Source organism: Excalfactoria chinensis, chromosome 1, assembly GCF_039878825.1.
Source record: "Excalfactoria chinensis isolate bCotChi1 chromosome 1, bCotChi1.hap2, whole genome shotgun sequence".
Taxonomy (NCBI): domain Eukaryota; kingdom Metazoa; phylum Chordata; class Aves; order Galliformes; family Phasianidae; genus Excalfactoria; species Excalfactoria chinensis.
This window is the reverse complement of record NC_092825.1, coordinates 183,517,281-183,588,497: the sequence shown is the minus strand read 5'-3', so window position 1 is coordinate 183,588,497 and position 71,217 is coordinate 183,517,281. Positions and strand designations below refer to the sequence as shown.

Sequence of the window (71,217 nt, the reverse complement as noted above, 5' to 3'; positions counted from 1 at the left end):
CCAGCTCTTCGGCTGTGCCCAAACACCTCCCATTGCGCTGCCACACCAGGACGTAATTCCAACCCCACAGTGAGTTCTGCAATGTTGTGGTGCTGTGTTGGAATCAGATGTGACCCCGTGGTCTTGCCTCCCCCCCTTGTGGGGGGTCATGGTGGAGCAGGCTGGTGGCCGTTGGTGATGTCATAAGCGGCTGGCATGAGGGGAGGAGCGGTGCGTTCTGTGTTCCTTTGTGGGCGAGTAGGAGTTCGGAGTGGTTGGTTTTCTTGTTGTTCTTGTGCCTTTAGTGCCTTTGTTTGAGTACCATCGTGCGCAGCATCCTGTAGGTAAGCTGAGCCAGCGTGGGATGGACGGGTGGGCAGTGAGGTGTTGAAAAGTGCTGGCTGTCGGAGCTCCCAGCACCGTATTGCTTACTCTTGAGCATCAGACGTCATTTTCCCCCCGTAGACATGTTCCAAAGGGGGTGTCCGTAAAGGTGGCACCCGTCCCATGCTGCTTCCATCATCTTCTGTGCTCGATTGTGGAAGCATCGTCAGGTTGCTGGGCGGACAGGCATCCCGTAGCCTGAGACTCAGCATGTCTTGCAGCAAGTGGATGGGACAGTTGTGCTGTGTGCGTAATGCCATGGCTGTCTTAGCCCTGCTCACTGACCTGCTCTTTCTCTCTCCTCTGCCCACCCTCCGCCCACTGCCTTGGTGCAGCTTTTGCTCTCATAAGATCTGAGCAGAGTGACCAGGAACTGCTGCAGGTAGCCTGAGGTGATCTTGTTGCCAGGTATGTGCCATGTTTGTCCTACCACATTGTTTTGCATGCCGTGGGTTTCTTCACTGCCCTCCAGCTCAGCCCTCAGAAGGGTGCTGTCTAATGCCCTTCTGTCGCACTGTCAGAGCGCTCTGGGCGAATGCATCTGCTGCTCTGTGCCAGAGTCCCCATCTGCTGGCAGAGGGATAGCAACTTGGTACAATGCTGCCTAAGAGGCTGTCACGTTGGAACAGACTGCAGCAAGGGGTAGTTTCTCGAACACTTGCCTATGCCGCAGGGTATGCAAGGGTAGTTCTGAAGAAGTCTCTGCATACTGTGCTGTGTGAATAGAGACAACAGAAGTGTGTTTCTGCTCTGTTCCAGCTTGTCACACCTGGTGTGATGGGCCTTGAGTGCAGCAAGATCAGCAGTGAGCCTGAGGTGGTGGGCACGGAGGTACAGTGTGAAGCTCTGGCTTGTCTTTGTTCCCTGTGTTGAGCCAGCAGAGGGAGCCGCAGATGTGCTCTCCTGCAGGAAAGAGTTTGTCCTCAGCTCCTGACCACGGCCTGTGCTCTGTTTTGCAGGCTGATAACATGTGGAAGCCGCAGCTGGTGCGTGCGGAGTCATCTCTTAACGTTCCAGCGATTGCGGCAGCCCATGTTATCAAGCGCTACGTCGCCCAGGGGCTGGATGAGCTCTCCCTGGAGGTAAGCAGTTCCAGGCGTTCCTTGCCTTGGGGGCTGCATTGGTGCAATGGCTGTCAAGCTTGAGGCTATTCTGCGGCGCAGAAGCAGGCAGTCGTTTGAGCTGTGCTTTCCTGCCACAGGAATTGACGTTTCAATCTCTTGCAGGTAGGAGACTTGGTGAGCATTATTGCTATGCCACCAAAGGAGCTGAGCCCCTGGTGGAGAGGCAAGCGTGGCTTTCAGGTAGGCACACGCTTCCGACTAGAGAGCCCAACTTCAGTAGAGTCAGGAATCTCAGCTTGGAGCTGCTCTGCCTGCACAGGATGGCTTCCGGACGCAAACGGTTGCCCTGTGTCGGTGACAAAGGACTTTCCCTTTGGCTGTGGACTCGGGCTAATGCCCAGCTGTCTTTTTGTTCTTGTTACAGGTTGGGTTTTTCCCTGGTGAGTGCGTGGAACTCATCAGCGGAAAAGTTCCCAAGTCCGTCGTGGATTCATTGCCAAAGCCAGGTACACATGTTACATTTGACAATGCGGGTTAGTAAAATGGGGTCAGAGCGTGGCTTTCAGGGGGTTCATTAATGCCCGAGTTGAGCAAGCTTAGCAAGAGGACTGCATTAAGGTCCATGGGAACACGCAGAGATCTGGCCCAATCCCACTGTGTTTATTGTTGTGCTTGAGGAAGTCACAGAATCCTCCTGGAATGGCTTGGGGTTGGAAAGTGCCTAAAGGATCATCCTCAGGCTCCAAGGCCCCTGCCTCAGTCTGGGTGCCCAGCCTGCGCATTTAGCAGGAGTCGAGAGCAGGCTGTCCGGGGCCCCTTCCGACCTGGCCTTGGGCACTTGCAGGGACGGGGAAAATCGGTTCTTGCGTGTCCTGGTTGGGAATGTTCTTCCCGTTGTTCCGTGCTCGGTCGAAGGCGTTACGCTCGGCCCCGTCCAACCGAGCCAAGCCTGAAATGAACTGGTTTCTTTGTTTTGTTTCTTTGCAGTGCCGAGGAAACGGGGCAAGCTCAGCACCTTCCTTCGCTCGGTGGTGAAGGCCCGCCCCAGGAGATCGGAGCAGCCGGAGCCGGCGAAGGAAGGGGTGTTTGGGTGTGACCTGGGGGAGCACCTTCTCCGCTCTGGCCGTGATGGTAAGGAACAGCCCATTGCTGAGATCTCCCTCCGCTGGGCATCTAAAGATGAAAGGGAGATCATACCCAGCAATTGCGTAAGCCTGAAAACGCAGGAAGCCTTCTGGCCAAAGAGAGCATCCTGCAGCCTTTTCCTAGCTCTTCTGGACTTGAGATTGGATTCCTCCATTCCCGAGGGAGCTGTGATGGGACTTGCAGTGTCTGTGGCTTTGCCAGAATTACTTTCTCCAGGCTGTTGCTAGGTGGTGGCATTTCTGGAAAGCCAAGAACACGTCTCTGTGCAGTTTCCTCACAGCTGTCTCTGCCAGCTTTCTCCTTTAAGGAGGAAGCAAGCGGTGGCCCGGCTGGGCTTACTGGGTGGGATGTGAGAAGAGCATGGGCTGAAGCAGGACTTGAGTCAGAAGCTGAGCTAACCGCTGTCTCTTGTTCTGTAGTCCCCCAGGTCCTGCAGAGCTGCGCCAAGTTCATCGAGCAGCATGGCGTGGTGCAGGGGATCTACCGCCTGTCCGGCGTTACGTCCAAGATCCAGCAACTACGGTAAGAGTGCTGCGACTGACACAGCTGTCAGCAGGGGCACGTGCCATGCTGCGGGTGTTCAGAGGAAGCCCTTCCTTGTCTTGACTGTATTTGGTGTGGCTTTGGACTTGTTTTCATCTTACTCAAAGCCCTCTGCCCAATCCTGTGTCCTTCTCTGCAGCCATGAATTCGAGTCGGAGCAGGTTCCCGAGCTCAGCGTCCGAGACATTCACAGCGTGAGCTCCCTGTGCAAGATGTACTTCAGGGAGCTCCCAAACCCTCTGCTGACCGAGCAGCTGTATGGCAAGTTCTCGGTAAGCTCAGGGCAATGTCTTGGAAATGACACGTACCTCTTCCCTGGGCGTCCTGGCTGATGGTTGCAGCAGTGCCCCAGCTCCGAGGTCTTATTTCTGTTAGCCCCATGAGGCATGTCTTTGCCACCTCCTGCCTCTGGCTGATGCCACTTCTGGTGGTGCCAGGAGGTGCTTACTTAAACTATATACGACGCTTGCGAGAATTCCCTTCCCTTTGCTATTCCCGCCTGGTGTCTGAATCCCTTCCTGCCTTTTTCCAGGACGCTGTTTGTGCTGCCACGGAGGAGGAGCGGCTGCTCAGAATGCAGGACACCATCCAGCAGCTGCCCGCTCCTCACTACAGGTCAGTGCTGCGCTCGGTCTGCTGAGCTCAGCCCTGCTGCCTTTCAGAGGGCCATGATGCGATTCCAGGTGTTGCCTCACGCTGGCAGCATCATGCCTGTGCACGCTGAAGCGGCTGAAGGCTGCGTCGGGTCGGTTGACTGGGTCAGTTCCTTGGCATGGGGGCACGGTTGGTGCAGCCGATGGCTGCGGCTGTGCTGTGCTGGGGCTTGGTGCTGCAGCGTGGTGGCACTTAGTTAAGTTTTACCTACTTCCTATTCGGGGACGGTAGCAATGACAACAACCAGCATGAAGTGAGGTTTGTTTTGTGCATTGCAGCACGGCTTGCTTTTTGGTGCTGAACATCTGCCCCTCTTGTTTTCCAGGACGCTGGAATACCTGATGAGGCACTTGGCGTCTCTGGCCAGGAACTGCTCCGTCACCAACATGGGTGCTCAGAACTTGGCAATAGTGTGGGCTCCAAACCTCTTAAGGTAAACTTCTTTTTCCGTTTCAGCACAATGCTTACTTCTGCTCTTCCCCAACCTCCAGGGCCACAATTTCCAGATGACAGTTTCTAGTCACTTGTTTAGCTGGGACTGCTGTGTCCCTGATCATCCAGGAGAATTTTGTCAGTGGCATCGCTGATTGCCCACTGCGGAAGTCTCCTGAGCCCAACTTGTCAGTTTTTGCTGCAAATTTCAGACTTGGGGAAACGATCTTGGGGAAATGACTTGTAAGATCTGCCTTTCCTTCAGATCCCAGCAGAGCCAGTCTGCCTGCGCCTATGGAGAAGCTGCCTGCAAGGAGCTGCAGACGCAGTCGGCTGTGGTGGAGTTCCTCATCAGCCACACAGACGTCCTCTTCCCCTCCACATCCACACCAGCCGTGGGAGAGGGAGCAGGTGAGCGTCTTCCTCCATTAGCTTGATGTTGATCTGACACCTTGATCCAATCCAGGCCTTCTCCAAGACCTTTGAAAATGCTCTTACTGTCAAGGAGACAGCAGGCTTCTGGGCTTAGATTAGAATATGGTGCCCCGTTCCTGGATCCTGAGAGTGTCCAAACCCATAACTTACATGGAGAAACCCGTCACAGCTGTTAAGATGTTTTGCGAGCAGGTCAAGCTTGATTGAAGTGTGGCAGCAAAGCTTTCTGAGGTCCCTGCCCCTAGTTTTTCTAGGGTTTTTGTTTGCCTGTTTTGATACAGTGAGCTGCTCTTAATTGTGGCTGTGTCCTTTGCCACGAGCATACCTCTGAGCACGCAGTTACTTTGAGCTCCTCTTCTTCCAGTGGCTTGGATAAGCAAGTCTGAAAGAAATGCAGAACTGGGATGGCTGTGCTGCTGCTTTCTGATCCTCCCTCTTACCTGTGGTTTCCCCTTGCAGGGCACAGTTCTCTTGCTGGGCCCAAGTCTGTGTGGGAGTCTCCTCCATCCACAAAGCTGCTCACCGTGCAGGAGGCTCTGGCAGAGAGGAGAGGCCAGAGCAGCTCTCCTGCTGCAACACAGAGCAGCGATGTCGAGGTGGAGGAAGGCCCCACAGCTGATCTGAGGAACTTCCACACAGTCCTTGATTTTCCATCTGAAAGGTAAAGAGGACTTCCCTTTCCAGCCCCTATCATCATTGGTCGGGTGGGTTTGCCAGGAACGGGCAACTGTCGTCAAGGGCTCGGAGCAGCTCTTCCCTCACCCTGCACCACAACTGGCAGCATGCTCTGTTTTCTCTCTCCAGACCAAGCGTGCCCAGCATGAGGAAGCAGGCACCAGCTGGCAGTTGGCGTTCCTGCTTCTGCCTGGGCAAACCATCCCCTGCAGCCGAACGCCAACTGCAGAGCAGTGCCAGGGAGCCCTCAGAAGCAGAAGTGTTGGTCCTGGCAGGTAAGGGTGCAAATGCAGCTTTCAAAACACTGCTTGTCAGCAGCACAGGTAGGATTCATGCTTTCAGTGGGCTTGTACCTCCTTCTGGCGTTCGAGCCCGTGCCTGACATCTTTGGTTCACCCCTGTCTTTCCCAAATGAGTCTCTTGTCAACACAAGAGCTGCACCTCCACGAGGATCACTGTCAAGACAGTGACACTGTTGCTAGAAGCCTATTTGCTTCTGCCCACCACCACTACATAGCCAAATGTCAAGATCCTCTTTAAAGCATGATTCATCTTGTGAACGTTTGACACTAACCGCTGTGCATCTACTCCTTCCTAGGTGACCCGAGCCCATGTGTTCCCCGAAGACGCCGGGCATGGGACGACAGCGCATCCTGTGCTTCCATCAACGCAGAGCTGCTAGGAAGCACAGGATGCTGCATTTCAATCGATAGCCTTCCTTATGGCAGCATCAATGTAGAGAAGAATGTCATCCAAGTGCAAGCCCTGATTCATCCCATCCCTCCGGAAGCTGCTGACCTGAGCCTGCCAGACACCACTGGCACCAGCCTGGATTGGGACCCAGTGCAGGGGTCCCAGGACAGCCCAGCCCAAGCACAGCCCGAGTGCCCCGACAGCAGCACCACCATGCAGGCTCAGGTCAGCATCACAGAGGAGAAGCCGAGCATCTTGGAGGGGGATGTGGAGTAAGGCTGCAATTCAAATGAAAGCCTTCTGAGTGACAGCAGCGACAGAGAGAAAGAGGTCATCGTTGTTCAGCCAGTCATTTCTCCTAGTTCTGCTGAAGGGGCTGACGTGAGCCTGCCCGAAACAACAGCCACCAGCCTGGACTGTGACCCGGTTGAAAGCAGTTGAAAGAGGAGTTAATGAAGGCCCCAGCATTAGGACAATGGGGCAGAAGAGAACTGCACTTGTATCCCACATGGTCTCTCCAGTGCTGGAGGTAAAAGGGGGACATTGGCTTTCCCCTCAGAGATTTTTAAAGTATCAAGCCATTCTAGTGGAGCAAGATGATGGAGAAATAACAGTAACCAATATTGTAAATCAGCTGCTTTTCTTAGTGCAATTACAGGAGAACCTGTGTCTCACGACTGTTTAGGGACTATGGAAGCCGTCTATTCCAGTCACAGAGACTTGAAAGAAGAACCACTGGAGGATGCAGAAGACGCCTGATACACAGATGGGAGCAGCGTTATTCGACATGGGAAGATAAAGATATGGACTGATTCAAAATATGCCTTTGGTGCTGTTCATGCACCCATATCAGCAATATGGAAAGAAAGAGGACTGTTGTCAAGCCAAGGGAAAGGTCTTAAACACGCTGAAGAAATAGCCAGACTCCTGGAGGCAGTCCAACAGCTGGAGAAGGTTGCTAAAATGCACTGTTGATGCCAGCAAAGGGGAGACAGTGCTGAAGGAATGGGAAATGCGCTGGCTGACAGAGAAGCAAAGCGAGCGGCAGAGGGTGAGGTGGTGGAGGCTTCCTTGATTCCAGGTGGTAACACGCAGGTGGATGGTGAGCCAAAGCACTCAAATGAGTATTGGAACTCGATAAATAATTATCAGGAAGGGCAGGTAAAAGAGGAAGGATGGACCTTTCCAGCACAAGGGAAAAGAATGATTCCAGCAGCCATATGATGGGCTGTGGTGACTGAACACAGGGACACTCACTGGGGAGCAGAAACATTATATAAATATCTTGTTCAACGAGTGGTCACCCGAAATGGGTATACTGCCATTAGGCAAGTGACCCAGCAATGTGAAGTTTGTTTACCAAATAATCCTAACACAGGCCACAAAGTTCAGTTAGGGCAAACAGGGAGAGAAATTATCCAGGACAATAATGGCAGGTAGATTTCTCAGAGCTCCCAAGAAAAGGGGGGTACAGATACATGTTAGTTTGAGCAGATACCTTTTCAGGATGGCCTGAGGCATACCCGTGCCGGACTAACCAGGCCAGGGAAGTAACAAAAGTTTTGTGACAAGAAATAATTCCAAGGTTCTGGGTGCCAGGAACAATCTCTTCAGATTGAGGCCCCCATTTTATTGCTAAAGTTGTTCAACAAGTCAGTACTTTATTGGGAATCAATTGGCAGTTGCATACACCTTACAGGCCACAGTCAACTGGCCAGGTGGAAAAGAGGAACCATTTATCTAAGCTGCAAATACTAAAAGTTGGCCAAGAGGCTGGGATATCAAGGTTGCAAGCACTGCCTCTGGCACTTCTGAGAATTCCAACTAAACCACTAAACCCCAACCAAGGAAGGATGAAGCCCATATGAAATTCTCTATGGGCGACCTGTGCGGTGCCTTTGCAGTGCAGCCCAGCCCAAAGACAGCCCGAGTGCCCCAACAGCGTCACCTCCAAGCAGGACCAAGGCAGTGTCACTGAGGAGAAGCCGAGCGTCTCGGAGGGGGACTTGGAGTCAGGCTGCAGTCCCAGGCACCAGGCAGCAACACGAGCTCTGAGCCGCTCTCTCCTCAACAACAGAGAATGAGTCCCATCTTTCCCCGTACCTCTCCCGTCCTCCTTTCTCCGATTGAATAAAGGCACTCTGGTGCTCAATCAACGCCTTGACTGTGTTCCAAGTCTTCATTCACAGGGACCATGATGAATGCAAGAAACAGCAAGGCAGCTCAGCTTGCAATGCTGTGACTGTGGGGTGCGTGCAGCAGAGCTCTGGGTGTGTTCCCATTTTGCCTGGTTTTGTGATGCCTGTAGCGAGAGCTCTGTTGCCGTTTTTTAGGGGAGCAAACAGTCTCTAACATCCTGGATGCTGCTCATGAAAACCCCAGGCTTCCTGGCTGTGGCTTTGTGATGCTTTTCAGGGCCTTTTGATGCTCTTCGCTGCCTTGGCTGCTCCCTCACACCTCTGTCCTCCTGCCGTGTCCATTCCCAGCTCCCACCTACGAGCTGTCCCTGCCATCATCACGCTGCGGAAGAAGGAGCTCACCCTGACCAACATCAGGCAGTGCTGCCTGCCCTCTCTCACTCTCTAGACCAAGTGTAACTACGCTGTCGTGCAGACAAATGCTTTCTGTCACATCCTCCATCCCCAAAGCCATTTACCAGTAGGCGGCTGTTGCAGAAGAAGAATCAAGCAGCAGAACCTTTTGCTCAGCTACAGCACACAAATGCTACAAAAGCAGAAAAAAAACACAAGCTCTGGGTCTGTTTGTCTCGCACAGGCATGCACGGACTCTGTTTGATGGTACCCCCCATCCTTGATTTCCTTCCCTGCTTCTTGTCTGATGGCACTGCTGAGCCAGGAACAAGCTGCCCAGCGTGGCAGAGCGTGGTGCAGAGCTGTGCTGGGACCTCCTCCCCTTCCTCTGCTGCAGCTTGGCGTGCAACCTCACCCACTTCTCTGACAGACCTGCTGATCCCACGCGTGCCATCGGGATGCTCTGGCACGGGATGTGCCTCCATACAAAGCTCCTTCCCACTTCCCAAGGGAAAGCAAAGCAACCCGAGCATCGCCAACAAACCTGCCCAGCAGACAGCAGGGAATGCAAACAGCTTCTGGCTGCTCCCCTGCACTCCCGTCCTAAGTAAGAGACCTCACGAGGACTGGCTGGGAAATCAGTGCATGACATGTGAGTGTGCACAGGATTGTGCAAAGCAGTGGGGTTCCATGAGTTGTGTGTGTGTGTGTGAGTGTGTGTGGATTTGTGCATGGATGGTGTTGCACACATTTGTTTTCGTGAGTGTCCAAAGCAGTGGGGTTGCTCAGGTGTGTGTAGGTCAGTGGGTATGTGTGCAAGGATGAGCATGCACATGTCTGTGCGTGCACAGGGGTGTGCAAAGGGTTGGATTTGCACAAGGACATTGTGGTACTGACTTGCAGAATCAAACTCTATCCAGAGACTGGTTATAAAGCAGGTATGTTTATTCCAGCGTTGCGCAGCGCCGGGTGCAAGGGGGATAGCTCCTCCAAACTTGCACACCGTAAGGAGAAAAGTGTGTTACAGATATAGGTCAAGCTAATACATGATCAATAGTCTCCTCCCCAGTTTGATTACATATTCATTACATTCCCTATGGCCCCATTCCCTCTGACCCCATTCCCTCTGACCCCATTCCCCGCGACCCTTGTCTTTGTTTTGGGGTGAAATTCTTCTTCTGTTTCCTTCTTGGTGTTATCTGCCGTTATCGTTCTCCCATGTCAGCATCATCTTGCCCGGGGGTATCTAATCCTTCTTCTTGTCAGGTCTCCGGACAGTTCCTTCTTATCTTTGCTGCCCTCTTTTCTGGTTTTGTTTTGAGTAAGTGTCTGTAATTCCCCCTTTCTCTGTCCTCCCTTAACATAAACTATCTATCTGTAACTACCCTTTGCCTTAGCGAGGCCCCCTTTCCCTTTTCTGTAGCAAAGTGTTCCCCTTTCAGCTACTATGGAGTCCTTTTTCAATATTCAGTTCCCCCCTTTCTTTAATCTAGCAGGGCTTCCACCTGCTAGATTATTTTATTCTATCTTGACATGTCCTGAAATAAGTCCCGCTCTCTACCTTTTACCTTAGCTCATGCCTCTCCTATACCTCATATATTCCCTTCTGGTATCCTGGCACAGACACAAAGAGCATCTTATAACAACACAAGCAAAACACACAAAGAGTAGCAAGGTGATGCAGGCTAAGAAAAGCTGTTTCAGTCATCCCAAATTTGGCAACTAGCAAGTTTATCCCATAGTCCAGAGAAAACTGTTCCCCAATCAGTGTTATACCTGCCTACCCCATGTTGCAATTCAACTTTGGATAAACAGGATGCCTCCTCTTGGATTGTCCATCAGGCATCTGCAGCAGCATCCTGAACTGTTTCTAAGGTGACAGAAATTTTCCTACAGCGATACCCCCCTTTTCTTGGGAGTTCTGTGAAATCAATTTGCCATGGTTGCCCTGGAAGGCCCCTTCCCGTGAGGCCCACTTGTGCCCTGTTCCTGGTCCTGGGATTGTACTTCGTAGTGTTGGTTTGCCCAATATTGATCTTCCCTTCTAACCAATTCCCATAAAACACAAAAGGGCATAACATTGTGTCCATCTGGGTTTGCACCCATCTGTCAGCTTGCTCTCTTCCCTTCTAAATCGTTAATTAGACTCCTGTTCTCCTTAGAATATCTTACAGGTTTTGACTTGGGTTCAGAGGTTTTAAGTGTACCATCTGGAATTGAAGCCTTCTTCAACTGCCTGTTCTGCCATCTGATCTATCACCTTATTTTCTGTCTCCTGTGCAGTGTTACATTTCTGATGTCCTTTACCACCTCTAGTAGCCATTGGTAGATTTACATCACGCTGTTTTCCTTGTGTGTGAGCAATCCTTGCTCCTTTCAGATGGTACTATGAGCGTGTGGCACCCCAAACACATATTTAGCATCTGTCCATAGAATTAAGGCTCTGGTCAAGGCAGTTATTTCAGCCTTCTGAGGGGAAGTCCCCACAGCTGGTGGTTGTGCTTCTATGACCTGGTCAGTAGCAGTTACTGCATGTCCTGCCTTACAGTCTCCTTGTCTCATCAAACTGCAGCTGTTGGTTAACCAGGTGTATTCTGCATCCTCAGAGGGTTCATCCTTCAGGTCCGACCGAGCAGCTGGAATGTGCAGCTTCAGTTGTTTCAAAGCAGTCGTGCAATCCGGGAGTTCCGCTAAGGAAAGATACTGGGTTGACAGTATTAGTTACAATTATTTCTACATCGCCCTGCTCTATCAGAATGGCTTGGTGTTTCGATAACCTTTTTTGGTGAGAACGAATGTCCCGCTTTTGCCTCCAATACAGTAAACACTGTATGAGGTAATAAAATGAGTGTCCTTTGGCCCTGTGTAGATTCACGGGCTTCCTGAACATTGAGCACCAGTGCACCCTGGGTATCCCTTACTCACTTGATGCTGTTTGAAGTTTACCATCAGTCCGTAGCTGTGTATCCGTGGTTGGCACCCTCCTGTCATTACTGGGAAAGTATGGACTTCCTTGGCAGTTTGCAGCTCAGGGGTTTAGTAGATGGCTTCTTTCCTGGCAGTCCTTAAGGTTCAAAGTCCAGCTGTAATCTCCTATTCCAAGTATGTCACTTGCTGCTGAGTTAGTTGTGCTTTCTGTAAACCAAGACACTCGGCAAACTCTCAGTCTGTTGTACACAGTTCTTTTGTTGCTGTGGCATCCACGTGCTCCAGTAAAGTTCCACCCTAGGATGGTGGATCCCAGGTCTCAGGTTCACGAGTTGACCAGTTCTCAAAAATCATTCAGCTGTTCCCACAACCCTGGGTAACGCTGTCCAGGTTAACTCTTCTCCCTCTCTTAGGGCTTTCCTATTCAAAGGCAAATAACCTTAGGCTTCCTTTGGCCAAACCAGGCAGAAGAGACATCCCTCAAATCCAGAAGGTAAACATTCATTCCTTAGTTTTTTTTTAAGGTAAAAATTCATTCCTTAATTTGGTTGATAAAGTGCATGGATTTTCCATTACTGAGTGTATCCATTCAATGAGCCCATTACTTGCCCTCACGTCTTCTACCAAACTAAAGCACTTGGTATCCAAAACTTTAGCAAATTTGCAAAATTGGAGTTTTGCACTTGGATTCCCATTCAATTAGGAATTCAAACTCTTCCATTTGTGTGTGTGTGTGTGGATTTGTGCACGGATGGTGTTGCACACATTTGTGTTCATGGGTGTCCAAAGCAGTGGGGTTGCTCAGGTGTGTGCAGGTCAGTGGGTATGTGTGCAAGGACGAGCATGCACATGTATGCGTGTACACAGGGGTGTGCAGAGTGTTGAAGCTGAACAAGGCCATTGTGGTACTGCTGTGTGCGTGCACTTTGGAAGTGAAAGGAAGGGGTTACACATGTGTCTGTGTGTGTGCGCACAGGGCTGCACTACAGGATGTGGACGCGTGAGTGTGTGTGAGCACACAGATAGTGTGTACACGCAGTGGCAAAAATGTGTGCTTGCACAGGGGTGTGCTGAGGAGATGTGTTGCACACAGGTGCACAGGTGCGGCCTGGAGCAGACCCTCACCTCCAGAAGCCCATGATTGGTTCAGTCTCTAATTTTACCCGCAAGTTCTCAACGTTGATCATGGCTGTTCTTGGTCCTTTGCAGTCAGCTTCTTCGTATAGAGGGCAAATCCCTTGCCCTCCTGAATTCCATAGTTACAATCACGTCTGCTTTGTGTCAGGCTTTTGCTTTATTTGTTTATTTATATATTTATTTATTTTCCTTTCCCATTTTCTACGTAGGAAAATTAATTTCTGAGCCATTAGAAGAAGAAGTGCAGCAGGCAACAATCTTCCTTACACTGCACAGTTTGCATGAGTAGCCAAGTGCTCCTCAGGTCATGTGTGCTGCAGAGCTGACCTTGGTGGCAGGGGCCGTGTCTTCATTTTCTACCTGTCCTGTGGGAACATAAGAAGACTATTCAGAGCAGGAGCTGCAGAGCAGGATGAACAGCATGAGAAGGTAAGGCTGAGAACCAAGGACACAGCTTTTGTGTCACTCACCCACCTGTGGCAGAGGTCAGGATTTCTGCAGGTATGGGAAATCACCCCATCACTTACTGCCTTACAAGGAGCTGAGAAGCTTTTCTTGCTCAAGTCCTGCTTCCCAGCTTAACCACCTCCAGGGAAGTAGATGCCACTTTTCTGGTGTCCTTCAATTCCGTGCCCACATTTTCCCCAAAGCAAAAGAATTTGGAGGTAACCACCTGCAGTGAAGTGAGCGATTTCCGTGCCTATTTCTGATGGTGGCAATGACTTTGGAGGTCACACTTAATTGACGGTGCCTGTTTCCATTCTGACAAAGGCTGTTGTTGCAGCTGACTTCCCAAGGCTGCCATACGTGGTGATGATGCAGCCTTGGGCTTCTGCGTTTGCATGAATCCCACCTTTCCTTTCTCTGTCTTGCAGGTCAGCTGGTGCTGGAAGCGAACGGTATCTCAGTAGGAATGAAGGTGAGCGCAGGAGCAGATGCTGAGGCGAGGAAGGAAGTCCATGCTAATGAGCTCTGAAGCATCTACGGGTACGGTACCGGAGGAGGCAGCAGTGATGCTGGAGGGCACGTGGTGAGTGCATGGACAGGGTGGAACAAATGCGTGCGTGTGCTGAGGAGTTGGGTTGCACACGGGTGCACACAAAGGGATGTTTGTGGTAGGTGTAGGCACGTACGTGTTCCCAGGGATGGTTTGCACACGTCTGTGAATGCAAAGGAGGGCACAAGATGCAGTGCGTGCATGGGGGTGTGCAAAGCAGGCAGGGTGGCGCACGGGTGGACGTGTGCACATGGATAGGGGAAGGCTGGGGTTACAGGTTGTCCTCTGCTGAGGTGAGTGGGGGCTCATGGTGTTGCTCAGTGGTAGATTTGTTCACACTGAGTGCTAACAGGAAACTCGCACACCCTTTATGTTTTGGCTGTGTTAGGGCTGTGATCCCTTGCTGCTGGGATGGGGTGTTGGAAGGATGGTGTGCGTGCCAAGCTCCCATCTCTCTTGCAGGAATCAAGGGTAGAGACAAAGGGATGTTTGGGCCAGGTGACCGCAAGAAGACTGGCTGTTTGGGATGGTGGCAGCTGATGGAAACAGGTATTCCAGGCTGAGAGAGCTAGGACTGTTAATCCTGGAGAAGATTCAGGGGAGATCTTATCCATGTGCAAATATACTGAATGGAGGATGCAGAGAATGGAGGTGATCTGCTCAGTGGTGCCATTGCCAGGACAAGAGACAGTGGCTACAGCCTCGGAGAGAGAAGGTTCCATGTAAACAATAAGTGTTTGAGTGCTGAGGAGATAAAAGCATGTGCTCTTGAAATGAAGAAGGCTCAAACAGCAGACTTGAGGGTGCTTTTCCAGTTTTCTGGTTTGTGAAGACCCATTTATTTTCTTCTTGGAGTAGAAACACAGACTGAAGCCAGCAGAGTGCATGAGATCCAGCAAGAGGAAACACAGATGAAGGCAAATAAAGCTGAATTCCTCAGGTGATCAATTCTGCCTGCCAGAAAGCACAGTCACCAGCCTGGACTGTGGCCTGGTGCCTTTGCAGTGCAGCCCAGCCCAAACACAGCCCGAGTGCCCCGACAGCAGCACCTCCAAGCAGGACCAAGTCAGTGTCACTGAGGAGAAGCCGAGCGTCTTGGAGGGGGACTTGGAGTCAGGCCTGCAGTCCCAGGCACCAGGCAGCAACACGAGCTCTGAGCCACTCTCTCCTCAACAACAGAGAATGAGTCCCATCTTTCCCCGTACCTCTCCCGTCCTCCTTTCTCCAATTGAATAAAGGCACTCTGGTGCTCAATCAACGCCTTGACTGTGTTCCGAGTCTTCACTCACAGGGACCGGGAGGAATGCAAGAAACAGTCTGATGGCACTGCTGAGCCAGGAACAAGCTGCCCAGCGTGGCAGAGCGTGGTGCAGAGCTGTGCTGGGACCTCCTCCCCTTCCTCTGCTGCAGCTTGTCGTGCAACCTCACCCACTTCTCTGACAGACCTGCTGATCCCACGCGTGCCATCGGGATGCTCTGGCACGGGATGTGCCTCCAACCCAAAGCTCCTTCCCACCTCCCAAGGGAAAGCAAAGCAACCCGAGCATCGCCAACAAACCTGCCCAGCAGACAGCAGGGAATGCAAACAGCTTCTGGCTGCTCCCCTGCACTCCCGTCCTAAGTAAGAGACCCCACGAGGACTGGCTGGGAAATCAGTGCATGACACGTGAGTGTGCACAGGATTGTGCAAAGCAGTGGGGTTCCACGAGTTGTGTGTGTATTTGTGCACGGATGGTGTTGCACACATTTGTGTTCATGAGTGTACAAACCAGTGGGGTTGCTCAGGTCTGTGCATGTCAGTGTGTATGTGTGCAAGGACGAGCATGCACATATATGTGCATGCACAGGGGTGTGCAAAGAGTTGGAGCTGCGCAAGGACACTGTGGTACCGGTGTGTGCGTGCACTTTGGGAGTGAAAGGAAGGGGTTACACATGTGTCTGTGTGTGCGCACAGGGCTGCACTAGGGGATGTGGTTGCGTGAGTGTGTGTGAGCACATGGATAGTGCGTGGACACGGTGGCACCAATGTGTGCTTGCACAGGGGTGTGCTGAGGAGTTGGGTTGCACAGAGGTGCACACACAGGGATGTTTACTGGTAGGTGTAGGCACATACGTGTTCCCAGGGATGGTTTGCACACGTCTGTGAATGCAAAGGAGAGCACAAGATGCGGTGCGTGAATGTGGGTGTGCAAAGCAGGCAGAGTGGCGCACGTGTGTGCGTGTGCACGTGGATGGGCGGATGGCTGGGGTGCAGGTTGACCTCTGCTGAGGTGAGTGGGGTCTCACGGTCTTGCTCAGAGCCATCTCTTCTCCAGGCTGAGCATTCCCAGCTCCTGCAGCCTCTCCTCATGTGGCCCCATTGTGCTCCAGAGCCCTCACCAGCTTTGTTGCCCTTCTTGGAACATGTTCCAAAGCCTCAATGTCTTTCTTGCAGTGAGGAGTCCAAAACTGGAAACAGAACTCGAGTTGCAGCCGCACCAGTGCTGAGTACAGGGGGACAGTCACCTCTCTGCTCCTGCTGGCAGTGCTGTTTCTGGTGCAAAATGTATGTAAGTGTCACATGTGTAACATCCTTTTTGATGGAGTTCTCTGACGGGAGTCCAATGGATTTCAGACCTGACTTGAAGCCTGTGGGCATCACCCAGGAGTTGGGGAGAGAGGATTAGGCCTAGGAACAGGAGCCTCTTTGGTCGTTATTAACTCCCACCTTTTTTGGTCAGGAATCTATGTGTGTTGTTGTTTTTTTTGCTCATGTAAAGAACAGACTCATTGTGCAGCTTGTCAATGAATTCATTCACGCCTGCTGATTGGTGCTGTTCTCTACAGGGAGCTGCAGTGGAAATGGACACTTGTGGTCCACTGTCTGGCCCCCTCCCGCGTGCTCAGATCAGCCAAGTTGTCAAGGCCTGGCTCTTGGTTGGTGAGTTGTGCCGAGGTCAGAGAGTTGGATTTTCTGGGCTTTGAGACACGTCTTCCAGTTGCACGTTGTGTTATTTCTGATGTGCTGACCTGTTGAGCTCCAGCCCCAAATGAGGATTCAAGTCCTACCACAGCAGGAATGGTTGAGATTGGAATTGGAATGCAGAAGGCTGGAGCCAGCAGGAGCAGGGAATCCATCATCCCCCTGTAGTCGGCACTGGTGAGTCCTCACCTTGAGTTCTGTGTTCTGATCTGGGCCCCTCACTGCAATGAAATGCTGAGATGTGTCCAGAGGAGACCATTGAAGCTGTGAGGTGTCTAGAGCACAATCTTATGGGGAGCTTCTTATGGAATTGGGATTACTTAGTCTGGAAGAGAGGAGGCTCAGGGAGGACCTTATCATTCTGTACGATTACCTGAAGAGAGGTTATGTGGGGGGGGGGCTGTCCTGCTCATCTCCCATGTAACTAGAGACAGGAGTGGAAGGAACAACCTCAGGTTGTATGAGGGGAGATTCAGCCTGGATGTTAAGAAAACCATCTCCAAGTGGATGCTCAGATGCTGGAGGCATCTGCTGGCTGAGCGCTTTGTTGGGTGAGCATCACACTGCTGGAAAGCAAGCAGCTGTTGTCTCTGCGAACAGCCCCATCCGTGGGGACTGGTGGCTTTTTCATGTTACCCTTGTGTTTCAAGTGCTACATCCAGTTACTCGTGCTGTTTGAAAGCACCATCTTAGAGGCAGCCTTGATTTCTGCAGCTGCGAGCTTTGTGCCACGGGAGCTCCCCTGCTTCTCCCAGGGATGGGCGACCAAATGGAAGGCCCAGCAGAAGTCTGGGTAGGTGATATCACTTGCTGTTCCTTTCCCCACCCGTGCCAGGAGAAGCAGGGAATGGGACTGGACGACATCCCAGTGGTGGGATCCTGCCTCAGCAGAACTGAATGGCTGTTCTGATCCACGTATTTGAACCGGAGTGGATCTGACACTAACGACAGAAGCGAGGGGCCTGTGGGAAAAAAATGCATGTGCCACAATTTGTGGTGCAAGGTGTTGTAGGAGGTGCTGCTAACAGTGCCCAGAAGGCTTCCTTTTTGACGGGGAGAGGATTAACTCGGTTATTTTAATGAATCTATTTCCTTTCTGCTCATCTTTCATACTACCTCTCATAAAACTGTCTGTGGATTCTCAAGTAGTATTTCTTGCTAAAGAGAATAGGCGTGCAGCCTGCGCTTTCGTCTGCGCAAAGGATCTTCTAATCATCTCTGCCTATGTTTCTTTTAGACACTTAGGTGGAGCAGAGTGGAACACAGACTTGGGTGCATCTCCATTCAGGAGCAGCGACACGTAATGCTCATCTTAGGTGTCTGGCTGACAAGAGCAGAGAGGTAAGTTTCACAGGGTCGCGTGCCCATTTAATTTTATTTTTCATTCATGATGCATAGAGGCGTTACCCAGACAAAGCGAGCATTTGTCAGCTGAACATTCTAGAAGTGACCTAGTCAGTGAAATGGGTTTGAAGCATCCCAAAGAGCCCTGCAAAAGAATGCTGAGAGTGAATCTGGCACCCTCCTTTGGAAACGTCAGGAGTCAGCCAGCTCTTCAGCTGTGCCCAAACACCTCCCATTGCGCTGCCACACCAGGACGTAATTCCAACCCCACAGTGAGTTCTGCAATGTTGTGGTGCCGTGTTGGAATCACATGTGACCACGTGGTCATGCCTCCCCCCCTTGTGGGGGGTCATGGTGGAGCAGGCTGGTGGCCGTTGGTGATGTCATAAGCGGCTGGCATGAGGGGAGGAGCGGTGCGTTCTGTGTTCCTTTGTGGGCGAGTAGGAGTTCGGAGTGGTTGGTTTTCTTGTTGTTCTTGTGCGTTTAGTGCCTTTGTTTGAGTACCATCGTGCGCAGCATCCTGTAGGTAAGCTGAGCCAGCGTAGGATGGACGGGTGGGCAGTGAGGTGTTGAGAAGTGCTGGCTGTCGGAGCTCCCAGCACCGTATTTCTTACTCTTGAGCATCAGACGTCATTTTGCCCTGGTAGACACGTTCCAAAGGGGGTGTCCGTAAAGGTGGCACCCGTCCCATGCTTCTTCCGTCGTCTTCTGTGCTCAATTGTGGAAGCATCGTCAAGTTGCTGGGCGGACAGGCATCCCGTAGCCTGAGACTCAGCATGTCTTGCAGCAAGCGGATGGGACAGTTGTGCTGTGTGCGTTATGCCATGGCTGTCTTAGCCCTGCTCACTGACCTGCTCTTTCTCTCTCCTCTGCCCACCCTCCGCCCACTGCCTTGGTGCAGCTTTTGCTCTCATAAGATCTGAGCAGAGTGACCAGGAACTGCTGCAGGTAGCCTGAGGTGATCTTGTTGCCAGGTATGTGCCATGTTTGTCCTACCACATTGTTTTGCATGCCGTGGGTTTCTTCACTGCCCTCCAGCTCAGCCCTCAGAAGGGTGCTGTCTAATGCCCTTCTGTCGCACTGTCAGAGCGCTCTGGGCGAACGCATCTGCTGCTCTGTGCCAGAGTCCCCATCTGCTGGCAGAGGGATAGCAACTTGGTACAATGCTGCCTAAGAGGCTGTCACATTGGAACAGACTGCAGCAAGGGGTAGTTTCTCGAACACTTGCCTATGCCGCAGGGTATGCAAGGGTAGTTCTGAAGAAGTCTCTGCATACTGTGCTGTGTGAATAGAGACAACAGAAGTGTGTTTCTGCTCTGTTCCAGCTTGTCACACCTGGTGTGATGGGCCTTGAGTGCAGCAAGATCAGCTGTGAGCCTGAGGTGGCAGCGACGGAGGTAGAGTATGAAGCTCTGGCTTGTCTTTGTTCCCTGTGTTGAGCCAGCAGAGGGAGCCGCAGATGTGCTCTCCTGCAGGGAAGAGTTTGTCCTCAGCTCCTGACCACGGCCTGTGCTCTGTTTTGCAGGCTGATGACATGTGGAAGCCGCAGCTGGTGCGTGCGGAGTCATCTCTTAACGTTCCAGCGATTGCGGCAGCCCATGTTATCAAGCGTTACGTCGCCCAGGGGCCGGATGAGCTCTCCCTGGAGGTAAGCAGTTCCAGGCGTTCCTTGCCTTGGGGGCTGCATTGGTGCAATGGCTGTCAAGCTTGAGGCTATTCTGCGGCGCAGAAGCAGGCAGTCGTTTGAGCTGTGCTTTCCTGCCACAGGAATTGACGTTTCAATCTCTTGCAGGTAGGAGACTTGGTGAGCATTATTGCTATGCCACCAAAGGAGCTGAGCCCCTGTGGAGAGGCAAGCGTGGCTTTCAGGTAGGCACACGCTTCCGACTAGAGAGCCCAACTTCAGTAGAGTCAGGAATCTCAGCTTGGAGCTGCTCTGCCTGCACAGGATGGCTTCCGGACGCAAACAGTTGCCCTGTGTCAGTGACAGAGGACTTTCCCTTTGGCTGTGGACTCGGGCTAATGCCCATCTGTCTTTTTGTTCTTGTTACAGGTTGGGTTTTTCCCTGGTGAGTGCGTGGAACTCATCAGCGGAAAAGTTCCCGAGTCCGTCGTCGATTCATTGCCAAAGCCAGGTACACATGTTACATTTGACAATGCGGGTTAGTAAAATGGGGTCAGAGCGTGGCTTTCAGGGGGTTCGTTAATGCCCGAGTTGAGCAAGCTTAGCAAGAGGACTGCATTAAGGTCCATGGGAACACGCAGAGATCTGGCCCAATCCCACTGTGTCTATTTTGTGCTTGAGGAAGTCACAGAATCCTCCTGGAATGGCTTGGGATTGGAAGGGGTCTAAAGGATCATCCTCAGGCTCCAAGGCCCCTGCCTCAGTCTGGGTGCCCAGCCTGCGCATTTAGCAGGAGTCGAGAGCAGGCTGTCCGGGGCCCCTTCTGACCTGGCCTTGGGCACTTGCAGGGACGGGGAAAATCGGTTCTTGCGTGTCCTGGTTGGGAATGTTCTTCCCGTTGTTCCGTGCTCGGTCGAAGGCGTTACGCTCGGCCTCGTCCAACCGAGCCAAGCCTGAAATGAACTGGTTTCTTTGTTTTGTTTCTTTGCAGTGCCGAGGAAACGGGGCAAGCTCAGCACCTTCCTTCGCTCGGTGGTGAAGGCTCGCCCCAGGAGATCGGAGCAGCCGGAGCCGGCGAAGGAAGGGGTGTTTGGGTGTGACCTGGGGGAGCACCTTCTCCGCTCTGGCCGTGATGGTAAGGAACAGCCCATTGCTGAGATCTCCCTCCGCTGGGCATCTAAAGATGAAAGGGAGATCATACCCAGCAATTGCGTAAGCCTGAAAACGCAGGAAGCCTTCTGGCCAAAGAGAGCATCCTGCAGCCTTTTCCTAGCTCTTCTGGACTTGAGATTGGATTCCTCCATTCCCGAGGGAGCTGTGATGGGACTTGCAGTGTCTGTGGCTTTGCCAGAATTACTTTCTCCAGGCTGTTGCTAGGTGGTGGCATTTCTGGAAAGCCAAGAACACGTCTCTGTGCAGTTTCCTCACAGCTGTCTCTGCCAGCTTTCTCCTTTAAGGAGGAAGCAAGCGGTGGCCCGGCTGGGCTTACTGGGTGGGATGTGAGAAGAGCACGGGCTGAAGCAGGACTTGAGTCAGAAGCTGAGCTAACCGCTGTCTCTTGTTCTGTAGTCCCCCAGGTCCTGCAGAGCTGCGCCAAGTTCATCGAGCAGCATGGCGTGGTGCAGGGGATCTACCGCCTGTCCGGCGTTACGTCCAAGATCCAGCAACTACGGTAAGAGTGCTGCGACTGACACAGCTGTCAGCAGGGGCACATGCCATGCTGCGGGCGTTCAGAGGAACCCCTTCCTTTTCTTGACTGTATTTGTTGTGGCTTTGGACTTGGTTTCCTCTTTCTCATAGCCCTCTGCCCAATCCTGTGTCCTTTTCTGCAGCCATGAATTCGAGTCGGAGCAGGTTCCCGAGCTCAGCGTCCGAGACATTCACAGCGTGAGCTCCCTGTGCAAGATGTACTTCAGGGAGCTCCCAAACCCTCTGCTGACCGAGCAGCTGTATGGCAAGTTCTCGGTAAGCTCAGGGCAATGTCTTGGAAATGACACGTACCTCTTCCCTGGGCGTCCTGGCTGATGGTTGCAGCAGTGCCCCAGCTCCGAGGTCTTATTTCTGTTAGCCCCATGAGGCATGTCTTTGCCACCTCCTGCCTCTGGCTGATGCCACTTCTGGTGGTGCCAGGAAGTGCTTACTTAAACTATATACGACGCTTGCGAGAATTCCCTTCCCTTTGCTATTCCCGCCTGGTGTCTGAATCCCTTCCTGCCTTTTTCCAGGACGCTGTTTGTGCTGCCACGGAGGAGGAGCGGCTGCTCAGAATGCAGGACACCATCCAGCAGCTGCCCGCTCCTCACTACAGGTCAGTGCTGCGCTCGGTCTGCTGAGCTCAGCCCTGCTGCCTTTCAGAGGGCCATGATGCGATTCCAGGTGTTGCCTCACGCTGGCAGCATCATGCCTGTGCACGCTGAAGTGGCTGAAGGCTGCGTCGGGTTGGTTGACTGGGTCAGTTCCTTGGCATGGGGGCACGGTTGGTGCAGCCAATGGCTGCGGCTGTGCTGTGCTGGGGCTTGGTGCTGCAGCGTGGTGGCACTTAGTTATACCTACTTCCTATTCGGGGACAGTAGCAATGACAACAACCAGCATGAAGTGAGGTTTGTTTTGTGCACTGCAGCACGGCTTGCTTTTTGGTGCTGAACATCTGCCCCTCTTGTTTTCCAGGACTCTGCAGTACTTAATGAGACACTTGGCGTCTCTGGCCGGGAACTGCTCTGTCACCAACATGGGTGCTCAGAACTTGGCCATAGTGTGGGCTCCAAACCTCTTAAGGTAAACTTCTTTTTCCGTTTCAACACGATGCTTACTTCTGCTCTCTCCCAACCTCCAGGGGCACAATTTCCAGATGACAGTTTCTAGTCACTTGTTTAGCTGGGACTGCTGTGTCCCTGCTTATCCAGGAGAATTTTGTCAGTGGCATCGCTGATTGCCCACTGCGGAAGTCTCCTGAGCCCAACTTGTCAGTTTTTGCTGCAAATTTCAGACTTGGGGAAACGATCTTGGGGAAATGACTTGTAAGATCTGCCTTTCCTTCAGATCCCAGCAGAGCCAGTCTGCCTGCGCCTATGGAGAAGCTGCCTGCAAGGAGCTGCAGACGCAGTCGGCTGTGGTGGAGTTCCTCATCAGCCACACAGACGTCCTCTTCCCCTCCACATCCACACCAGCCGTGGGAGAGGGAGCAGGTGAGCGTCTTTCTCCATTAGCTTGATCTTGATCTGACACCTTGATCCAATCCAGGCCTTCTCCAAGACCTTTGAAAATGCTTTTGCTGTCAAGGAGACAGCAGGCTTCTGGGCTTAGATTGGAATATGGTGCCCCGTTCCTGGATCCTGAGAGTTTCCAAACCCATAACTTACATGGAGAAAACCGTCACAGCTGTTAAGATTTTTTGCAAGCAGGCGAAGCTTGATTGAAGTGTGGCAGCAAAGCTTTCTGAGGTCCCTGCCCCTAGTTTTTCTAGGGTTTTTGTTTGCCTGTTTCGATACAGTGAGCTGCTCTTAATTGTGGCTGTGTCCTTTGCCACGAGCATACTTCTGAGCACACGGTTACTTTGAGCTCCTCTTCTTGCAGTGTCTCTGATAAGAAAGTCTGAGAGAAATGCAGAACTGGGATGGCTGTGCTGCTGCTTTCTGATCCTCCCTCTTACCTGTGGTTTCCCCTTGCAGGGCACAGTTCTCTTGCCGGGCCCAAGTCTGTGTGGGAGTCTCCTCCATCCACAAAGCTGCTCACCGTGCAGGAGGCACAGGCAGAGAGGAGAGGCCAGAGCAGCCCTCCCACGGCGACACAGAGCAGCGATGTCGAGGTGGAGGAAGGCCCCACAGCTGTAATGAGGAACTTCCACGCGGTCATTGATTCTCCATCTGAAAGGTAAAGAGGACTTCCCTTTCCAGCCCCTATCATCATTGGTCGGGTGGGTTTGCCAGGAACGGGCAACTGTCGTCAAGGGCTCGGAGCAGCTCTTCCCTCACCCTGCACCACGACTGGCAGCATGCTCTGTTTTCTCTCTCCAGACCAAGTGTGCCCATGAAGAGGAAGCAGGCACCAGCTGGCAGTTGGCGTTCCTGCTTCTGCCTGGGCAAACCATCCCCTGCAGCCGAACGCCAACTGCAGAGCAGTGCCAGGGAGCCCTCAGAAGCAGAAGTGTTGGTCCTGGCAGGTAAGGGTGCAAATGCAGCTTTCAAAACACTGCTTGTCAGCAGCACAGGTAGGATTCATGCTTTCAGTGGGCTTGTACCTCCTTCTGGCGTTCGAGCCCGTGCCTGACATCTTTGGTTCACCCCTGTCTTTCCCAAATGAGTCTCTTGTCAACACAAGAGCTGCACCTGCACGAGGATCACTGTCGAGACAATGACACTGTTGCTAGAAGCCTATTTGCTTCTGCCCACCACCACTACATAGCCAAATGCCAAGGACCTCTTTAAAGCATGATTCATCTTGTGAACGTTTGACACTAACCGCTGTGCATCTACTCCTTCCTAGGTGACCCGAGCCCTTGTGTTCCCCGAAGACGCCGGGCATGGGACGACAGCGCATCCTGTGCTTCCATCAACACAGAGCTGCTAGGAAGCACAGGATGCTGCATTTCAGTCGACAGCCTTCCATATGGCTGCATCAATGCAGAGAAGAATGTCATCCAAGTGCAAGCCCTGATTCATCCCATCCCTCCAGAAGCTGCTGACCTGAGCCTGCCAGACACCACCGGCACCAGCCTGGACTGGGACCCAGTGCAGGGGTCCCAGGACAGCCCAGCCCAAGCACAGCCCTAGTGCCCCGACAGCAGCACCACCATGCAGGCTCAGGTCAGCATCAGTGAGGAGAAGCCGAGCATCTTGGAGGCAGATGTAGAATCAGACCACCAGTCCCTGCCTCCAAGCAACAGCACGAGCTGTGAGCCACCCTCTCCTCAACAATAGAGGATGAGTCCCATCTTTCCCTGGAGCTACATAGCGAATGATACAGAGTGAATGTGAAACAGAAATGTGAACTTGATGAAAAAAAAAAAAAAAGAAGAAAAAAAGAAAAAAGAATTTAAAAAAGAAAAAGAAAAAATACACCAAAAATAACTTAATGATATCCTTGGGCTGCAAATAAGCAAGGTACTGCCAGCAGATTGAGAGAGATGTTCCTTCCCCTCAGTTCAGCGTTGTTGAGACCACACATCGATCATCGTGTCCTGATCTGAGTTCTCTGTTACAAGAATCATACCTAACGTAATCCAACAGAGGGCTCAGAAGATGATAAAGGGACTGCAACATCTCTCCTATAAGGAAAGGCTGAGAGAGCTAGGACTGTTAATCCTGGAGAAGATTCAGGGGAGATCTTATCCATGTGCAAATATACTGAATGGAGGATGCAGAGAATGGAGGTGATCTGCTCAGTGGTGCCATTGCCAGGACAAGAGACAGTGGCTACAGCCTCGGAGAGAGAAGGTTCCATGTAAACAATAAGTGTTTGAGTGCTGAGGAGATAAAAGCATGTGCTCTTGAAATGAAGAAGGCTCAAACAGCAGACTTGAGGGTGCTTTTCCAGTTTTCTGGTTTGTGAAGACCCATTTATTTTCTTCTTGGAGTAGAAACACAGACTGAAGCCAGCAGAGTGCATGAGATCCAGCAAGAGGAAACACAGATGAAGGCAAATAAAGCTGAATTCCTCAGGTGATCAATTCTGCCTGCCAGAAAGCACAGTCACCAGCCTGGACTGTGGCCCGGTGCCTTTGCAGTGCAGCCCAGCCCAAACACAGCCCGAGTGCCCCGACAGCAGCACCTCCAAGCAGGACCAAGTCAGTGTCACTGAGGAGAAGCCGAGCGTCTTGGAGGGGGACTTGGAGTCAGGCTGCAATTCAAATGAAAGCCTTCTGAGTGACAGCAGAGACAGAGAGAAAGAGGTCATCATTGTTCAGCCAGTCCTTTCTCCTAGTTCTGCTGAAGGGGCTGACGTGAGCCTGCAAGAAACCACAGTCACCAGCCTGGACTGTGGCCCGGTTGAAAGCAGTTGAAAGAGGAGTTAATGAAGGCCCCAGCATTAGGACAATGGGGCAGAAGAGAACTGCACTGGTATCCCACACGGTCTCTACAGTGCTGGAGGTAAAAGGGGGACATTGGCTTTCCCCTCAGAGATTTTTGAAGTATCAGGCCATTCTAGTGGAGCAAGATGATGGAGAAATAACAGTAACAAATATTGTAAATCCAGCTGCTTTTCTTAGTGCAATTACAGGAGAACCTGTGTCTCACGACTGTTTAGAGACTATGGAAGCAGTCTATTCCAGTCGCAGAGACTTGAAAGAAGAACCACTGGAGGATGCGGAAGACACCTGATACACAGACGGGAGCAGCTTTGTTCGACATGGGAAGATAAAGATATGGACTGATTCAAAATATGCCTTAGTGCTGTTCATGCACCCATATCAGCAATATGGAAAGAAAGAGGACTGTTGTCAAGCCAAGGGAAAGGTCTTAAACACGCTGAAGAAATAGCCAGACTCCTGGAGGCAGTCCAACAGCTGGAGAAGGTTGCTAAAATGCACTGTTGATGCCAGCAAAGGGGAGACAGTGCTGAAGGAATGGGAAATGCGCTGGCTGACAGAAAGCAAAGCGAGCGGCAGAGGGTGAGGTGGTGGAGGCTTCCTTGATTCCAGATGGTAACATGCAGGTGGATGGTGAGCCAAAGCACTCAAAAGAGTATTGGAACTCGATAAATAATTATCAGGAAGGGCAGGTAAAAGAGGAAGGATGGAGCTTTCCAGCACAAGGGAAAAGAATGATTCCAGCAGCCATATGATGGGCTGTGGTGACTGAACACAGGAACACTCACTGGGGAGCAGAAGCATTATATAAATATCTTGTTCAACGAGTGGTCACCCGAAATGGGTATACTGCCATTAGGCAAGTGACCCAGCAATGTGAAGTTTGTTTACCAAATAATCCTAACACAGGCCACAAAGTTCAGTTAGGGCAAACAGGGAGAGAAATTATCCAGGACAATAATGGCAGGTAGATTTCTCAGAGCTCCCAAGAAAAGGGGGGTACAGATACATGTTAGTTTTAGCAGATACCTTTTCAGGATGGCCTGAGGCATACCCGTGCCGGACTAACCAGGCCAGGGAAGTAACAAAAGTTTTGTGACAAGAAATAATTCCAAGGTTCTGGGTGCCAGGATCAATCTCTTCAGATTGAGGCCACCATTTTATTGCTAAAGTGGTTCAACAAGTCAGTACTTTATTGGGAATCAATTGGCAGTTGCATACACCTTACACGCCACAGTCAAGTGGCCAAGTGGAAAAGAGGAGCCATTTATCTAAGCTGCAAATACTAAAAGTTGGCCAAGAGGCTGGGATTCCATGGTTGCAAGCACTGCCTCTGGAACTTGTGAGAATTCCAACTAAACCACTAAACCCCAACCAAGGAAGGATGAAGCCCATATGAAATTCTCTATGGGCGACCTGTGCGGTGCCTTTGCAGTGCAGCCCAGCCCAAACACAGCCCGAGTGCCCCAACAGCAGCACCTCCAAGCAGGACCAAGTCAATGTCACCGAGGAGAAGCCGAGCCCTTGGATGGGAACCTGGAGTCAGGCCTGCAGTCCCAGGCACCAGGCAGCAACACGAGCTCTGAGCCACTCTCTCCTCAACAACAGAGGATGAATCCCATCTTTCCCCGTACCTCTCCCGTCCTCCTTTCTTCAACTGAATAAAGGCACTCTGGTGCTCAATCAACGCCTTGACTGTGTTCCAAGTCTTCATTCACAGGGACCATGATGAATGCAAGAAACAGCAAGGCAGCTCAGCTTGCAATGCTGTGACTGTGGGGTGCGTGCAGCAGAGCTCTGGGTGTGTTCCCATTTTGCCTGGTTTTGTGATGCCTGCAGCGAGAGCTCTGTTACCATTTTTTAGGGGAGCAAACAGTCTCTAGCATCCTGGATGCTGCTCATGAAAACCCCAGGCTTCCTGGCTGTGGCTTTGTGATGCTTTTCAGGGCCTTTTGATGCTCTTCGCTGCCTTGGCTGCTCCCTCACACCTCTGTCCTCCTGCCGTGTCCATTCCCAGCTCCCACCTACGAGCTGTCCCTGCCATCATCACGCTGCGGAAGAAGGAGCTCACCCTGACCAACATCAGGCAGTGCTGCCTGCCTCTCTCACTCTCTAGACCAAGTGTAACTACACTGTCGTGCAGACAAATGCTTTCTGTCACATCCTCCATCCCCGCAGCCATTTACCGGTAGGTGGCTGTTGCAGAAGAAGAATCAAGCAGCAGAACCTTTTGCTCAGCTACAGCACACAAATGCTACAAAAGCAGAAAAAAACACATGCTCTGGGTCTGTTTGTCTTGCACAGGCTTGCATGGACTCTGTTTGATGGTATCCCCATCCTTGATTTCCTTCCCTGCTTCTTGTCTGATGGCACTGCTGAGCCAGGAACAAGCTGCCCAGCGTGGCAGAGCGTGGTGCAGAGCTGTGCTGGGACCTCCTCCCCTTCCTCTGCTGCAGCTTGGCGTGCAACCTCACCCACTTCTCTGACAGACCTGCTGATCCCACGCGTGCCATCGGGATGCTCTGGCACGGGATGTGCCTCCAACCCAAAGCTCCTTCCCACCTCCCAAGGGAAAGCAAAGCAACCCGAGCATCGCCAACAAACCTGCCCAGCAGACAGCAGGGAATGCAAACAGCTTCTGGCTGCTCCCCTGCACTCCCGTCCTTGGTAAGAGACCTCACGAGGACTGGCTGGGAAATCAGTGCATGACACGTGAGTGTGCACAGGATTGTGCAAAGCAGTGGGGTTCCATGAGTTGTGTGTGTGTGTGTGAGTGTGTGTGGATTTGTGCATGGATGGTGTTGCACACATTTGTTTTCGTGAGTGTCCAAAGCAGTGGGGTTGCTCAGGTGTGTGCAGGTCAGTGGGTATGTGTGCAAGGATGAGCATGCACATGTATGTGCGTGCACAGGGGTGGGCAGAGTGCTGGAGCTGCACAAGGACATTGTGGTACTGACTTGCAGAATCAAACTCTATAATCCAGAGACTGGTTATAAAGCAGGTATGTTTATTCCAGCGTTGCGCAGCGCCGGGTGCAAGGGGGATAGCTCCTCCAAACTTGCACACCGTAAGGAGAAAAGTGTGTTACAGATATAGGTCAAGCTAATACATGATCAATAGTCTCCTCCCCAGTTTGATTACATATTCATTACATTCCCTATGGCCCCATTCCCTCTGACCCCATTCCCTCTGACCCTTGTCTTTGTTTTGGGGTGAAATTCTTCTTCTGTTTCCTTCTTGGTGTTATCTGCCGTTATCGTTCTCCCATGTCAGCATCATCTTGCCCGGGGGTATCTAATCCTTCTTCTTGTCAGAGGTCTCCGGACAGTTCCTTCTTATCTTTGCTGCCCTCTTTTCTGGTTTTGTTTTGAGTAAGTGTCTGTAATTCCCCCTTTCTCTGTCCTCCCTTAACATGAACTATCTATCTGTAACTACCCTTTGCCTTAGTGAGGCCCCCTTTCCCTTTTCTGTAGCAAAGTGTTCCCCTTTCAGCTACTATGGAGTCCTTTTTCACTATTCAGTTCCCCCCTTTCTTTAATCTAGCAGGGCTTCCACCTGCTAGATTATTTTATTCTATCTTGACGTGTCCTGAAATAAGCCCCGCTCTCTACCTTTTACCTTAGCTCATGCCTCTCCTATACCTCATATATTCCCTTCTGGTATCCTGGCACAGACACAAAGAGCATCTTATAACAACACAAGCAAAACACACAAAGAGTAGCAAGGTGATGCAGGCTAAGAAAAGCTGTTTCAGTCATCCCAAATGTGGCAACTAGCAAGTTTATCCCATAGTCCAGAGAAAACTGTTCCCCAGTCAGTGTTATCCCTGCCTACCCCATGTTGCAATTCAACTTTGGATAAACAGGATGCCTCCTCTTGGATTGTCCATCAGGCATCTGCAGCAGCATCCTGAACTGTTTCTAAGGTGACAGAAATTTTCCTACAGCGATACCCCCCTTTTCTTGGGAGTTCTGTGAAATCAATTTGCCATGGTTGCCCTGGAAGGCCCCTTCCCGTGAGGCCCACTTGTGCCCTGTTCCTGGTCCTGGGATTGTACTTTGTAGTGTTGGTTTGCCCAATATTGATCTTCCCTTCTAACCAATTCCCATAAAACACAAAAGGGCATAACATTGTGTCCATCTGGGTTTGCACCCATCTGTCAGCTTGCTCTCTTCCCTTCTAAATTGTTAATTAGACTCCTGTTCTCCTTAGAATATCTTACAGGTTTTTACTTGGGTTCAGAGATTTTAAGTGTACCATCTGGAATTGAAGCCTTCTTCAACTGCCTGTTCTGCCATCTGATCTATCACCTTATTTTCTGTCTCCTGTGCAGTGTTACATTTCTGATGTCCTTTACCACCTCTAGTAGCCATTGGTAGATTTACATCACGCTGTTTTCCTTGTGTGTGCGCAATCCTTGCTCCTTTCAGATGGTACTATGAGCGTGTGGCACCCCAAACACATATTTAGCATCTGTCCATAGAATTAAGGCTCTGGTCAAGGCAGTTATTTCAGCCTTCTGAGGGGAAGTCCCCACAGCTGGTGGTTGTGCTTCTATGACCTGGTCAGTAGCAGTTACTGCATGTCCTGCCTTACAGTCTCCTTGTCTCATCAAACTGCAGCTGTTGGTTAACCAGGTGTATTCTGCATCCTCAGAGGGTTCATCCTTCAGGTCCGACCGAGCAGCTGGAATGTGCAGCTTCAGTTGTTTCAAAGCAGTCGTGCAATCCGGGAGTTCTGCTAAGGAAAGATACTGGGTTGACAGTATTAGTTACAATTATTTCTACATCGCCCTGCTCTACCAGGATGGCTTGGTGTTTCGATAACCTTTTTTGGTGAGAACCAATGTCCCCCTTTTGCCTCCAATACAGTAAACACTGTATGAGGTAATAAAATGAGTGTCCTTTGGCCCTGTGTAGATTCACGGGCTTCCTGAATATTGAGCACCAGTGCACCCTGGCTATCCCTTACTCACTCGATGCTGTTTGAAGTTTACCATCAGTCCGTAGCTGTGTATCCGTGGTTGGCACCCTCCTGTCATTACTGGGAAAGTATGGACTTCCATGGCAGTTTGCAGCTCAGGGGTTTAGTAGATGGCTTCTTTCCTGGCAGTCCTTAAGGTTCAAAGTCCAGCTGTAATCTCCTATTCCAAGTATGTCACTTGCTGCTGAGTTAGTTGTGCTTTCTGTAAACCAAGACACTCGGCAAACTCTCAGTCTGTTGTACACAGTTCTTTTGTTGCTGTGGCATCCACGTGCTCCAGTAAAGTTCCACCCTAGGATGGAGGATCCCAGGTCTCAGGTTCACGAGTTGACCAGTTCTCAAAAATCATTCAGCTGTTCCCACAACTCTGGGTAACGCTGTCCAGGTTAACTCTTCTCCCTCTCTTAGGGCTTTCCTATTCAAAGGCAAATAACCTTAGGCTTCCTTTGGCCAAACCAGGCAGAAGAGACATCCCTCAAATCCAGAAGGTAAACATTCATTCCTTAGTTGTTTTTTTTAAGGTAAAAATTCATTCCTTAATTTGGTTGATAAAGTGCATGGATTTTCCATTACTGAGTGTATCCATTCAATGAGCCCATTACTTGCCCTCACGTCTTCTACCAAACTAAAGCACTTGGTATCCAAAAATTTAGCGAATTTGCAAAATTGGAGTTTTGCACTTGGATTCCCATTCAATTAGGAATTCAAACTCTTCCATTTGTGTGTGTGTGTGGATTTGTGCACGGATGGTGTTGCACACATTTGTGTTCATGAGTGTCCTAAGCAGTGGGGTTGCTCAGGTGTGTGCAGGTCAGTGGGTATGTGTGCAAGGACGAGCATGCACATACATGTGTGTGCACAGGGGTGGGCAGAGTGTCGGAGCTGCACAAGGCCATTGTGGTACCGGTGTGTGCGTGCACTTTGGGAGTGAAAGGAAGGGGTTACACATGTGTCTGTGTGTGTGCGCACAGGGCTGCTCTAGGGGATGTGGACGCGTGAGTGCGTGTGAGCACACAGATAGTGCGTGGACACAGCGGCAACAATGTGTGCTTGCACAGGGGTGTGCTGAGGAGTTGGGTTGCGCACAGGTGCACACAGAGGGACGTTTTCTGGCAGTTGTTGGCACATACGCGTTCCCAGGGATGATTTGCACACGTCTGTGAATGCAAATGAGGACACACGATGCGGCGCGTGCACGTGGGTGTGCAAAAGGGGCAGAGTGGCACGTGTGTGCGTGTGCGTGTGGATAGGAGGAAGGCTGGGGTGCAGGTTGCCCTCTGCCATGGTGAGTGGGGGCTCACGGTGTTGCTCAGTGGTAGATTTGTTCACCTTGAATGCTATCATGAAACTCGCTCAACACTGAAGGCCTTGCAAAAGTCTGGCTGAGTGATGTCAGTTGCTTTTCCTTTCCCCACTGATGCTGTCACTCTGCTGTAGAAGGCCACCAAAGTGAGCAGGCTGCATGTCTGTGTTTCCGCTGTTTCTCCATTTCCTTCTTGTTGCTCCCTGTGACCAGCAGGTTCAGCCGTGCTGCTTTCCTGCCTCCTCTGCTGGATTTCATGTGGTCGGGATGGAGCTCAGAGCTCCAGCTCTGAGAAAGTTTTTCTGAGAAAGTCACCATCTCTTTTCCATTCCTTTGCCCCTCAGAACAGTTTTCCAGTGGCTCTGGTCCAGTAATTCTTTGAACAGCCTGCAGCTGACTCTGCTGAAGCTCAGGGTCCTGACTTTGCTTTTTGCCAGGCTTGCGTTCCTTGAGATGAGGAACTCCAGGAGGGCATGGTCACTACAGCCCTGACCACCTCCAGTCTTAACCCCTGGCGTGCACCATGTCCAGTAATGCTTCCCTTCTGCTTGATGTGCTCAATGCTTGGGCCACACAGTTCTTCTCAGTGCACTCCAGCAGTCTCTGAGATAGCTGGCAGCCAGCCATGCTGATTTCCCAGCCTGACTGGAATCCCCCATCAAGTTGAGTCAGTGAGCGCGGTGCTGCTGGTAGCTGCAGTAAGCAGGGCCCGTCAACAGGCTCCCTGGGCCAGGCGGCCTGGAGCAGACCCTCAGCTGCAGAAGCCCATGTTTGGTTCAGTCCCTAATTTTACCCGCAGGTTCTCAACGTGTTCATGGCTGTTCTTAGTCCTTTGCAGTCAGCTTCTTCATATAGAGGGCAAATCCCTTGCCCTCCCGAATTCCATAGTAACAATCACGTCTGCTTTGTGTCAGGCTTTTGTTTTCTTTTTTTTAATTATTACTATTCTTTTCCCATTTACTAGGTAGGAAAGCTACTTTCTGAGCCAGGAGAAGAAGAAGTGCAACAGGCAACAATCTTCCTTGCACTGCGCAGTTTGCATGAGTAGCCAAGTGCTCCTCAGGTCATGTGTGCTGCAGAGCTGACCTTGGTGGCAGGGGCCGTGTCTTCATTTTCTACCTGCCCCGTGGGAACATAAGAAGACTATTCAGAGCAGGAGCTGCAGAGCAGGATGAACGGCATGAGAAGGTAAGGCTGGGAACCAAGGACACCTCCAGAAACAGGAGAAAAACTGAGTCAAGTAAGATGCGTGATGGCCACATGATACTGACCATGACTGGAGGGAGAGCGCATGGCTGGGAATGACTGATGGCTCTGGTTGGATGAGCGCCTACATGTGCAGCGAGGGAGTGTTTGTGGGATGTTCTGCAGACATGTAAATGCTGTGGGAAAGTTAAGAGAGAAAACGTGTGAATGTATAGAAGGGATGTTAGAACCTGGATTAAACCATTTGGATCATTCCATCTGAGTCCATGCCAGGTTGCCGCACTGTCAGAACTTGAGGCCTGGGATTTTCCTTTAGGAGCGCCAACTGCCTGTTCTAAATGAGAAAAGATATTACTAAACAGAGCTTCCTTCCTTGTATGTTTGATATTTCTGTCTTTGCATTCCTTTAGCACCCAGGCTGTTGATGCAGCTGCTCAAATCCGCTGTATTTGTCCTCCTGTTTTGTGTAGAAGAATGGTAAAATAGCAATCTCTGGGTGAGAATTTGTTGAAGCATTTTACTTTCTGTGCCCCTCGGAAACAATGGCTTGAAAATGGCAGTGCCACCCAGGAGCCCACACAGCAACCCAATATCTCATTGTCTGGGTCTGTGAAAAAACACCACGATGACAAAAACATGCCTGCACTGTTTCTGTGCTGTCAGTGCAGCTCTGAGGAACAGTGTGGGCATGGCATGGCAGGGAGAACGTGATGGACCTCACCGTGTGAGAGCTCACTTGAAATCACTGAGCACGTGCAAGGAGGTGGGACCCTCTGTTAATGATTTTGGGAGGAACAATGAATATGGATGTACTGACTGAGAAAACTTTTGCATGTGTAATACCAGTTATGTTTATTAGCTCAAGGTATGCAGAGGTAGGTGGAGATATCTGACATAACAAATAAAAAATGCTCAGTCGTTAACATCACTTTGGAGTTAATGAGCTTATTCCCAAATTTCAGATGACACCCACTGCATACGATGGCACGCTGGAGAACTCTGGTCTGTGTGGCCTAGGGCACTCCAGAGGCTTCCCACTATAAGTGAGAGGACTCCCAAGGACCCTTGGTATATTTAAGGCACCCTAAGAGATTCCTGCACATGTCCAATGAGTTTAGGGGCATCCTAGAAGCTCTGAAGTGTAACCTTTGACATCCTAGAAGAGTGCCTTAAACCCCCTGAGTGCTCCCTACAGACTAAGCAGGGATCCCAGGTTCACCAAGTATATACACTGGGGGACCAGAGAGCACTCCCAGAGCTGCTCATTATTTTCTAGGGCACATAGTGGCTTTCCAGTGTGCCCCAGCATGTCTGCTTTTGACAACGCTGACCTTCAGCCTGCAAGTTTGGGTGTTTTGCCCCCTTTGACATGGTGATCTTTTGAACGTGGAGGTTGCACGGAGCAAGGAACAGTAAGCCTAAGAGTTACCAAGTAAAAAACGTCAAGGGACAGCAGAACTGGAGGGAAAACAGGCTTGGCAGCAGGAAGTGCATGCAGATGTAATCATAAAACAAACAAAAAAAACAGCAAGCAGAACAGGGAAACAGAAAGAACAGATTAACAGTTCCTTTATTTACAGCTTAATTTAATTTTAATTTAACTTCAACAGAAACCCAAAGGCTCGCTGTCTCTGTCTGCTGCACTTCACCCATCACCAGGGCTGATGGCCCTGTGCGCAGAGCTGGGTCTTTGTGCTTTCTGGTCTTCTGGACAGCAGCTCCTCTGACTGCTGAGCATGGACGTGATGTAAGGAGGGTGGGAGGCAGCTTCTCCTCTTAGGGAGAAATGAAGCCCAATGGATCACGAGACCCCCCCCGTAAACGAGGGAGGTCCATTGCCCCACACCTACTCCCGTAGCCCCAGCACTTTCTTCCTGCTGACACCCTGGTCAGCACAAATGCATCATTGCTGTGTGTCGCAGCCCTTGGCCTTTGCCGTCCACGAAGCTTGTTCACATGTGAAGGGCTGCAGCCTCTGTGCAGCTCCTTTGGGTGGATCTGAGGCTCTCCTGTCCTGGCAGTGGGGAGAAGCAGGAGTTGTACCCCACGCACTTGCTTTGCAGAGCTCCCTTTTTCTGCTGAAACATCAGCTTTATCCCTGTCACTGCTCCTGTCCTTGGCCAAGCTGGTGTCAGTGAGCCAGTGAGCGCTGCTGCAGCTTACCTTGGTCTTCTCTGGAGAGGAAGAAGGGCTCTGAGCAGCTGCAGGGGGCTTCTCAGCTCGCAAGAGGAGGGAGAGCACAAAACACCGAGCCCTGCCCTATTTTACAGGCATACTATTATCTTCCCAAGTAGCAAAGCAAGGCTACAGATTGGAGTTGAGCTGCTGGCAAGAAAAAGCATAACTTGTCATATCAAGACTGCTAAGAGAGGTAAAGAGGGAGCGACTGCCTCCTCCAGCTGCTGCAGCCTGAGACCACTCCTCACCAGCCACCAGGTCACAGCCCAGTGTCTGGGGACCCAGGATCTTTGCTCAGGCTGGAGGACACTGCTGCCATTCTCCCATTTGCAGATTTAACCAGAAATGAAACTAAGCTCGTATCCTTGATACACACACACGGGATGCTGACAGGCAATCACAGACTGCCACAGACAAGGTGCTGCCTTCACCAGCACCTATACACAGGAATCATGCACAACAAACACAGTCACATCCTTTTCCTCCCCTTTGGCTTGTAGAGACAGAAGGTCACCAGTGCAGGCACACACACAGCACTCAAGCTGCAAAAGCACTTAGTCAAGCACTGATGCACCCTCTCTGTCCAGACAGCATTCCTGCTTGGATCCCTTAAGTAGCAGCACTGTGTCTCTAGCCAATATCCCTAGGCAGATTTCAGGCCCTTCGTCACGCAGTTCCCCCTAGCTGTAAGTCTGTGATGGGCACAGGAGCCGGGAAATTAAAAATAAATAATTAAATGAATAAATAGAGACAAAGGAGCAAAGAAAAAAAAAGGAAAAAAAAAGGAAAAAAAAGGGAAAAAAAAGGAAGGGGTTTGCCATGACTCGGCCAGCACCAGCCACACACTCTGCAGGAAGGGCAGAGAGCGAGCAGATGTATTTAACAAAGAGAAAACACAACATCAACGATCTGAGGAGGAACAGGAACTGACCAAATGTAACATAATCGAACAAAACGAGAGAGAAAAGAATACCCGAGGTAGGAGTCGAACCACGGCAGTGCAGTGCGATGGCAGCACATCATTTGCTCCACAAATGATATCAGGAATAAATATCCTCACACACGTACATCCCCTCATCAATAACTGTGACTGACCTGGCAGCTTCCCATCATTTGCTGGTCAGGTCTGTATCTGTATATTCCTGCTTACGTCCCTTTCCCATTTTCCCTTGTTACACTGTAAAATAGCCTTTGACCAGATATCCTTAAAGGAGTAGACACTCTTTCATTCACCCCTACAAAGTCATTTAGAAACACTCAAGTACGACCAATAACACGTTCTGATTCACATTTAATTACACTTGGCTGCATATTTCCAATGGCTTCTTCAGTCAGTGAATTCACCTTACCTCCAAGTCAGCACTGTGCAAACTTACATCACTTTTGAACACAGCAGTGTTCCTTACTTCACCAATAAGGACTACAAAGCCAGTTCTGGAAAATACTGTTTGCAACAACACAAAAAAGGACTAATAAAAAAGAAAAAAAAAAAAGAGACCTTCACTTCTTAATCCCTTCTCCTTATCCCACCTTTACAAATGCATTCAGGATACAGAAACTGTTGTAAGTAACATTTTGTTGTTCTTGGACTTGCAGGTAAACAGATGTCACACCATGATGCACAGCATCACAGTTCTGTCCTGTTTGGTCCCAGTTAGTGGCTGGTCAGGATAGAATGCTGCTGAGGTTCAACAAGATAGGATTTGGATTCAAGTGTGTCCCAAAGGAGAAGCAGTTCCCACCACCACCAATAAGCAACAACTCCTTCTCCTCTGGCAGAAAAGCACTGCTGTGATTATGTAGCATTAAAGGCCACTCCAGACGTTCCTGAAAAAGAAGAGGAATTTAAAGTCCTTGGGATGAAACAGAAGCTCGCATAGTCCGGAGGACACCAGCCAGTCCATTATGGAGAGGTACACAAAGGCCAAGATGACGAACCAGACACCAAGGAAAAGGATGCCTGGACAAAGTGCTCAAGACACAGAACTTGTGAGTTGTCCAAATGACTCAAAAGCCAAAATCGTAGTGTTAGACTTTTTTTTTTTCCCCCTCCTTTTGGAAGCAAAGGGAAAAGGATTCACTTCACCAGTTAGGCATCTGGTAAATGCAACTTCAAATACTGCTTCCATCAAAATAAATCTGACTTAGGAAGTAATCCTTGAACATACAGGACTTCAACAGTTATCACCCCATGCAGTGCCGTAGAAGTATTTCATACAGCTACTCTCAGTGGAAAATTAAGAACAGCCACAATGCGTCCATTGGGAACCAGATGGTCAATCAACAGCACCCAGAAGGGTGGACAAAAAGAGAGAAATGTGACAGCAGGAGACCACGATGCACTCCTCTAGGATACCCCATTCACTGAACAACTCGCAGCTCAGTGACTGAGAGTGAGAAAATGTCTTTCTGTTCTTTGGGCCCTTGGAATTCCTGGAAGAGAAAACCACCAGGATAGTCAGCATGGATTCACCAAGTGGAATTCATGCTTGACCAACCTGATGGCTTTCTACAATGAAATGACTGCAGCGGTAGATGAAGGGGAGACCAGGAGATATTGTTTACCAGGACTTCAGTAAGGCCTTCAACACTGTACCCACAAGATCTACATACACAAACTGCTGATGCATGGGCTAGATGAGCAGATAGCGAGGTGGGCTAGAAAATGGCCACATGGCCAAGCCCAGGAAGTATCCATAGCATAAAGCCCACCTGGAGGAGTCAGACCTGGGACCGTCCACTCTGACATCTCCATTACTTATCTGGATGATGGACGGCATATCCTGCAGGTGACACAAAGCTGGGAGGAGTGGCAGATACACCACTGTCATGCTGGCATCCAGAGAGACCTCCCAGAGTTAAGGAGAAATGCAAAGTCCTGAGCAGACCCAGGCACCAGTATGTGCTGGGAGCACCCATCTGGAAAGCAGCATCCAGCTGTGCAGAAAAGGAGCTGGGAGTCCTGGTGGGCACCAAAATAACACTAGCAGTAATACTAACTGCACGGGAAGTCACTGACATTTCCAGTCTTTCAAAACTGGAGACCAATCCACACTGGGGTACTATGTACCTAACTAGGACAATTCATTAGCACAGTACTAGCAGGTACTGCAGCCGAGTTCAAGGGAAAAAAAAATCATAAAGGCAGCTACCAATCAATCTGCATCTACTCACTTAATAACTTCTTTAAAGCTGTATTATCTTAGGGAAAACTTCATTACTCTGCTCACTGCTATCAAACAGCTTATTAAGTAGCTTATTTGATCTGAAGGATACTAATTCCCTTCTGACTTCTGCTGTAGAGAACAAGAAAGCACTAAACTACATTTAAGCATGCTTTATGCTTTATATTTTCAGGAAAATTCTGAGAAGTCAGCCAGGTGTACACAGACTGCTTATATATTTATATTTTTTAATGTATTTATATGTAATAGTCACAAATTCCAGTTTCATCTGTACACGTGGATCCTGCCCTATCTCAATAAATTTGTTACCTAATGCGAACAGGGAAATGTTCGTTCCACTCCTAAATTTGACTCCTCTGCATTCTCTGTTCCATTTGTGGGAATGACCCTGAAGCTACCACCTTCTTTCACACAATACTGCTCACCCTGAAAGAAAAATTCCAGTACTCACCGCATCAATTGTGTAGTCCAAGCACAGCCCAGTCATTAAGTCAATGACGGTGATGCCTGGCACACACAGTGAGTGAAACCACACTCCACCAACAAGCATAAGTTTTTCATCATGCACATGTGCAGTATGCGAATACCTGCGAGTTTAAAATTAAATTATATTACATTAATCACGGAATCACCAAGGCTGGAAAAGACCCACAGGATCCCCCAGCCCAACCATCCACCCATCAACAATAGTTCCCACTAAACCACATCCCTCAATACAACGTCCAGACATTCCTTGCACACCCCCAGGGTCAGTGGCTGCCCAGGGAGTCCCCATCAGTAAGGAGAGAGAGCTAGAGGAAGGCCAAGAATTCACTACTAAATGCCTTCTGCTTACCTTGGGATGAGCGGAGGGTGCGTCTCTATAGTCTGCCACCGAAAGCCGTGTTCAGTCTCCCTCAGAAGGAAAACTGAATTTAAGGGCTGCTCAGCTGCTCCCAAACCTCCAGCAATCAGCGCTCCTCCTTTCCAACTGCAGGCACTGTGAGAGTGGCGGCCTTCTGGTACTGGACCCTCAACAGGAATCTATGACAACATAAGTCCATGCCTGAAGTTTGCCTCTATCCTATTGCACTTCCTCTCGTTATAACATCCCTTCCCTTCCTGTAAGAGGAAAGGAACAGCTGGGGAGGAGAACAGACTGAATAAGCCTGACAGGGAGCAATAAAAAAGCCTTCAACCCGCACACGTGTGCGATTCCTCTAAGAATGGCTACACAGAAGTGTTTCCACCTACGGTATTTTCAGTATTTCTCTGTCTCTAAGAATATATAATATAATAATCTTGCTCAGTCTTTACAGGGTTTTAGTTCTGCACATTATTATCAGAGGTAACATTTTCCTTCGTGCATGCTCCTCTCTGCTCAAGACACACACGTTGAAAACCACAAGTTTACAGACACGTGGGTCACAAACCTGGTGATCAGTGATTCAGAGCATGGAGAAAATACTGAGCTGCAGGACAAACGGACAGAAAGAAAACCCTCAGGGCAAGCACTGCTAAAAGAGAATCATAGAAACTGGGGGGAAAAATTCAGGGACCATATCGTCCATCTTTCTCTCCTAAGGCAAATGTAATAATGTAATTATACCTATTAGCATCTGGCAAGAGTCACCAGCAGTCTGTCAGTGCAGACTTCCAGAAGCATTTCTTGCAGCACTTTACTATCTTCACAATTAAAAGCTTCTCTCAGTGTCTAGTTAAAGTTGTCCCTTCTATAGACTATCCAAAATAAATACAGAGAATAATTTGCCCTCTGCTGCTCTACTTTACATATTCAAAAATTATTACTGTCTTGAATCTTCTACCAACTCAGTAGCTCAAAGTTCTTCAGTCTTCCCTGTAAATTCTGTGCCCTGCTCATTCTCGTTGCATACCTCTACAGAGCTGTATTGCATCCCACAGCCATTTATTTTTTTCATGAATCAGCTCTGGGCCATATGCACGGGTCCTGCTGAGGTTAAAAGCACTGAACAGTACAGAAGGGCCTGTTCACATCCTACAGAAAACTTCCTGGTTTTACATCTGAACACACAGTTTAGGTCTTCCACAACAGCATCACATTACTTACACATTTAGCTCGTGATTTCCTGTTCTACGTCAATCTCTCACCCTGTAATTGTGTTACTCACTATTTTTAAACCCAGCTCATCTTTAAAGATCTAGATGAAACACATTAGTTTAATACAGCAAGCCAAAAGTCTCCAGTCACTAATCCGTAGACCATTACAAATCTCCAAGCATGGCTTCATAGAGGGCAAGTGTGGACCTCACAAATTATAAGAGGAAAGAAATCAGGAACATTAGGACTCAGGATACTCAGAGTGAGGTGGCCCAAAGAACTACACAAAACTTATTAAGGAATTTTTAAGGCAAAGGGAATTGCTGAAAACCAAAGATGAAGAATAGACAGAAAGAAGATCAAAAGGGGGCTAATATCATATAAACAGTCACTGTTCAGTGCAATTAACCCTAAGCCTAATCATCACAGTGTATCTTACCTTTGATTAAACACTTTCTTAACTATCTTTGCCAAAATACTCGATACACGTTAATAGGAATGATACTGGGACGGCGTGCCTGCAACTACAGAGATGCGTGTTAGAAACGTGAGGCCAGCAGAGTCACAACTATGGTGAAGGACTGCAGGTTCTCTGGTGCCAGTGACTGGAACAAGCAACAGTTTCTGGATAAGTAGTTGGAAGTACCACAGAACTAGGGAGCACTTCCATGGCTTTCAAAGTCTTTGTATCCAGAGTGCCAGCTATTACTGGTCTATTGCAGAGAGCAGCAGCAGTCTGGTCCCATAGTGTGAGCCTCACCCAGCAAGTGGAATAAGTAAGGTTTCTAGCTTCCATCACTGGGACAAGACCATTGGCAACAGAAGCTTTGCAGGTCCTAGATGCAACTCCTTGGGCAACTTAGGCAACTGAAGCAAACCAGAGTCCCAGCATCAGCTGTTAAGAGTAGAACTATGGGTCACAGGGCTCTTGTGCCCAGGTGCCAGTTGCTGAAAAAGGGACCATTGTGTTTCCTTGAACCTCATGTGCGTGGGATGTGCATCCCTCATTTGCTAGAAAACTCGGAGCTTGTCCAGTCAGCTGGTCTAACCAGCCTCCTACCTCCAGCACTTGGTGCAGGGTCTTAGACAGACATAGGTATTAGACATGCACTGGTATTCACAGGATCCATGAGTGCAAAGTGCCCATGAAACAAGTGCACACATATCTGCTAGCAAATTTCAGCTGGCAAGCAGGAGACTCAGAGCAGGCAAGAGGACTCAGGATCTGATCAGGGGTACCAGCTGTACACAGGGAATAACCTGATACATAAGAGAACTACAAATCTGAATGTGCCTGTCAGTCTACAGAGTGAGGGCATATATGCACTGATTAGTGAACTTTAATTCTTATCAGACAAAGATGAGGAAGAGAACTATCTGTGCTATCTACATTTTATGTGAGTCCCATTCTCATGGGTGTTGTTGAATGCACAGTACTTATTGGCACACACTACTTATTGGCAGTAGTCGGTGTAGATGACCATACCAGTGTATTCTACACGTGCTCACGTTCATGTGCATGTCTCTGGAATGTACGCTCACCTCCATCACCGGTTCAGTCTGCAAACAGGAAAACAAACTGCCATGTCTGTTGCCCTGGGACATACATCCTGGGACCTGAGGCACTCAGGACAGGGCTCCTTCCATGGGAGGAGGAATTCTCAGGTCCCAGAGCTGCTGGAAGTGGTCACTACTTTTAATAACTACTAACAGAAATTCTTCCATGCAGTCTGGAGTTCCTGATATATTTCCATTTGAAAGACAGTATGACTAAAGACAATCAACCTTCTCTGCATCTTTTTGGCATTTGGTTGCTCACAACAATAACTTTTAGGCAGATTACTTCCATGCACTTCAGGGATACCCAGAACAATCAGGGTATAATAAATGATAAAAACCATGAAGGCATGTCTAATGTATCAGCTGGTTGTGCTGCCAGAGACCACAACAGGCTGGAAAAATAGGAGAGCTGAAGCTCATCAAGCTCAACAATGGGACATAAGAAGTGCTGAGTATAAGGAGAAACAATTCCAGGCATCAGAATCAGGTTGGAAAAAGAGTTCTAAGATCATCAAGTCCAACATATGGAGTGCTGTGGCTAGTTCTGCATTCCTCAATACAACAAAACCGGGGAATTGATGCAGTGAGTCCAGTAAAGTACCGCAAAGATAATTATGGGACAGAAGCCTCACAAAGAGAATACTCAGGGCGAAATCTTATCAATATGCATAAATGTCTAATGGGAGAAATGAAGGAGCATGAAGAAAGAATGTTCTCAGATGTATCCAAGACAGAGCATGAGAAAATGGCAACAAACTGAAATAAAATAATTAAAAAAACCATTTGCACATTAAAAAAAGTCTCACATTCTATTATGAGGGTGGTCAGCCATTGGAACAGGTTGCCCAATGAGGTTGCAGAGTCTCCATCCTTAGATGTAATCATAACCCAAGTGGACAGTGAGCTGAGCAATCTGTTCCAGTGGCTTCAAGGATGTTAGAGTAGATGCCCTCCAGATGCCCTCCCTTACAGCGTTTCTCTGAAGACTGTAACCCAGTAAATAGCAAAGTGTTTAGAAGTTAGCTCAACACTAAACAGCATGGAGTACAACAGCACTGCTGGTGCCATCTGCCTAAATGTACTGCTGTGGTTCAGTTGGGCTTCCAGTACAGCAGCAATTCCTATTCCCCAGGGTCTCCCTAAGTTCTTACCGTAGCGCAGGAAATTTCTGGGATGTGCAGGAAATACCAATCCCCAAGCACTGGCTGCATAGCAGAGCGGCCTCCATACACAAACAGGTACTTCTCTCCTACAGAAAAACACAACCAGGTGGAAAGGTTAGAATTTGGTACATCACAAAGGCAAAAAATGTCTACTTGCATGTACGGAAAGCTGATCAAAGATGCACAGCTTTCTTATAAAGTGTCCTGCAAATAAGAAAAGCACAGCTTTATAAGAAAGTGCCTGAAAATACTTTCACTTAGATAACATATTCTTTAGGCTCATGATCATTCAGAAGACTCCCATCATCCACTGATTTATCATGCACTGACTGACTGTTCAAAGCCTGAATGTTATTCATGGACCATAGTCGCAAAAGCAAAAGGAAAAATATTTTTTTAAAATATACTTAATGGAATTAAGAAATGGCAATTTGGGCAATTGAAAGATGATACCTACAGAACTAATAAAACTAGAAAACTCTTAAGAACACAAATCATAACAACACAATGACACAGACTTAATCAAATCAATAACAGAGGCAAAGCTTCATAAAACTAGGTGGTGTATTTATCCACACAAAAAGAGAAATAAAGGACAACTTAAATGAGTAGGAGTTAACCTGAAGAGGTCTCAAAAAGGAGGCAGAAAAGGTAAAAGAGTACTCTTGGTAGACATCAAGGATATGAGCCACATCCTCAGAATGGACTGTGCAAGTAACACAATGTTGATTTTTCTGAAAAGCACAATCATGGCAAAAATGAAGTACAGTCTAACAAACATTAAAAAAAAATAGATTATTATTCATAAGATGTTATTCCTCCACTTAGCACTTACTTTTTTTATATATAAAACTTAGTCTGGAAAGCTGAACTCTAAATTACATTATGGTCTCAAATGAACACTGTCTCAGAAACTCAAAGTCTTCTACAGACCAAACTAATGACTGCTTTGTAATTCCCGTGGTATTTCCCTGCAGTAACTCCTAGTGAAGAATTAATCAGCTTAAGGACAGCTTTCACCTCCTGAATTTCACTGTCAAGTCTCACCAGTGACTTGCTAATAACTCAAAAGTTTTTGCCCCCTGCAGCACGTATCTTTTACTAGGTAAGCCTGCAGTGTGTAATTGCCAATCTTTATTCTAGACCTCACAGCTGATAAATAGTTTGCTAATAACTGCAACTAGAATTACAGCTTTTTTTATGAGGTGCTTCTGGAAAAAGCCAGGTATCCTGCTGCATAATGCTCTAAAACAAAAACATTTTCCTTTGGAGAGGAAGTTCTAAATCTTCCTTTTGGTGAGATTAAGCATGAAACACACTAGGCACAAATGAGCTCAAAAAATTACTCTTCCAGAACAGATTACATCCCTAGGTTCCAGTTCTACGCACCACTGGAGATAATGTGGCATATAAGAAATCATCATACTTCAAGAAGTAAGAGTTTCAAGAAGGGTGCTGTTTAATTTGTTTTCTCCTTTAGAAAGTACTCATTGGGTGACAGTAACAGCAAGTAGAGCAACAGATCTGATTACCTCATTCTACACCCCATTTCCAGTAGTAGCCACAAGGGGGTATTTAAGTTACTAAGATGCTTTGTCTTTGAATTTTGAAGCCCTGAATACATTTTTTCTTCTGTGAATTTACCCACCCTGCTTCTTAAGTTCAGGTTAACTTTCAGTATAGACAATACTGCAACAAGCAGCTTCAGAGAATAACTGCAATGCTTTATGAGAAAGATTTTTAGTTTTACTTAAATCTGCCTAGCAATTCCACCTGGTGCTTCTGTCCTCCTGGTTTTTTGTTTGTTTTTTCCTTCAGGCCATCATGTTTAAATGGTTTCTTTCGTCACAGTCTGCCCCCTCAATTCTCCTCCATTTAAAAGAATCCAAGTCTAGTTACACCACCTCTTATGCAGGAGCCTCTCTCTCTATTAGGGAGAAACAGCACGGCATGCAGAGCAAGCCAACAGCGGGAACAGCATAATGGCAGGAACTGGAGGTGCATGCTTTCCTGTGCTCTCCCTGCGGCAAGAACACAGGAAGGACTGGCCACAGGACCAACCTGCACAGAAATGTCAGAATGTATCTCCACATTCCCTCCAGACATTTCCACTCTTTCCAACCTTTTTTACCTTTGAGTATTACTTCAGTTGTACTGTGTCTCCAACGCAAAGCAGCTGTTTCAACAGCGGGCTGCAGACTAACAGGCTCCACGGTAACATCACATGGGTCTGAGTCATTACAGATGTTGGGAAACTTTAGCCACAGCATGCCCAAAGCTGCATTTGATGGGGATGTTCGTCCTCCTATCACCAGGGCTCGGCTGTCTGAGAGGCATGACACAGTGTGGTACAATCGCTCATCTGCAGAGACAGAAGATACCACAGTTCACACTGTTCTTCCTCCTATGACATTCAGAACCTTCACATCTCTTTGACATCCAGTTGAATTGCACCGTGACATCACTTACTGCTAGACATTTCACTGCTACCACAAACACACCTCCCTTACCCCTGCCATCAGTACCCGCTTGAAACACCTACCCCATCTTTTATCAGAATTTTCCTTTTTCACACATCTGGATTTCCAGGAGCCTGCATACTTCATAAGAACATGAAAATTTCTCATACGACAGTGATGTCCATTCTCTTCCCCAAAGCCTCCAGTGGTCAGAATCACGCTGGGTTTTATAAGAGCGGAGTGGTGACCATAACGTCTCAAGCCAAGAACTTCAGACTGAACTGCACATGCCAACGCACTGATAGTCCCAGCCAACCTGATAGGGCCATGATGATGAGGAACTGTAAGACAAGGACCAAAAAAATGCAGATTTCAAACAAACAAGAACCAACACACTTTTTAGCTTTAAAAACAAAATAAAATATTGCCAAGTAAGTGAATACAGCCAACTGACAATCCAACGTGCCCTAGAAACCAACCTGTATCACTTTAAACTATCCCACGCCAGCTTTCAGCTTCTGCTTACCACTCCTTCAACTCCTAAAGGAAGCAAGCAGTGAAATGCAGGAATCTGTTGGGCTGCTACAGCTACCAAGTCTTTTTTTATCATGGAAACACAGCCTTGGAGTTAGCCATTCCCCAGCTGTACCACTTTACCACTTTTCTCCTATAAATCAACCTACAGAAAACATTTCAGAAACAGAAATGCTACGTCACAAATTTCCACCCTCAGGGGATGAGAAAAAGAATAAATGGCATGACATGCTCCGGAGTTCTCTGCTGGACTGCTTCGATAGAGCAGTAAGTAAAATATAATAACCAACCCCAAAAGAACCAAATGGCCCAGAGAGCCACATATAGAGACAAGTGGGAATAAACTGAAGAGAGTCTGAAGGATCCCAAAAATAGGAAGAGGACTAAGGTAGCCTGGCACTGCAGCCATCCATAAACAGAGGGAAGAGCTGCGAGGACTGGAAATTTCAGTAAACTGATAGAATGAAATTGCTCAGAACCATCAGCCAGGAGATGGTTCTGGCTTCACCTGGCAATAAGCCGTCCTTATCATAGTATCATAGTATCATAGTATCGTGCGAGTTGGAAGGGACCTTAGAGAACATCGAGTCCAACTCCTGGGTTTCGAGCCCTCTGTGTAGCGAAGCGGCACTTCTACGCCCTGCGCCACAAGGGGGATTCGAACTCGGACACTTCGGTGCTGCAAGCAGCACTTTATACCCCTGTGCCACCGGGGGCACACTTAGTGAATGAGATGGAAAAAAATAACTGGATGCTCCCATCTGGACAGGCTGGAGAGCTGGGCTGAAGCCAACGGAATGAGGTTCAACAAGAACAAATGCTGGGCTACAACAACCCTGGGCAATGCTACAGGCTTGGGGCGGAGTGGCTGGAAAACTGAGTAGAGGAAATGGACCTGAGGGTACTGATTGATGCTCGGCTGAACATGAGCCGACAGTGTGCCCAGGTGGGGCATGCATTAGAAACAGTGCTGCCAGCAGGAGCAGAGAGGTGATCATCCCACTGTACTCAGCACTGGTGAGGCCACAACTCGAGTTCTGTTTCCAGTTTTGGACCCTTCACTGCAAGAAAGACATTGAAGCCCTGGAACGTATTCAGAGGAGGGCAACAAAGCTGGTGAGGGGTCTGGAACACAATGGGGCCATATGAAGAGAGGCTGCAGGAGCTGGGAATGTTCAGCCTGGAGAAGAGGAGGCTCAGGGGAGACCTTATTGCTCAATATAACTTCCTGAAGGGAGGTTGTAGTGAGCTGGGGGTTGGCCTCTTCTCTCGTGTCTTTATTGATAGGACTAGAGGGAATGGTTTCAAGCTGCAGCAGGGGAGATTCAGGCTGGACATTAGGAGGTATTACTTCTCAGAAAGGGTGGCCAGGCACTGGAATGGACTGCCCAGGGAGGTGGTGGAGTCACCGACTCTGGGGGTGTTCAAGGAACGACTGGATGTTGTGTTGAGGGACGTGGTTTAGTGGGAGCTATTGGTAATAGTAGAACGGTTTGACTGGATGATCTTTTAGGTTTTTCCCAACCTTGGTGATTCTATGATTCTATGATCTCACATTCTCCTTCTGGGGTTTTACTGTCTCCTAAAATCCATCAGAAGAGCCTGTGTAAGATAAAAGAACAGTACAAAATCTAGTCAGTGAGTACCTGTAATGTTGGATAATAACGGAGTCCAGGAGGGTTCCATCCCCTTTGATGCAGTCAAGACAAAGTAATGAGAACACTTCAGATGCAATTCCTGTAGCAAGCCAAGAGAAAGAAACAAATACAAGCTTGTGCTCTAACAATCTTACTAGAAGGTAATAATGAATGGCTAGAGCAAACAAGTCATAAATGACACTTGCTTAACAGTATTTCCATCAATGGCCAAAATCAGAAGTCTAAAATTGAATCTGAGGAAGAACAAGTCTATGCAGTAATACCTTTCCCTCTTCTAACCCTCAAAAATATACAGCCCATGGATTTTCTGCTTTATCAAATAACTCTTAGTTCTTGAATGAGGAAACCACCATCTACTTGCTCTTTAAACTCAGATAAACTTCCTTCATCCATAACACTCTGTAGCAATGAGTTCTATAGCTTTACTGCAAGTTGCATGATGAATGATCTTTTTTGGAACCAGCTTCTGTTTATGCTTGTCAGGTGTGACCATAAAAAGGACTGAAGGTTGTGTACCAAAGGGACTAAGATTTCTCAAAGGTCACAGAATATAAACAGCCCCAAAGAAACCATAAATGCTCAAAGGTACAGCCTGACCTCTGCTATTTGACGACACCTAAATATGATTTCCAGTCTCACTGTGGGATCACGAAGGCAAAAAGCACAAGCTGTGTCCTGTACAAAAAGTCAGTAGCAATACTGGAGTTCACCCTGGCTCCTGTGGACATTAAGGAACTGAGCACGTTCACTACCAGGGGACTGAATACATTCACCCAACTGTATGGCAAGGGGGCATACAGGGAACCACAAGGTAGAATGAGAAACGTCCAGTAATTATTTTACACAATACTTTCCACAAAGTTACTTGTTGTCCCTGTTTTACCTGCTCTCCTACATTTCTGACAGCTGCAAATTTGCCAGCAGTTAACATAAAAAAAGGCACAGAATACAGTCATAGCTAAAACTCAGTCATTATTATAGGAATGGCTACATAAGAAAACAGAACAAAATATCTGTTGCATAAAGCTAGTAAACCATATTCAACACTGACAAAACAATACCAGCCCTGGGAAATGCAAAAACAGCTTATACTCTCTTCAGAAGTGCTCCCAGACATTTGCAGGCCAGGTCACACCAGGCATACTCTGTGCCTATTTAAGTAATCCTCAACAGATTTTTTCATTGAAAGAACTGCAACTTGAGCACTTGCAAATTTTCAGTGTCAGCAATATCCTTTATAATACCAGTCACTTTGCAATGCTAAGACTGTCTCCCTAAGACATCTTTCAACGAGGAAGGAACAAGAATCTCTCCTAACGCAGAAGAGTCTTCTTTCAATGTTGAAAAGGCTTACCTCGTACTCATCAAAAGGCTCCAGAGCCTGCACTCTTCGTTGCTCATCTTCTGGAATACAACAGGTGAAAAACTCATTCATATCCATGACACTGCATTCAGTCCAGCCCTAAAATACAAATCCCTCAAAATTATCACCTCTGGAAGAAAGGACTCACTTCCCACAAGAACACGAAGATGCTAAATGAAGCAGCTGCATAAGTCTTTAAAGCTGCCTATCTGGAACTGTAGCAGCAGCTCAAATTCTAATTAGATGTCTTGCCTAATAATTTCTAAAGAACACCTACCATCTAAAGCCTAAGAGGAATCCATACATTGCCTTAATCCCATACCAGAAAACAGACTGATTGTTGGCCAGGGACCTTCAAATGATGTCAGTCACATTACCAGAGCAGGCAGCAGCTCTGCTTTGTCTCTTTTTGCTTCAACCCAGCTGGCCCAGTTGATGACCTCTCAAATTATTTAAAGTTACACCTTCCTCCAGGTGATTCACCTGGGGATATGATAGGGATGTGATTTAGCTGGGAAGTATTAATAATGGTTGGGCTGGATGATCTTCTAGGTCTTTTCCAACCTTGATAATTCTGTGATTCCGACTTCCTGTGGGTCGCAGGGTTGCAGGTACTTACTTTTTCAAGAAAACGCTTCTGCTGTGCTTCACAGTCAGGGTACTGAGACAAGGAACGAAGTGCAGAGTTCAGCTGACTAAAATGCTGCTGCATGACACGTCCGAAGGGGTCCTCTGGGTGCATCTGCTCATAGAGCAGAAAGCATGCATGAGAGAAATGCTCTGCTGCCCATTGAATCAAGGCATCTGACCTGTCAGGCAGATGACACAAGAATAATTAAATAACTGTGGGACCACCCACTATAGGACAGATGCAACATGAAGTGTGCTATTAAAGGATCCTGACAGATAACAGACAAAAGAAAAACCTGTACTGGGGATCTATGAAAGACTCCTCCATCCATAGAGAGAGGCTGGGATAAGAAGACCCCAGAATTCAAAAAAAAAAATAAAAAAAAATAAAAAAAAAATTAAAAAAAAAAAACAAACCACCCCAGTATTCACAGTATTTAAGGTAATTCTTCTATTTTTTCTTTTTTTTTTTTTTTACCACCCTTTTAGGTGGTAAATAGATGAGATTAGAGAAACCTCTGCATGCCATCTGGTCCAGCAGAACCATCCAGAGCTGCCTACCTAGGATCATGGCCAAACAGAATAACAGAACAGCTGGGCTGCAAAGGCCCACAGTGCTCATCCAGCTCCAACCCCCTGCTGTGTGCAGGGTCACCAACCAGCAGCCCAGGCTGCCCAGAGCCACATCCAGCCTGGCCTTGAATGCCTGCAGGGATGGGGCATCCACAGCCTCCTTGGGCAACCTGTTCCAGTGCAGCACCACCCTCTGCATGAAAAACTTCCTCCTAAGATCCAACCTAAACCTCCCCTGTCTCACTTTAAACCATTCCCCCTTGTCCTATCACTGCCCACCCTCGTAAACAGCTTTTGAAGATCCCCAAGGGGTGAAATTTCACAGCCTGGCTGGGCAAGCTGTGACAGTGCTCCACCACTCATACAGTGAAGAAGTGCTTTCAGATGTTCAGATAGAAGCTCCTGTGTTCCAACTGTGCACTCTGCCTCCTGTTTTGATGTTGTGGGAATCAACTACTCCATCACACTCATAACATACGGAGCTGTTTGGAACTTCCACAGAATTAATGAGGCTCTAGTTTCAAGACAGCAAGTCTCCCATGACTTACAATGAAGTCTCTGTTTCCCATTTTACAACCTAGCTAACAAAGGATAGCTCAACTGACCTGCTGTTTTCCATGTAGGTGAGCACCACCTCTGCTATGAAAAGGGTGGGGACTTCATTGTCCAGTCCTGCTTCATCTAGAGCTACACTCAGCTTTGGCAGCTCTGACAAATCCACTCCCAATAATCTATAATCCTTTCCAGAAAAGGCAGTGGTGGCTCCTGTGGGACAAAAACAACACCAACTCACTACAGTGATAATGCAGTACTGAGACCAAAAGGGAAAACCAGGAAAGTCAGCACCACCAGCAATCATTCCCAATACATGCCCAACTCAATTTTTCTGTGAAATGAACAAGAAAATCCCATAACTAAATGAACCATAATAGGGCAGCACCCAGAAGCATCAGTAAAAGACCCAATAAACTCAGAATCAAAATTCCATTATTCCCAGTACAAGTTTCAACTACTGATTTCCAACAGTTGTATTTACTATATGAACAGAACTTCATCACGTTTACCTAACTACATTTTTATATCACTGCTCTCATTTACAGACAATTCAATTCAAGCTAAGAAAATACCACTGCTTTGACAAAATAGTTTCTCTCACAACTACAAAATTACTGTCCTGAGAGTTGTTAATCTACACACTTCTCAAAGGCATCCATCACCAAAAACATACATGGCCTCCATCAGAAGCACATCCCAGTGTTTCCTGTTATTTTCTTCTAACACCTAAATTGCCTATCTCATCACTTCTTCTGGACATAGATAACAGGATATTCCTATCTCCTCTGACACCTATCTTTTACTTCAAATACTTGGAAGGTTATTGATATGGACAGAATTATTTTCCACAGGCTTCTTTAGATATATAAAACGTGGATAGATTCAACAGGAAAACAACTTATGGAAGAGCTCATCACTAAGCCACATTCAATTGCTTGCTGGAGGCCACAACTTGTGTTCTGCCTAACTCTGTAGCTGCTCTCCACCTGTATTTAAACTAATAATCTGACTGGCGGCGTTCCCCAGGGGTTGGTGCTGGGTCCAGTCTCATTCAATATATTCATCAGCAACCCTGATGGGGGGTAGGGGGGGAGGGTAGTGTCCACCCACAGTAAGTGCACCAATGACACAAAGCTGGGAGCAGTGGCTGGCACACCAGAAGGCCGTGCTGCCATTCAGCAAGATGTGGACAGGTTGGAGAGCTGGGCCAACAACAAAGCAGGTGAGGTTTAGCAAGAGCAAGTGTAGAGTCTTCCAGCTGGGAAGGAATAACTGCAGGTATGGGTCGAGGCTGGGTTGTGACCTGCTGGAGAGGAGCTCTGCAGAGTAGGGCCTGGGTGTCCCGGTGGGTGACAGGTCGGCCATGAGCCAGCAGTGTGCCCTGGCGGCCAGGAAGGCCAGTGGGATCCTGGGGTGCATTTAAAGGAGTGAGGCCAGCAGGGGAAGGGAGGTGATCCTCCCCCTCTCCTGTGCCCTGATCAGCCTCACCTGCAGTACTGTATGCAGTTCTGGGCTCCTTGGTGCAAACACACAGGGATCTCCTGGAGAGAGTCCAGCTGAAGGCCACAAAGATGATAAAGGGCCTGGAACATCTCCCCTATGAGGAAAGTCAGAGTGACCTGTGTCTGTTCAGCCTTGAGAAAAGATGACTCAGAGAAGGGATGTGATCAACGTTTATAAATATCTTAAGTGTGAGAGACAAAGGGACATGGTCAATCTCTTTTCAGTAGTCTACAGGGACAGGACAATGGGAAATGGCCATAAACTGGAGCACAGGAAGTTCCGCATTAATATGAGAAGGAACTTCTTCACAGTTGGGATGACGGAGCACTGGACCAGGCTGCCCAGAGAGGCTGTGGCTTCTCCTATGGAGATATTCCAGTCCCAAATGGATGCCTACCTGTGCAGCCCGCTGTAAGGAGCCTGTTTTGCAGGGGGTTGGACTCAATGCTCTCTAGCCGGTCCCTTCCAACTCCTACAGTTCTGTGATTCCAATCAAAATGTAGTAGCTTGAATTTGTCCCTATTGAATTTCATCCCACATTTTACATAATGCTCCTGTACTTTGCCAAATCCCTAATTCCATCTATCACATTGTAACTATCTCTGTTTCCTACTGCATTAGGAAATTTCCACCTTCCACAGCCTATTAACTAGAACATTAATGTAAACCTTGATGGAGATCAGATGCAGGAGAAACATCTAGCAAACTCCATACCTTACATCCCTCCACTTTGCAAATGAACTGCCCCTTAGTACTTAGTTGGCCAAACTAGCCTTTCAGTATTGTTTATACTCTACAGCAGTTTCACAAGGCTCATTTCTAACTCGTCTTGGAGATTTAAAAGAAGTCAAGTAGCATAATAAATAATTTTTCATTACAGTCAAGATGCCTAAGAATAAAAGCTTCACAGGTTGCTCTAGACTTTGTACAGTCAAACTCTACTGTCTCCAAAAAGAGTCTGGCTCCGCATTTAACTGGGTAGTTAAAGACTGTAGTAAGACTATCCCCCACTGCCCATCCTTCTCTCAAGGTTGAGGAAAGCCAGTTCTCTCAGCTTTAACACCTACATTATGTGCTTCAGTCTTTTCTCACTCTCCGGACCCATGAAGTGCGTGCTGCAGTTTGCCCATTGTCTTCGTACTGATAAGTCCAAAGTTAGACACAATACTTAAAAAGCTGCCACAAGAAGAAACTGAGCTTTGTTTGATATAATCTGCTCCTCAGAAACTTTCTGGCAGTCACATATGTTGTTATGTCCCAACGCTTACAAATGGTAACAAACTTTTTCCAGAAAATAAACATGTACTTCATGGACAAACCCCTAGTTCCTCTCATACGCCTCAGTCTTCAAAGGCTGAAGCCAGAACATATTCCACGATCCCATACCTAATCCTTCTGATCCAGTGTCTTCCACCAGTGCTGACAACTCTTCCGTTCTTTTGATCAGAGTAGCTTTTTGACAGGCCACATCTGGGAAATCCACCTCATATATCACAGTGTGATGTAGAAGATCCATGTCTTTCAAACGGAAGTATAAGGAGTCAAAGCCAGCACCTAAAGACAGGATCTACAGAGAAATTGGCAGAAAACAAGTTATTCTCTAGCAGCACCCTGAGCTGAAGCACAGCACCTGTGAAGAACATTCAAGTACGCAATCCACAGAACAACAAACCCAGGTAATGTCCCAAAAGAAGCTGACAAACTTGTGCAGATATCATCCCCTCCCAGATATTTCTGTCAGAACGACAAAGGCAGAACCAGCACTGCCAATGAGATTCTCTGCACCACAGATGCACTAACAAGCTGGTATTGCCAAGGTGCTAAAAAACGTTTCACATACAAACAGAGCAGAAACGGTTAGCACAGCCGGACAAAGGAAACATACCTGTGTCCTAGGATGGCTTTGAGTCTTCAGCAGGAAATCTTGAACACAGTGATCTACAGCACAGGCACGGACATAATAACCTCTGTAGAATGAAATTCAATTGGAATTGTTGTCCAGTACCCCTATTTCTCCAACAATGACACTGTCTATCCCAAAAACAAACAAAACCTTTCTCTCTCAGCTTCCACCCAATAATCACATTTATACACCTGCACTTGGAGATGTCTGATGACCCTGTATTTAGTGTCTTACCACCAAGGGTACAGATAACTGAGAGAAAACATGTAAATATCCTGACTGTACCAGCCTCCAAACATCAATATTCAATGGATGACAAAGGATGAGTCCAGTCAGAATGCTTCTTTGCAATGCAGGTGGGCCAACATCTCAGCCTGGGTGAATCTAATGAAGTTCAACACAGCAAAGTGAAAGGTTTTGCACGTGGACCAGAGGAATTCCAGGCATTTATACAGACTGGAAGGAGCAGTCCCTGAGAGCAGCCCTGCAGAGAAGGAGCTGAGGGCCCTGGTGGATGAAAAGCTGAACATGAGGCAGCAGTGTGCTCCTGCAGCTTGGAAAGCAAGTAGGATCCTGGGCTCCATCAGAAAAGTGGGGGGCAGCAGGGACAGGAAGGTGACTGTCCCTCTCTGCCCTCATAAGGCCCCATCTGCAGTGCTGCGTCCAGGTCTGAAGCCCCCAGTACAAGAAAGAGGGAGCCGTTGAGGAGGGTGCAGAGGAGGCCACAAAGATGCTCAGAGGGCTGCAGCACCTCCCTACAAAGACAGGCTGAGGAGCTGGGCTTGTTCAGCATGGAGAAGGGAAGGCTGCGGGGTGAGCTCAGTGCAGCCTGCCGGGAGCTGAGTGGAGCCTACAGACAGGAGGGGGCTCACCTCTTTGACACGGAGCAGACCCGCCCCCCCCGGACAGCAGGGCGCAGAAGGCGTCGCTCTCCGCCCCCCGAGCCGCGCCGCGCGTCCCTTACCGGTGAATGAGCGCCGTTCGCCTCCGCGGCCGCCCCGCGAGGAGCCGCACGAACCGGTCCCGCACGTAGCCCCGCTCCGCCGCCGAGCATTTGCTGACGGCGCTGCTGCTGCCCGTGCCCTGCACCTGCCGGGACACGAACCGCGTGACGCCGCCGAAACAACCGGGCGCCGCGTCCCCAGGCCGTAAGGCACCCGGCAGCTCCCTCCGGTGCGGCCGAGCCTCCTGCACGGCCCGCCCGAGCCTCCTGCACGGCCCGCCCGAGCCTCCTGCACGGCCCGCCCGAGCCTCCTGCACGGCCCGGCCTCTCCCTGCCGCCCCGAGAGCCCGACCGGGCCGCCCCCGCCTCCCCCGCCTCCCCCCGCGCAGAGCCGCCCCGCTCTGCAGACGGCGCCCACTCACGGCATCGCTCCGCGGCCCGTCCTGCCGCCCTCGGCCCATGGCGGCCCCGCCGTGGCGCACGGAGACGCGTCGTGCTCGCGGTGACGCGCTGTGGGCGGAGCGCTCCCTGCCGTCCCGCCTCGTCCCGCCCCGCAGCGCCGCCTCCGGGAGGTCTGCGCGGAGCTGCCGGCCCGGCCCGCGGCGTCCCGGTGTGCGGGCTCGGCCGTCCCGCTGCTCCCCGCTGCTGCCGCGGCGCTCGGCGGGGCCGGACGTGAGCCCGGCAGCGAGGAAGGGCCGGAGGCGCGCGGCCACGGCAACGGGCGGCCTCTTGGCGGTAAGCGGAGGGACGCGGGAGGAGCGTTGGCGGCGGAGCTGCCCGGAGGCGGCGTGGAGCGCCGCGGGGATGCCGAGGTCCCCGGGGGGTGCCGGGATGAGTTGCGCGGCGCTGAGCTCCGTGCGGGGCTGAGCTCCCACCGGAGCTGCGGAGCTCCGAGCTGAACTGACGCAGGAGCTGCCTGTGCTGACGGCACTTGGTGAGCGCTCGCAGCCCGCCGTCTGAACGAGAAACGAGCGGGGCACGGGAGCGCCAGCGGCACAGAATGTGGATGTGCCTGTTATTTCTCTCTGGGGTTTGCACTGGAGTTGTAGAACAGCCGTGCTGGTCTGACCGTAGCGAGGTGGTACCGGGACTACGCTTGCATCTCTGCGCAGTGTCTCTACATATCTCGTGGTCCACACGTTAGTATATTGTGTATTACAGCAGTGAGGGTCACAAAATGGCACTTCTACAGAGAATGGGCAGCGTGCTTATTTCTAGCTGGGACCCATCCAGCTGCAGCTTGCTCCCTCCATAGCTGCTACTGCTAGCATTGTACCAGTAACCACATGGATTTCCTTTTTCAGAGGTGTGCTTCAGTAGAGCTGCCTTTTAGGCCATGCCCAGCGGATCTGAAGCAGCTCATCCTGACTTCTGTGGTCATAGTGCAGGATGCAGCTCAGTAGTTCCTGTGTTTCTGTCTATATTCTGGTTGTAGGCACTTTCTTCAGGGATGCCGACTTCCCTCCAGGTTGTTTTGCTTGCTGTTCATTATTTTGTTGGCCGTCCCATCTCTGCAGTTTGGAGATGATGTTTTGATTTCGTTGCAGTTGAGGCTCACAGGGGGCGCAGTCCTGTCCTGCTGATGCTTCAGGTCCTGCAGTGCTCCCAGTTCTACAAGCATCCTGAGAACGATGATGAAAAAAGATGCTTGGCACCAAGTTGGGGAGTGGCCACTCAGCGCTGCATCCAGCTGTCCCGGGAAGTTTTTTCCAGTCCCGTGTTTCTATATCCATAACAATCTTCTGTGCGAGCTCTGTTAGAAGACACTGAAACATGAACTAGGCATGAGACACACGTAAAGCTGAGAGGGAGTGGACAGTTTCCTGTCCTTGGTACAGGGCGCTGCGTGCATTCTGCATGAGGAGACGCTCTATATTGGATTTCTGTGATGCAGGAAGAGAATGTGGTGTACGGTCATTCCTGGGCCTCCGTGTCCAAACTCAGGCCGCCGTAGGTATGGAACCCTGTAATTTTATCAGGCCCATCATTTTATCAGGCTCTGGAATCACAGTGTTTGCTTCTATGTCCTTCTTACTTTGAAAAGATGCTTTAGAGCCTGATGCTGTATGTTACAAGCCAGCAGTCTCCGCAATTCTTGTTGCATGTAATAATAGCCAGTTTATATTTATCTGTTCTTGGTTCAAAATCAGTCTTAATGTGAAATGGTTCCTCTACCTTTCCTGCACTGACTCTAAGAGCACAAGCAGACAGATTTATCACTGCTTGATCTGTTTTGCCAGACTAAGCCTGGCTAAACAAGCTCCGGTGGTGGGAAGTGTAAGGCTTTTAAATGCATCACTGGGAGGCTGTGCTGCCATAGGGCTTGCGCTTTCATCAGGTTTGGATGCCTCTGCAGGCCAGTGCAGAAGACGGACACCTTATCCTGATGTGCACGGGTAACTTTTCCCTGCCTGATCTCTCCTCCCACTCCTCTGAGGATTCCTCTGGGGCTTTGCAGACATTCAAAGCCTGTGAGGAATGCACTCCTCACCCCACATAACAGAAAACACACAGCAGAGCAGCACAGGCATCTCAGGGCCCCATGCTGCTCCCACCCCCAGCTGGGCAGGCAGTCTGAGGAGAGAGGAGCACATAATGAGAAGCATTTGCTGCCACAGCTATCTATAGTCTTTTGTTTAGGAGCAGGCAAGGCGTGGCCCTTGCTTCCTGACCTCAGAGATGGCGTCAGAGAACCCCGATGAGAAACAGGGAGTGCTCCAGAGCGAGGAGCCGCTGCTGAGCTGGAAGGTGTGGGACACCAGCATCCCTGAGAGGGACGTTCAGTGAGCGGTGCTGCCCTCACACAGAAGGGGGCACTGTGTTCACTGTCAGAGTCTGGCTTCGACTCGAGGTGGGCCAAAGATGGGACCTCCACATGGGCTGAACAGAGAAGCATTTCCCCTTATCTGTCCTATTGTTCTGGTCACTTGGATGCATGCTGCAGGTTATCGGTTGCATCACAGTTTCTGTATCAGCTTGCATCTGGGAGAAAGCTCTATGAATGATACTGAGATTACACATCTACACTGTGAGGAGAAGTAGGGCTATACATTAATGATATTGATACCTGCTTCTTTCTTTACCTATTTGTCTTGTTGCTCCCGAATACTGCAAGAGGGGAGGGCTGGACTCATCTGCTAATCTAGGATAATGTGGCAAAATCCCTAAGAACAGATTATATAAATCTCAGATCTCAATCCTGTTGTGATATTGTAGTAGCACAGAGGCCTTGGTTACAAGGCAAGGCCTTGTCAAGCTAAGGCCAATATGGCAAAATTTAGAGATGAGCAACATAACCTCTACGTCCTCAACACACATGCAGCTCCTGAGCGTACATCCTAAATACCTTACAAAAGGCAGCTATGACATCAAAAGCACTGGTTAACAAAAGTCCTGTGATTACAATCACAGGAACCAACTCCTAGCCATTTTTAAGAACCTGAAAAAACAATAATCCAATATATTGTAATCCACAATAACCCACTGTCAAGGAACCATAGGATGGTTTGAGTTGAAAGAGACCTTTCCCCTTCCACAAGAAACCCCCCTTCCACAAGACCAGGTTGCTCAAAGCCCCATCCCTGGAGGTGTTCAAGGCCAGGTTGGATGGGGCCCTGGGCAGCCTGGGCTGCCATTAAATGTGGAGGTTGGTGGCCCTGCCTGTGGTGGATGGTTGGAGCTTCACGATCCTTGAGGTCCCTTCCAACCCAAATTATTCCATGATTCTGTAATCCAGCCTGGCCTTGGATGCTTCCAAGAAGGAGGCAACCTTTCTGGGCAACCAATTCCAATGTTTCTCAATGCTCAGTGGAAACTTCTCTTTTTCAAAAATAACGACAGAAGTTTTGAAGGCAGCAAAAAATATTGATTCTGTTGATGGCAGAAGAAATTGGTAATTACCCTCTGTTTTTTAACAAATTACCCTCTGGTTTTTAACAAATTACCCTGAGGTTTTTAACAAAAATTAAAAAGCACAGGAAACTCTTATAAGGGATTTTAAAGGGTAGAAGGTGTGGTGTGCTTTGTTGCCATATAGAAACTGCAGTAGAGATGAGGTGAGGACATCGCTAAAACACCAAATTGGTGAAAGAATATTTGCAGCAGCGTTGTGATGGATTTAGATGCATGAATCAAGGAGGGTGCAAAGAACAGGCCGAGGAGATGTGAGGGCAAACAATACTGAGATGGGGTTTTGTTGTCTTTTGTTTTGCAGAGATCTTGGACCAAAGGATCATGGGGAATTACCTACACACTGACATTCATAAAATGCAAATGGCACGTGGTGGGAAATTCCTGGACACTTAACACAGTCCCAGCCCTAGGCAAAATGGCGGAAGGTTGTTGTTGCACATATGAGAGGGAGTGATGACTGTCATTAACTATACAAGCACTGTACCTTTCTGAGCAAGATAGTAACGAGTCTATAACACCAGTGGAGATATGGTGTTGTATTATGCCATTTGCTTTCCTGTTTTATTCCTTGCAGTACCGTGGTCTTCAAAAATCTCCTTGCTAATAGATTACAAAGATCAGGAAGTTATATTGTCAGTTCTGTGTTGAAGGGCACAAGCTTGATCTTAGGCAGAGCTATGGTCATGTCTTTCTTTAAAAATACCTCACCTGTCTGAAAAATGCCTTTAATGAAGTCTTCTCCTTGTGGGAAGGTGCTTTTCTACTTCAAGTGATACTGATCCCCACTCTGGCTTTCATCTTCTTGGTGGGAAGCACTCTTCATCTCACTTGACCTTTTATGAATAAACATGGATTGTGGCAAAGCACCCATGATACTCTGATACACCAATTACATCATTTTATGCTGCATTCCACTTATGTCGGTGTTATTCAAAGACCTCATCACGCCTTCTCAGTTTGCTTTCCCTCTCTAAACAACTCAAACTCATTTATTGTCTAGTGTTGGGCTTTTCAAAGAGAAATGAGCAATTACAATTTGGGAAGTTTCAGAAGTAACCTTTCTGCCTCTCTTTAAGGTCCCGCTGCACGAGGATGCTGTTCCTCTAGCCACTTAATATACAGACATAAGCAGCTCCAAGCTCCCTCTGCACACTAGGTAGGAGAACTCTGCCCTGCGCTTCTCTTGAAATGCAATAATTAAACATGGTCTGTTTCATAGCTTCTTCAGTGACTTAAAGACCTTCAAAATCTGACTGTTATGTTGTTTCCTCCTCAAATGTGTCTCAATTCTCCATCAAAAGTGAAAAGATCAAATTTTATATCTTCCAGGTAGAGAGTGTGTAAAAAGAAAAGGAATTTTGTCACATCAGAGACAGATAAGGGATTTTTATACAGCATTTGGCAGTAGTGCATGAAGAGCTGAATAAACACTGAGCAGTAATTCATAAACTTTGGGTTTAAAATCTGTTGCTGTGTATTACAATGGATAATTGTCATCCAGTAGGGCTGTTGTTTCTGTGAGAGTCCCACAGAGCACTTTGTGGTTACGGGCAAGTGGCTGTGTCCTGCAAAGCAGAAATTAAAGGATTCATTGATTACATTAGATGACCAATAAATTATGAGATCTCAGTTTTATTAGTTAGACTGAAATCTGTTTTGAAGAGGATACAAGAAGGGCAGTACTGTAAACAAAAAAGGATTAGCACTACATATGTGTATTTCATTAGTCTAATGATTACTGGCATAATGGCAGTGTCATGGGATAAGCACTTAAACCCGTCCTGACTGCAATGGCTGCCCAGGGAGGTGGTGGAGTCGCCATCCCTGGCGGTTTCAAGAGGCGTCTGGATGAGGAGCTACAAGAGATGGTTCAGTGGTTTGCTGCAGCTACAGTAATGGGAGGACGGTTGGACTGGCTGATCTTGTAGGTCCTTTCCAACCTTGTGATTCTGTGACTGTAAGGAGTTCTGGTTTGAGGTGTCCCCTATAATCAGAAAATAAAGGCAAACATTCTCTATAGTTTTAATATGGTTGCAAAGTTATCCAGAATGAATCTACAAAAGGGCTTTCAGAAAATGAATTCCAATTTGGACTTGGACTCTAAGCAAATTTTCTCATAGTCCTCAATGCATGATGCCTTCTGCACACCTCTTGCAGGTGCCTATTTCTTACATTGCCTGATGTTTCAGGGAGCAGCAGTATTACACAGACATGGTGCTGCTTTCCACAGATTTCAGCTCCTCATCCATGTGATGCTAAAACCAGAATCACGTTCACCAACTTCTTTGTAAGAGGCCCAGATGAGCAGGACTAGCAAAGGGAAAGTATTTCTCCAGTATCTTGACTCCCCATTTCTTCAACCGTCTATTCTGATTCATCTTGCTATTATCTCTACTTCCAGGAACTCATAACCTAATACAGACATCCAGCCAGCCTCCAAGGAGTTTATGATCCATTAATATGGCCTTGTTTATAGCATCTGAGCCAGGATGTCATCACACTGGGGCCCCACACATAGATGGCAAGGAGGAAGCAATATAAATCATGCTGGGCCATGCTTTCTTGTGGTGCAATCTCTACTTACCAGAAACTTCTGGCCTTTGTTCTGGGCTGGGAATGGTTTTTGTAATGGAGAGAGGCACTTTCTATTCTGAGTGGAGAAAGCAGCACCAGAAAAGGTTTTAATTATCTCTCATTTCAGAGAAGCCAGGATGCTGTACGATTGCAGGAGTTGATGAACAGTGCAGTCCCAGACCAGAGGAAGGATGCAGGAATGTTCTCATTCCAAAGGAAGGGAGTCTTTGTTGGGGGATGAGACCAGTTCTTAGTAAGATCCAGAACAGACGTGCTCCCAGGAGGAAATGACTCCCTTTCTCAGGCTTGGAACAGCAGAGTGAACAAAACACCTATTAGAAATGGAAGATGAAACGCAACGGACTTTTCTCACATTTCTCCATCTTTCAATTCTACTGAGATGACATTATACTGTGAAGAGTGGCACTCTAGTCTTGTCCTTATAACTCATCCTAAGGACTAATGTATAGCTTGGACTACTGTTGTTAATAGCAGAACCACAGAATTGAAGGGGTTGTGGGGGGACTCTTAGAGATCATTGAGTCCAACCTGCCTGCTAAAGCAGGTTGCCTGAGGTAGTTCACAAAGGAAGGCATCCAGATGGATCTTGGATATATCCAGAGAAGGAGAGTTCACAACATCTTTGGGCAGCCTGTTCTGGTGTTCTGCCACTCTCATAATGAAGAGGTTCTTCAGTTTGTTAGTGTGAAACTTCCTGTGTTCTAGTTTCTGCCTGTTGCCCCTTGTTCTATTGCTGCACACCACTGAAAAGTGTCCATCCCCAACAACTTGACTCTTGCACTTTAGATACTTGTAAACAGCTAAGAGATCCCCTCTCAGCCTTCTCTTCTCCACACTGAAGAGTTCAAAGTCTCTTCGCCTTTCCTCATAATGGAGATGCTGCATCCTCACTAGGGCAGAGTAGAGGCGAAAGATCACCTCCCTTGATGTACTGTCCTTGCTCTTAGTGCACCCCAAGATACCATTGTCTTTCTTGGCCAGCAGGGCACACTGCTGGCTCATGGCCATCCTGTTGTTCATCAGGATACCCAGGTCCTTCTCTTCAGTGTTCCTCTCCCACAGGTCATCCCCTAACCTGTACTGATGCATGTACTTGTTCCTCCCTGGGCACAAGACTCTACCCTTCCTCTTGTTAAACCTGATCAGGTTCCTCTCTGCAATATCCTTCAGTCTGTCCAGGTCTTGTTGAATGGCAGCACGGCCTTCTGGGCTATCAGCCACTCCTCTCAGCTTTGTACCATCAGCAAACATGCCGAGGGTGGACTCCATCCCTTCATCCAGGTCACAGATGAAGATGTTGAACAAGACCAGACCCAGCACTGACCCCTAGGGAACACTGCTAGTTACAGGACCCCAGCCAGACTCTGTGCCACTGATGACAACCCTCTGAGCTCTGTCAGCCAGTTCTCGATGCCCCTCACTTTCTAAGTTTCATAACAAGGATGTCATGGGAGACGGTGTCAAATGCCTTGCTGAAGTCAAGATACATAACATCCACTGCTCTCCATCTACCCTTCTCTTCCAATTGCCTGGAGATAGCATCCAGAACAAGCTGTCCAGGGACAGGCGTGAAGCTGACTGGCCTGTGGTTTCCCAGATTCTCCTTCTTGCCTTTTTTTAAGACTGGTGTGACATTGACTATCCTCCAGTCTTCAGGCATCTTTCCTGTTCTCCAAGACCTCTGAAAGATAAAAGAGGGTGGCTCAGCAGTTGCTTCTGCCAGCTCCCTCAGCACACACAGGACTCACATGTTCCTTAGTCTTCCTTTTATTGCTGGCATACTTAAAAACACCTCGCTTGTTATCCTTGACTTCCTTTGCCAAATTTAATTCTAAGTGGGCCTTGGCCTTCCTCACTGCATCCCTCCAGGCCCTAACAACATTCCTGTATTCTTCCTAGGCAGACAGGCCCTTTTTCCACATTTCACAGACTTTCTTCTCACCTTTGGGTTTATCCATGAGCTCCTTGCTCATCCATGCAGGCCTTCTACCAACTTTCCCCAATTCTTTACTCTTAGCTGTGCACCGATCTTGAGCTTGGAAGAAGTGGTGTTTAAATGCTGACCAGCTCCCTCAGGCCTCCTTGCTTTCCAATGCTCTAGCCCATAGGATACCTCCAAGTACGTCCTTGAAGAGGTCCGAGTTGGCAGTCCTACTTACTGCTTTGCTTCTTCCACACAAGATCCTGAACTCCATCATCTCGTAATTGCTGCATCTCAAGTTGCCTCCAGTCTTTATATCCCCAGCCAGCCCTTCCTTCTTAGTAAGAATAAGGTCCAGCAACATACTTCTTCTCATTGGCTCCTCCAGGTTGTAGGGAATGTTGCAAGCATGTGGAAAATACTCCTCTTAATTTTTATGCCTTGCATTGCAACTTTTCCTTCAGTGTAGCCTGGTAATGAAGCACTTTGGGTTCCTGGTATGAAAATTATCTGACCAGCATTTTTCTAAACACTTTGGAGGAGCATTTTTGTTTATGTGCTGTTCGTGTTCTTTCATTCCTCCTGTGCCAGTTCTCCATTTCATTACCTTTATTTGTTAGTGATTCACGTGGTTCTTGTGATTACATGATCTACAGTCTAATTTGGTGTGTAACTGAGTTTTATCTTCGGAACAGTAGGATTCAGATTAAACTGGGATAGTTACTAGCATTCATAAATCATAAAACCACAAAGAGACTTGGTTTTGTATCTTTTAAAACACGACATGGAACTTCTCTGAATTATCTTTTCCTTGACTTACACACGCTTTGGGAAAGAAGAGAAAGGAAGGAAGGGAGGAAGCAGGGGAGGGAGAAGGGAAGGGAGGGGTAGGGAGGAGGGAAGGAAGAAGGAAAGGATGGATGGGAGGGAGGGAGGGAGGGAGGGGAAGAAAAAGAAAGGAGGAAAGCCCCAGGCCTAAACACAGTACTCCAGATGGTGCCTCACAAGGGCAGAGTAGAGAGGGACAGTCACCTCTCTCTCCCTGCTTGCCACAGCTCTGTTAATGCAGCCCAGGATACTGTTGGCCTTCCAGGCTGTAGGCGCACACTGCAGGCTCATGTCCAGCTTTTTGTTCATCAGGACCCCCAAGATCTGCCACTCAGCTTGGTGTCATCAGCAGTCTTGCTGAAGGTACAATAAGTCCCACTGTCTGTGTCACTGATAAAGACGTTGAAGAGCACTGGAGGTCACCACTTGTGACTGGCTTCCTTCTGGTCATCGACCCATTGACAACAACCCCCTGGCTATGACCATCCAACCAATTTTTTATCCACCCAATAATCCAGCCTTCAAATCCATCTCTCTCCAGTTTGGAGATAAGGATGTGGTGTGGAACCATGTCAAAAGCCTTGCATAATTCCAGGTAGAATACATCAGCTGCCCTTCCTTTGTCTGCTGGTGTCATCACTTCATCATAGAAGGCCACCAGATTTGTCAGGCACGATCTACCATTGGTGAAGCTATGCTGGCTCTCAGATCACTTCTTCATCTTGCATGTGCCTTAATATAGCTTCCAGGAGGATCTGCTCCATGATCTTCCCGGGCACAGAGGTGAGGCTCACGGGCATGTAGTTCTCTGAGTTTTCCTTTTTCTCCCTTTCTTAATAATGGAAGCGTTGCTTTCCTGTTTCCTGTCACCGGGGACTTTGCCTGGCAGCCGTGATTTTTCAAATATGATGGAGTTAAGGCTTGGCAACCACATCAGGCAGTTCCTTAGAACACTAGGGTTCATGCTGTCCAGCACCATAGACTTGTGCATACTCAGCTTTGCTTTTACACTGGCAGGGATTTTGCTCATCGCACCCCTGCTTAGAAGTTCAGGGACATGAGAAACGTAGGAAACCTGAATGTCCATGAAGACAAAGAACTCACTAAGTACTCAGCCTTCTCCATGTCTGAGGAGATCATCTCTCCCTTTTCATTTAGCAGGAGGGGTGCACTCTCCTTTGCCTGTCTGTTCTGCTCAGTATATCTAAAGAAACCCTTCTTGTTGTTTTTCACATCCCTTATCAAGTTTAATTCCATCTGCACCTTGTCTTTCCGGATCCTATCCCTGCATATCTGGACAGCATCCCTGTATTCTTCCCAGGCAACCCATCCCTGCTTCCACTGCTTATGTTTTTCCATTATTTTTTTTTCCATCAGCTACCCACAGCCTAGTTAAGTAGAACTGTAACACAGAAATCCTTGATCCAAGAACAGGGCATTTGCTTTAACCCCAGGCAGGGGGGCTGGACCTTCATGATCCTTGAGGTCCCTTCCAACCCGGGTCATTCTGTGATTCTGTGATCTCCAGGGATGAGGAATCCACAGCCTCTCTGGTCAGCCCGTTCCTGCATCTCACCACCTCCTGAGTGAGAAAATTACCCCTGACATCTAATCTAAATCTGCCTTCTTTTAGTTTAAAACTGTCCTCCTTTGTGCCCTGAATCATACAAGGAAATGAGGTTTGAAAGGCAGGTCCTGCCTGACCAGCCTCATCTCCTTCTATAACCAAGTGACGTGCCTTGAGGATGAGGGAAAGGCTGTTCACGTAGCCTGCCTCATCTTCAGCAAAGCCTTCTACACTGTCTGCTGCAGTATTTTCCTGGAGAAGCGGGCAGCCCATGGCTTGGACAGGCACACTCTGCTGGGTAACAAGTGGCTGGATAGCCCAGCACAGAAAGTGGTGGTGAATGGAGTTAAATCCACCAGCTGGCACCAGGACAAGAAGAAATGGCCTCAAGTTGCTCCAGAAGAGATTCAGGTTGGATATTAGGAAGAATTTCTTCTCAGCAAAAAGTGTCTAGGCATTGGAACAGGCTGACCAGGGAGGTGGTGGAGTCACTGTCCCTGGAGGCGTTTAAGGAAAGGGCAGATGTAGTACTTAGATCATCTTAGGGGTCTTTTCCAACTTTAATGATTTTATGACTTTATGATTCTATCACTGTCAGACAGTGTAAAAAGTCAGTCTCCAATAGTGGAAATACCAGAAGGCCACAATGAGCTCTCCCCTGAGCCTTCTCCAGGCTAAACAAGTGCACCACCCTCAGCCTGTCTCCATAGCAGAGGTCCTCCAGCATCTTCATGGGCTTCTCTAGACCTGCTCCAACAGCTCCGTGTCCTTCTTGTGCTGGGGGCTGAGACGCTAAATTTCTTGTGGTGAGGGCCCAAAAACAGCCAGCTACAACCAGAGTAGGCCCGTACTTGAAGCCTGTCAAAGCAAAACAACAAGCCAGTTCAAATTATAACATGCTCTGTTATACTCCATGTCATTTTTGTTTAAAAGTACTGCATCTGTTTAAACGTGTGTTCATATAATGGGATGTCTCAGAGGGAAAAGTTGTCAGAAGGAACATTTGAAGCTTAAAGTGTTCTTCAATATTTCTGGTGCTTTGAGCATAAATAAAAAGTCACCTCTTAGACGGTTTGCAGGGAACTAATATTGATACTAATATTGGCAGGAATATAAACAGGGAAGTAATAAACATGGTAATGGTAAACTGCAAAGCATCTTCATGATTATGTGTCTGCCCAGAAAAATAAGGCTGAAGTGCTTCATAGCGGTAGTAGACAAGCTAAAACTCAGTTCTGCAGCAAACAGAGCTAGAGCTACCTTAGGATGCAACAAGGTAGAAGAACTTACTGGCAATCTATTGTTTTATCTGTTGTAGTGTTAATTTTGTAACCAGAGTGGCTGAAGGACTGAAACAAATAACCCCAATAGTTCTTATCATAGAATCACAAGGTTGGAAAGGACCTACAAGATCATCTAGTCCAACCATCCTCCCTTTACCATACCTACAGCAGACCCCTAACCCATATCTCCTAGCTCCCTATCCAGACGCCTCTTGAACACTGCCAGGGATGGCGACTCCACCACCTCCCTGGGCAGCCATTGCAGTGCCTGACCACTCTCTGAGAGAAGAAGTTCCTTCTTACATCCAGTCTAAACCTCATCTGAAACAACTTGTGGCCATTTCCTCAGGACCTGTTTGTTGCCTGTCAGTAGAGGCCAAGACCATCAACCAACACCCCCAGGTCCCTTTCCTCTTCATAGTCATCCAATTCTTAATATGCTCTTTTGGCTGCTGAGCACTTAGCTGATATTTCTGCAAGATTCCTTTAAGCTGAATTCTCTATGATAATCATCTCAGATGCCCTAATTTGACATGTGAATCAGGGATTCTTTCCCTTAGGCTCCACTTTAGATTTCTCTCTGCTGAATTTTATCTGCCACTCTTACCCTGAAGTAGCTGAGTCTCCTAAGGCCATTCAGTTCTCTCTCAGCAGTCTGTTACCCGTGCTTCTCTGAACACTTAGGATCAGCCACAAATACTGCCTAACAGCTTAGTCTGTTCTGCAGCCTGAGCATAGATTTGCTAGAGATAAACGTCCCGGTACAGAGCTTGTAAACCTGCACTGCCAGCTTTCCTCTGTGGAATGGTCTGATAGTTTCTCGTGTCCCTCAGAGACCCCCTTCAATTGCTGCCAGGACATCACACAGCTGCAAGGGCTGGAAGTGGCCTCAAGAGACCATTGAGTGCAACCCCCCTTCTAAGCAGATTCTCTACAACAGGCCACACAGGTATGCGAGCAGATAAGACTGGACTCTCTAGATGATCCCTGCCTTCTTTGAACTAAGGAGCCTGAAGCAGGACACAATGTGGCCTCACTGGTGCAGAGTAGCAGGGGAGGATCACCTCCTTCAGCCTGCTGGCTACGCTCTTTTTAATGCATCCAACATTAAACTTGACATCTTTGTCACATTAAATTCATCTTGACAGCTTAAGATGCAATGATAAAACAGCAGAATGGTTTGGGTTGGAACGGACCTTGCAGCTCACCCAGTCCCAAACCCCTGCTGTAGGCAGGGACACCTCCCATAGCCCAGGCTGCTCACAGCCCCATCCAGCCTGGCCTTGAGTGCTTCCAGGCAGGGGGCATCCACAGCCTCAATGGGCAACTTGTGCCAGTGTCTCACCACCCTCACAGGAAATAATTGCTTCCTGATATCTACTCTAAGTCTACCCTCTTCCAGTTTAAAACCATTTCCCTTCATCCTGTCACTACATGCCCTTATAATAAGTCTGTCCCCAGACTTTTTTTTCCTGTAGCCCCTTCAGCTACTGGAAGGCCACTCACTGTAAGGTCTCTTTGCAGCCTTCTCTTCTCTGGGCTGAAGACCCGCACCTCTCTCAGCCTGCCCCCATAGTGGAGGTGCTGCAGCCCCCTGATCATCTCTGTGCCCTCCTCTGGACCTGCTCCAACAGCTCCCTGCCCTTCTTGTGCTGGGGCTGCAGAACTGCATGCTGTGCTCCAGGTGGGGTCTCAGGAGAGCAGAGCAGATGGGCAGAATCCCCTCCCTTCATCTGCTGGCCACACTTCTCTTCATGCAACCCAGGACAATGCAAGCTTATTATTTTTTCCCCACTTTTAAAAAGTGTCAGCACAGTACGTATGCACAGAGTTTTCTTGCTCTGTATCTAAGACTCATGAACGGTGCTACAAAACAAAAGTAGTGATATTCTTAATGAAATGAAGGCTGTGTAATACATAAATTTCCACTAGATGGAGCAGTATCACACCAGTTTGTGAGTTGACAGGCGTGCATCCATGAATGGGAGTGTGTGTAGAACTGTGTGTGTGAAAATGTGTGTTTGTGTCTTCCTGTCTAGATTAGGAAGCACAGCTTCCTGTGTCTGTTTGTGGAAGGTATATTTAGTGCACATCCGCGGTGTATTGGTTGTGGAATGATAAAATTCACTTATCAAAGAAACAAAAGGATTTTTGGCCATCTTCAGTTTTCTTTTTCCTAAAAGCATCATCAGATCTTACTTCAGAAACTGCCCCTCTGAGTCACATCTGCACCCAAGGCCACGATCAAGGAGAACTCAGGTATAGATGGGTGACTCCTGGCCAGTTAATTTACCCTTCAGAGTCCTCCTCCCAGTTCTCTGCTGCTGGCAGAAGAGTCCATTGGAGTCAACAGCCTGTGGGTAAGACTTGACTCTGCTGATCTCAGAGCCTTTCCTTCCTGAACAAACATTTTCCATTCTGAAATAATTACCTCACTATATATAGAAAGCACCAGCTCCTCCAAAGCAAGAAGCTTTATTATTTGGAAAGGGATATCCCTCAAACTGTTTTCTTCCTTTTTCAAGCCCTTTGCTGCCAGGCTTGTATACGCCTGTGAACAGCGTTATCAAAGGCACACGTTCAGCTCACACCAAGATAATCTGGATTTCCCATGCAGGTCCTGTGCTCCCCACCCCCGCCTCATGGATTTGGAGACCACGTCTGTAATCACAATCCACAGGATTTCGGAAACCACCTCCCCATCTCACTTCCTCCCAGCTGATTTTCGGTGGAACAGAAGGAGACTTGTTTGCTACCAGGGAGGAAGTTCAGGTCTTACTGAGCAACTTTCTAAGAGGCACCTATGAGAACGAGGCACTCTGCTTTAGTCAGTGTAAGCTCTCGGAGGCTGCTGCCAAATGAGGTCACCCCGCTGCAGAAACGTGGATGAAGAGATTCCAGGAGAACAGAAGAAGCCAGGGCAGGAAGCAGAGCAGTCAGTAGCGCAGGGCTCAGCTCAGGCAACTTCCCCCTCTGGAAATGTTGATTTCAGTTCTGTCTTGGCTCACAGACTGAAATGTGCTGGATGGTTTCTTTCTCATCATTTTCTCATTCCCTTTTCTCATCGTAAAAATCATTCCATGGTTTGACAGAATTCAACCTTCACTTAAGGGGTATGTGAATGTGAATGGGGCAAGTAGCTCGTACTCTAACAGATCCTCAGAACTCGCTCCATTTTCTTATCTTTCCAAGGCTATCCGTGTTGAAAATTGACCTCTGGATCTCGTCTCATTCTTGTGACTCTTCTCTGGCCACTTTTTCTACAGTATTTACCAATATTGAACACTAAACGTATTAGTAGAACTGCAGCAATGTAACTTTCCTGTTGTACCATGTGCTTCTGTTTAGGTAGCTGATACTTCCTTGCAGATTGTTAGTCAAAATACTGAGCAGCACTGAACTACAGGGAAATCTGTGTAAGACCTCATTAGAAAAACTGCTGGGGGAGGATCTCTCATCTGCAGTTAATCATTTGATGTAATATGGAACACGAGGGTAGTGTTTAATCCTGCTTTGATGTCTGTGTCATAAAGATCTAGAGCCAACACCTTCAAGCGATCTGTTATATCTACATATACATTTATCAAATAAAAGAACAGTCTTTGGAAATATTAACAAGTTGACTTGGTTTTGTTTGTTATTGTTTCAAGTAACCAAAGCCTGTCTGTCCCGCGGGCACAATTTGCAGTCAGAGGCACACAGGAGTGTTTTTCCAGCATTCTGTTGAGCTGCATTTGACTTCCCAGTCCAAATGATCAAGATGTAACCAAAAAGTGGTTCACCTTGATGCATCCTTACAT

General features: G+C 48.5%; 1 protein-coding gene across 1 annotated transcript; it reads right to left on the bottom strand.

Moving 5' to 3' along the window:
- Positions 1 to 34,597: 34,597 nt before the first annotated feature.
- LCMT2 (leucine carboxyl methyltransferase 2) lies at positions 34,598 to 55,824 on the bottom strand. Its single transcript, XM_072327125.1, has 14 exons — positions 55,734 to 55,824; positions 55,333 to 55,457; positions 54,351 to 54,432; positions 53,852 to 54,032; positions 51,013 to 51,172; positions 49,824 to 50,013; positions 49,196 to 49,303; positions 47,830 to 47,920; positions 45,733 to 45,990; positions 45,322 to 45,552; positions 43,179 to 43,276; positions 39,244 to 39,431; positions 38,860 to 38,995; positions 34,598 to 37,050 (listed from the first exon to the last, which is right to left on the bottom strand). The coding sequence occupies exons 1-14, from the start codon at positions 55,770 to 55,772 to the stop codon at positions 36,889 to 36,891; spliced, it is 2,049 nt and encodes a 682-aa protein (XP_072183226.1). The 5' UTR covers positions 55,773 to 55,824; the 3' UTR covers positions 34,598 to 36,888.
- Between the last annotated feature and the right edge of the window lie 15,393 nt (positions 55,825 to 71,217).

Coding starts and splice junctions, on each gene's coding strand:
- LCMT2 (XM_072327125.1), bottom strand. CDS start 55,772: ATGGGCCGAGGGCGGCAGGACGGGCCGCGGAGCGATGCC. Junction 45,991..47,829: donor GTTATTATCCAACATTACAG/GTACTCACTGAC, acceptor CTTGTCTTACAG/TTCCTCATCATCATGGCCCT. Junction 39,432..43,178: donor CAGAAATTTCCTGCGCTACG/GTAAGAACTTAG, acceptor ATGTTGTCATAG/ATTCCTGTTGAGGGTCCAGT.